General features: G+C 34.5%; 3 protein-coding genes across 3 annotated transcripts; all 3 read left to right on the top strand.

The window, feature by feature from the left end:
- Positions 1-7,676: 7,676 nt before the first annotated feature.
- LOC105220829 (cuticle protein 8) lies at positions 7,677-12,237 on the top strand. Its single transcript, XM_011197356.3, has 3 exons — positions 7,677-7,889; positions 9,981-10,106; positions 10,205-12,237. Exons 1-3 carry the CDS (start codon positions 7,884-7,886, stop codon positions 10,475-10,477), a joined length of 405 nt encoding a protein of 134 aa, XP_011195658.1. The 5' UTR covers positions 7,677-7,883; the 3' UTR covers positions 10,478-12,237.
- Positions 12,238-19,956: 7,719 nt separating this feature from the next.
- LOC105220830 (uncharacterized) lies at positions 19,957-24,135 on the top strand. The gene is made up of 3 exons (XM_011197357.2): positions 19,957-20,235; positions 22,824-22,965; positions 23,050-24,135. The coding sequence occupies exons 1-3, from the start codon at positions 20,176-20,178 to the stop codon at positions 23,973-23,975; spliced, it is 1,128 nt and encodes a 375-aa protein (XP_011195659.1). The 5' UTR covers positions 19,957-20,175; the 3' UTR covers positions 23,976-24,135.
- Positions 24,136-50,843: 26,708 nt separating this feature from the next.
- Positions 50,844-55,041, top strand: LOC105220831 (adult-specific cuticular protein ACP-20). Its single transcript, XM_011197358.2, has 4 exons — positions 50,844-51,057; positions 53,247-53,468; positions 53,551-53,647; positions 54,314-55,041. The coding sequence occupies exons 1-4, from the start codon at positions 51,046-51,048 to the stop codon at positions 54,448-54,450; spliced, it is 468 nt and encodes a 155-aa protein (XP_011195660.1). The 5' UTR covers positions 50,844-51,045; the 3' UTR covers positions 54,451-55,041.
- The last annotated feature ends 17,048 nt before the right edge of the window (positions 55,042-72,089 follow it).

Below are 72,089 nucleotides of genomic sequence, written 5' to 3'. Positions count from 1 at the left end.
CAGTTTGTTATTTTTTATCAAATCACTGAAATGCAATTCCTACCCTAAAAATGTTTTTTTTTTAACTATTTGAAGAATAATACTGAGTTTCTTTCTCAGTGATATTCCATTTATTTTTTTAAAGTATCTGTTCACTTTTCGACACATTTGACCTTTCAAATTGAAATATTTTGGAAAAGTGCTAACTTAAGAAAGGCCACAAATGTCGACCACGCACTGCATACGCCATATTTGGTGAAACATAAATCGTGTTGTGTCGAACGCACACTTCGAAAATCAATTTAATACTATGGAAATATATGCCATTTATATATATATATGCCAGTATATAATTGAATTTTCGTGAGCGTATTTAAATTTGTGTACAATAGTTCTTTCGTTCCAGCATGCGTAATAAGGAATATGTAAATGGTGGATAGCAGGAAATTTTTTAACGAAATTTATTGCACCATATGTAATCTTCGAAGCTGGAGTTCACTAACGCCGAAATTCGCGTTATTTTAAATTAAATTTTCCTTCGTTAAAGGCAAATCCGCTAAAGAAAAGTTCTGTGAAATTAATGGTGTTTTGGTGGATTGTACTCTATCACTTCGAACTGCGGAGGAATGGTTTCGACGATTCAGAGCGGGTGACACCATTGATAAGCCATCCGGCGGAAGACCTGTGACGACGAATAGCGATAAAATCATGGAAAACATCGAGTTAGACCGGCATGTGGCATATCGTAACATCGCCCACGAGATGGGAGTTAGTCACCAAATAATTTTAAACCATCTGCAGAAGGCTGGATACACAAAAAAGCTTTGCTGCATGATTTGAGGCAAAAAAACCTTCTGGACCGAATCAACGCCTGCGATATGCTGCTGAAACGGAACGAACTCGACCCATTTTTGAAGCGGATGGTGACTGGCGTCGAAAAATGTATCATATATGACAATATCAAGCGAAAACGGTCCTGGTCGAAGGCCGGTGAATCGTACCAAATAGTGGCCAAGCCTGGTTTGACGACCAGGAAGGTTTTACTATGTGTTTGGTGGGATTATAAGGTAATCATCTACTATTAGCTGCTCCCATATAGCCAGACGCTGAATCCTACCATCTACTGCGAACAACTGGACCGATTGAAGCAGGCGATTAACCAGAAGGGTCGAGACTTAGTCAACAGGAAGGGTGTAGACCACACACTTCGTTGATGACTCGTCAGATGATACGGGAGCTCGGATGGGACGTTTTATCGCATCTACCATATAGCCCAGACATAGAGCCAAGTGATTACCACCTGTTCCTGTCCATGGCGGACGCCCTTGGTGGTGTAAAGTTGAACACAAAGGAGGCTTGGGGAAAGTGGTTGTCCGAGTTCTTCGCAAATTATTATGAAGTTGCAGTCTAGATGAAAACAGATTATCAAACGAAACGGCTCATATTTGAACTAAATCCGATCACTGTAACACTTTTTATAAAACATTGAATAAAGAGCAAAAAAGCGGAAGGGAGATATTTGCCAATCTAATATTTTCACATTTAATAATTTTCGGTGCAAATAATTTAAAAAAAGATTTGTGAAAGATAAAGTTTTCCTACAGGGTTGTTTGCTATGCAGAAAAACCAAAATTGCCCAACAAAGCACAAATCTATATTTGTAACATATATAATCAGAAGTAGCGCAAGCATATCCCAACGCTTTATCAAATATGCCAAGCGAGAACACGAAAACTATAAAATACTCGTAAACCTTTAAGTGCAAAAGTGTAGAAGTCAATTCGCACAAAAAAAAAGAAAAATTATGCATACTTTGGAAAAATGAAGTGAAATCGGTAGGAATATAATACCTTAATATTCATCAAGCGATATCTAAGCTTTTGTTGTTGTTGTTATTTTTTTTTACTATTTTTGTGTCAGCTTTGTTGCTCCAAATAGGCGAGTGCGCTTAGCGCAGACCGATTATATTACACAAAAACAACAACAACAATAACAATACAACAGTGATTTCGTAGTGGAAGCAATTATTATTGCTGAAATCGCATACGCACAGTCTTACAACGCACGCACGTGGAATGTCGCGTTGATGTTGCAAAGCGACAAATCGCTGCTCAGCCCAACGAGGCGCTGATTACATACATACGCCTTTGTTGCAGCAATCTGACGCATTCGTTCATATCTGCCACATTGGAATGACTGATATTGCTGTCGCTTGGCTTCACCGCCGCAAATACTCCCATTGTAATTGTCGTTGTTGTCGTCTTTTTGCTGTTGTTGTTGTTGCCGATTTTGCCAAGTCAACAGGTCCACAAGGCGAGGTGGTAATTTAATGCCTACCTCTGTGATTTTTATTACTTCTCGATACAAAATGAATTTGATTGCCACACGCTGTTGCAACATAGGCGCAAGCGCGTTAATGCATGCAAAGGTACATGTGTACTGGAAACCCAGTAGTCAAGTTGTGAGGTAGCAATGTGTGCAAGTAGTTTTCTATGAAATTCATTCCCATTTTGAAGCCAATAAAGCATAGTATGGCCTTCTTTGACTTTCAATGACCTCCCCTTGATCTAACGTAACGTAACGAGCTCAAAATGTAGTCAAATTTGACTCCACGTAACCCCCACAAACATAAACAAACAAACTTCATGTGACCCCCCCCAAAGTACAATAAATTTGACCCCACTTCGACCAAAATGTAAACAAACCCTGGACAAAGGTCAATATCCCCGACCAAAACGTAAATAAACCCCGATCAAAGGTCTTTGACCTCGAGGAAAAAGTAAAAAAACTATGGTCATAGGTCATTGACCTCGCCAAAAGGTTTGTTTCTATTTTGAGGGTGACGTGTTGTGTGACATGTTAAGCTTTGAGAGCCAAATAAGGGCAAACTTTGTTTATATTTTTTGGGATGAAGTGAAGTCTATTGGTCCAGTCAGGGGAAGATAAGATTTTGGGGGATCGATCGATAAACAGAGTGATATACTAAATGTGATCGTTGTTCTTTCGGCTTGGGCTGAATATATCAGTAAATTTGTGAGAATTTTATCGAAAATTCTTGATAAACACTAGGGTTCCTAAGGATACTGTACCCGATTCGTTGAATATCTACACAGTTTGCCAGAAAGTTCAAGATCGCCTGTCTTTCTCAATAATTTCTTTAAATCTCCATCATAAATCATTTGGAATCTATCAGACGCTTAAATGCCTCAAATTTTCACTTGATGACTGAGTTTCATAGCCGAAAAGAGAGAGAAATTTCAAATAGTATATCAAAATTTCTTATCGTAAAAGAGTCTTATCAAGTAACTACTGGGTACACTGCAGTCATGTAAGTATCGCAGTAATGTGCATTGCACTTTGATTTGCATTTGGCATAGTGCTGTCATTATGTGACTTGTAGGCGCCAGCATTAGCGACAACTACGCTATTACTTAGACTATGTACTATTTAACTACCTTAGGAAGGCATCATAAAAATATTAACGGCGCGGCGACAAGAAAATTCATAATTGCGTACGTATATGTCATAGGAAAATTAAAGAAATATGCGGGCATTCCATTTTAGGCGTAAGAATGGCATGTTTCCATATATTAATATACATATCTAAATACAGAACTAAAGTTCAGCTAAGACCGAAGAGGTCGTGAAAATTTATGAGGCATAAGAACTACAGAGCCAAAACTGAGAAGAACTAAAAATACATAGCACGGTTCTGTCATTAATATTATGAATGTGCAAGACGCCTAAGCCAGGGCTACACCAAGGCATGCCAACTTCTCTTTACTTTGCCGTTCGTCATAGCTAATCAACAGGCCAAGCATGACAATAGTATTTTTCTTATTATTGATTTTTAAATGCAAACTATCATATTTGCAACTTAACATGCCACATTATTTTATTTTTACGCCTGAACTCCAACAGCACGAAGCCCACTCATATTCGTCTAAACTTCGTGCTGCACGTAGAATTTATTGTTCATCGTTCTGAGTGCCATGTGTGGCATACGGAAAATATATATCTATATAAAAATGCCTTTTTGCAATCAAATTATGGTGTTGCATATCTTATATCCGTAGTCCCTTGTAATGCTTCGTTAGGGTGGTACTAATTGCAGGTGAATTATTCTTTCCTTTTAGATCTGTTTCACGGAAATTACTGTGAAATATCTATAACAAATTGATTTTCGTTTGATTCAGAGTTTCCAAGTTTGTTTTAGTCCATGATGTATTAATTAGTCTTATGCCTTAGAACTTAGAGAGGCGTTTAATTAAGTCAGATTCACATTAATTTTATCGCTATTAAAATAATTTTAATGTCTGACAAAAACAATATTAGCATATTTATGATAGTTAGTCAATTTAAGCTTAAATTTTATCGCAATTTACCAAACTAACACGCAATTAACTAATTAACTCACAATTATTAATTATAAAAAAAAAAATTGTGTCATGATCTGGGGCTCTTACTATGTGTATGATATGTTGTTGGGGTCGCTGAATCGGAATCCGAGGTTTATTTAAGCTCATAAGGGTTTTGTGATAACCCCAGAAAACCAATATGGCGGACAGCGATTTTTAAAATTCATTGGATTCGCTTGAAACACGATATTCGGAGTCGCTGATTACAAATCCAGTGTCGGTTTTCAAAATTCAAAATGACGGATCCAATATGGCGGACGCTTTTTTGAAAAATTTATCGGAATCGCTACAAACTCGTTACTCGGAGGCTCTCGGGGTCGCTGATTAAAAATTTGACTTTACTTTATTAAAATTCAAAATGGCAAACCAATATATTTTAAAACTTCCCCGTATTGCATCAGCCATTTTGATTTTTGAAAAACTGACACCTTTTTCTGTAATGGTAACTTCCATTCATTTTAAATTTAGTCAGAAGTGAAATAAGTGTATAATTATCAGTAAATTTATAACATAATTAGCTAATTAGTCTGTTTGAACATAAAATAAGCTTAAGCTCGATTTAAATTTGATATACTGTAAAACTGTAATTTCAAAAGTAAAAGTTTAATAGTGTTTGCCTCTCGGTAGAGAATGACCAAACTGCTAGTGTATATCGGACTTTAGAAAGTTGCAAATAGTAATCTCTAAAGACTTCTAGTTAAATTCTTAGAGGTATGAGGTAGTATGAATTCTAAGTTAAATCTGAAGTGTTCTCCATTTCTTGAATAAACCGAAAAATGAGAGATACGCTCAATTAATTATACAAATTAATTACATGTACTATTTATACACATACATTCAAACCTTGTACTTATGAATGAATTCAACGATTTCGAATCACCTTTATATTACAAAGAATGCCGAATGACTCAGCGTCACTTACCCTTTTATTTATTTATGTTCTTCCGTGAATATATAGATACGAGTATGTGGCACGTAATATAAGAATAATATTATTTGTATGCAAGCGTTGGCGGAAATGGTGCTGTACGAGGTAATGTAATCAGCAAGTAGTTTTATTTGAAAAATAATATGCCTTTATAGATGTCTAAATAAACTAAAAGGGCGTTGCAGATTGCAAATATTAAATCAAATACCTTCAAGTTTTGGAGCTGAAGAACCAGACGAGATAGAGAAAATCTGAGTGCTATACAGCATTACTGAAATCGAATAATAATAAAAAATATGAATAAAACTCGGTTCTGGAGTTTAGAATTCCTTAAGACTAATTGCTTCTCTAGTGCAATTCAAGACTAGATTTTACTATACATATTATATTCATTTTCTTCTTTACACTAACACTACTTTTTCGAACATCGCGGGCGATAAGAGAAGATTTATTCTGGAAGGACTGCTCGTGTACATCGAAAATCTCACATAGAAGAGGAAGTGGTAGTACAGTCTGGAGTTATGTGTGACCAATCAAACTCAATTATTTTTAATATCCAAGCCCATCGAGGTCAATAAATACCGTCAATATATCTTGTATGTACATATGTGTGGTAGACATTGATTGTGATGTGAGATTATTTAATGAAATTGTTCATAATTTGAGGGATTTTTTAAACCATTATTGTAAAAAAATTTAGAGTATTTTCTTTTTAGTAAGTATAAATCAACTTGTTTTTAATAAACTCTAAAGCAAATAAAATTTTTTTAGTGATTTTGAAGAATATATATTACACAGATTATGTAATGTTATGGCCAAAAATTTCGATTTATTACAATGATAAAAGTTTGCCGTTATGTTTCAAAAATGATTTCAGGCAAGAGACCGATTTAAATTTAGATTGAATTCCATCCGAATAAACCCAATTTTCGAACTCTTTTTGCAACAATTGGTGCCGTATGTCAGTTCCGAGTGAGTCTGTTCATTAAGTAAAGTGGTAAACCAAATTGAGTGTAAATCAAGTCAATCAGCTGTCAAAAATACCAACTTCGAAACAAGTGTTGTCTCATTGAAAACCACACATACCTAAAACACCATCGAATATAAATTTATTTTTTGACACTTTGATCAATACTTATAACAAGTATCGATATAATTAGGTCAATCATTAGATTTAATTATATTTATTTTTATCAAATCTATGCATATAGGTAAGCTTCAGTCTTATAGACTATCACTGATTGAATAAACTATTGAATGAAGAACAAAAAAATATCACCTTGCCTTACAAAATCACTTTCAATTTTACGACTTGTCAATTGGACCAACAAAAACCTCTATTGTATAATCGAAAGTCACCGTTAAATAATAATAAAAACAACAACAACAGCACTAGTATGCATAAAAATCAAATTCAACACCAAAATGCGAGTGCACCAACGCCTACCAAAGTTCTTTGCCGTAAATTGCTCATATGTGAATATTATTATAAATATACACATACATACGAATCTACACATACACTAACGAAAATATTTGCACTACCTAACCGAAGAAAACGAATTTAAAAGCACATTTTTGCCGCTATTGTCAGTGGTTAACCCAATTCTCGCTGCATTTAGGCTCGCAAACACCTAATTCTGTGCGAACAAAAACAAAAAAAAACTCATAAACGCTATAAATAACAACAATAACAACAACTGTATGTATACATATGTCACTTGTATAAGTGAGTGCGAGTATGCATAACACAATTGCAAATGCTTTTAATAAAACTCATATGCAAACAACAACAACAACAGCATGAGAAACAAAACCAAAAATAACAACAACTAAACAACTTGCGCATAGTAAGCCTGCCACAAACGCCAACTAAGCCGGAGCCGGAGCCGGCTTGCTTGTCAATTGCCAGCCACCTGGGCGCACCTTTGCCGTTCGACGACAACGCGATTCATTACAACGCGAAACTGATCTGCTCAGTAACTTTGACGGCGAGTACTTACGTAGGTTTATTCAAAGGCGGCTTGCATGCTGCGGCTGCAACTCCTCAGTGTTGTTGCAATAACTGTGTTTGTTGTCAGCAACACTGCGGCGGTTATCGTCAGATCGCTCTCTGCTGCCGGCTTCTTCTACTTCTTCTTCTTCTTCGGCTGCAACTGCAGCACACATTTGCTTCTTTAACGCTTTTCTTCATTCATATGTTTTCAGTTGCGTACACTTTTGCTGTTGTTGCTGCTGTTGCCTTTGCTGTTAACCGACATCCACTGCTGCCGCTCAGCATCTGACGGCGTCGGCAACTGCATCTCTGCGTCTGTCGGTGGGCTTTTCGAGGCCTAGCAGCGTATATAAATGGTTTTGGTCATTGGAGGTAGACATCAGTTCAACGGTTTCTAGCAAACGATTCGAAACGTTTCCAGCAAATTATTGCAATTGGCGGTGTGAGCTCTTAAGAACGCGAAATATTATTCCGTGTGTGTGTTTAACTACGATTTAATTCGATTTAATCAGAACGTTCGTGCTCTTCTTTGTGAACGAAAAAGCATTTCTCTCAAGTGAAAATGAAGGTATAATGAGTTCTAATTCACTACCAATTGGAGTATGGTTTTAAGTGCTTTGATTTTACTTAAAAAATGAAAAAAAAACTCTTAAAAAAATACAGATACATTAAAATTAAGCTAAAGAAATTTTAAAAATGTTTGTGTATTTGAAAATTGTTCAAAAAGAAAGTCTGAAAATTCAATTCTTAGCTTTGTGCATAAATTGAGTGGTTTTTAGATTTTATGAACTTATGAAATGGTGTATTTTACTATGAGTGGTGTTTGAATATGGGTATATATGGAAATCCGTATTCATTGTAGAGTTTTAATTTTCGAATATAATTTTTTAAAGGCAGTAGTCTGCTTTAGAGGCCGAAAAAAAGCATTTTGTTTAGCAATTTTTTTTTTGAAAGGAAAGGAAATGATTGCGGTAAACGGAATTTTAAGACGATAGTGTACTATACTTAAGGCTTAAATAAAAAACAATATTTATTACTAAAAAATATTGAAATTTTTTCAAAATTGTAAGTATTTTGCTGGAGTGCCTATCTGCACTTGTAAATCGGTGCCGGTGATGGAGTTCGTGCGATGCATCTGAAACAGTCGAACCAATTTTTTTTTAATTTTTATAAGTTTCCTTTCTTTATGAACTAAAAAAATACCGAAGAAGTTATAAAATTCCAAATTTTTTCGATGTTTGTAAAAAAATTCACTTTTTAAGAAAAAAAAAATTGACTTTAAGTTGCAAAACAAGTAGTTTAAATAATACTTTTGTCCAACTTTTTTAGTTCAAATAGAAGATAATTTAATACTGAAGCTAGATCAGTTTGGCTTTTTTCGATCGGACATATATTCTTTTTGCTATCGCCGGCACCGTTTTCTAACACTTGTGAAAATGAAAACTCGAGAAAACGCGCTTTAAAGGTCTGCCTGAACATTCGCACCTGCTCGACGCTCGGCCACTAAAGATGCTCTAGCTTCAAAAATATGTCGAATTGGCCTCTGGAATTTTAAAGACATATTATTGGATAGTTTTGGAAGAGATTTAAAACAAAACAAAAAAATTAATTTTTTTGAAGCATGTAAAGCAGACTACTGCCTTAAACTGTTATTTCTTCAATAAAAAATAGTTTATTGTAATAGACCTCTGATTATCATGTTATATTTTTGAATAAAAAAAAGAATAGTATTAATCTAATAGAATGATCTAAAGCTCAGTTCAGTAAAAAAAATCGTTTTAAATTGGGAACATTGAATGGAAAATTTAAGTTTATTAGTGAATAAAAATTTTAAATTGTAAAAAAGAGCAAAAAAATCTATTTTTGTTTTTAATTTTGAATATTATAAAAAAATGTTAAATAATTTAGAGCACAAAAAATTATATTTTGTTCGAATTTTCTAAAATTCTGGAAGCAAATATTTTCCTGGCATGTTTTGCTCAAATTCAGGCACAATTTTATCCCGATTTCCAAATTTTTTGACTACAATAATTAGTATACTTTGTTTCTTCAGCTTTGAATAGATTTACTAATTCCTAAAACAAAAAAAAGATTCGAAATTTCTTCACCAATTTAAAATTGCGTTTATAATTCTGTTGTAAATTCTAACCAAACTAAGTTGTAAAAAGTTTTTGTATAGAAATTAATGTCTTAATTCATGGATTTGAGCCACCTATCCAATTATTAGTTCCACAAATTACAAAATGAGTACTCTTAGAATGAGTTGAATTACTTTCAAAGGGTCAAAAAACCATTTTTTTTACTAAGTTGCCAGTTCTTTCTACTCAGAGGATCAAATTAAAATCGTAACCAATCTAATTGCTCGCGACTATCTTCATCTGTAACTTATTTCTACTCCATCAGGACAAACCACTTTCCAATAGTCCTGAGAAATTCAAGATGCACACTACAAATGAGAAAAGTAATATATTTTTCATTTTAAATGAAAAAACCGAAATAAGGAGCAATTTAAGATGGTTTTGAATCATAATTGCATGTTTTGAGATTTATTTCCTACAGCTTTTACTCTGCGATAGAAAAAATATTTTCTCTCTAATAAAATCACTCTAAAACACGAAAATTATTCATTAAAAAAGAAATATAACACGATTCATTGCAGTACTTTATTGCTATTGCTCTCCTCATTGCTGCCGCCCAAGCAGTACCCGTGGAATATGGCCATTATCCCGCACCGATTTTAGCGCATGCTCCAGTATTGGCACATGCTGTGCATGCTGAACCTGTGGTATGTTGAAAATAAGATAATGAATATATATTATTTAATTATCTATATTTTTATATATACGATTATTTAATCTCTTTCTATTCACTCTCTCTTCACAGGCCTACCCCAAATACTCATTCAACTATGGCATTAAGGATCCACACACCGGTGATATCAAATCGCAAGCCGAAGAGCGTGATGGTGATGTTGTGAAGGGTCAATACTCGCTTGTGGAACCCGATGGTTCAGTGCGTACCGTTGACTACACTGCCGATGATCATAACGGTTTCAACGCTGTTGTGCATAAGACCGCACCGAAAGTGATTGCCCATGCACCAGTGTTGGCTCACGCACCCGTCTTGGCACATGGACCTCTCCTGAGTCATTATTAAATGAGCGGCTGATGAGGCTAGAGCGCGTTAGGGATTTGAAGTTGGTTGTGTGAAAAATGGGATCGTTTTATATTGAATGGAATTTGTAAAGATTATAAAGCTGGCCGTGACATAAATAATTTTGAAGACGATCTTTCAAGTGGAATGCCAACTTTTCATCACACGCTACTCAGCCTTGCAACACTCTTGCACATACACTTACCCACTCACATACTCATTGACTCACTCAAACTATATACTCGTTACAAGTTAGCGAGTATTTGCATTTAACGTATAAAATACTTGTATTTAGCGATTTTAGTACAACGAAACGATCGCCGAGCAATCAGCAAGAAAAGGATTCAAACAAAAGAGAAGAAAAGGAAAGTAACAAGGATTAAATGACGCAAAAACCAGGAGAATAGAACAAACAACAAACGAATGGAAAATACTTTGTCTCTCTCTCACTCTCTTACTCTCACTCACTCTTTGTAGCTTAACATACACGTTTAACGTATACAGTTATATTATATTTTTATTAAACAGTTAATGTTGTAGTAATAGAAGAAGTTGAAGAAGGAGTAGTTGTAGTAATAGTAGACGAAAATGGAGATCATCGTTCATATTATGTAATGTAGGATTGTACTTACTTACGCACAAAATATACACTCTCTCGCTCTCCTACATTATTTTCCAACTTTTTCTCTCTATTAATTTCTTTCTCATATTTTTTTTGTAATTCAAAGTGTGAAGTTTATAATTTAGCGCGAATTGCTCAATTTAACAAGAGTGCGAAGTAGCATTACGCTCAAGTCTCTGTAGTATGCTTAAAATGTTTAAAGCTCAAGCGATATTTCAGTTGAAACAACTTCACTGTCTCTCGATGTATGCCTAAATCGCTTTTAGTATCATTAACTATACTTTTGTAAAATATTTATGCACTCTCTTGCAACTATCTAGCGCTCTTTGCTTCAAAAAAGTGGTTGTTTCAAGCGGAAATGTTCAGCTAGTTAACTGCAATTCAGTTTAAAATATTACAGCACTTCTATAAAAGTTGCTCAATGCCATGCCACAATTGTTAATAAGGCTTTGTGTGAATTTATGAGTACACACATTATTGATGTGACTCAGAGAGCGCAAAGAAAAAGTGCCATCGTAAAGGCTTTTGAGTATATCGTCAAAAACACTCAAAATGTTTGAGTATATTCTTGGTTAAGCAACTGGCGTATGAGTAAACACTCAATCTCTCTCACGCTCTCTTGTAGATTTCTGCAAAAATCAGGCTTTAAGTTATAAACTTCACTTGAAAGCAAAGAAAAAAATGAAAAATCCTTTAAGTGCAATTCATTGCCAATATATGAAGCCGGTCATAGTGCATTAAAAATTTAAGTGTCTTCGACACACTCTATGCCTCTACTCTCTATCTCTCTCTTTCACTCTTTTTCATACTATCGTCTGCCATTAATCCAACACTTGTCCTCAATCTTGTCATTTGCATTTAATGATATCTTTTATATGAATTAATCAAGCGGTATCTTTAGCTTACTTAAACTTACTTACTTACATACTCTCATTACTGTTTACAGTTATGTTTTAAATCTAATATTCGCGAGTTCACCGCGTGTCGCCGTTTTCGTGACTTTTATGAATAGCCTGTTTTCACTCTCATGCACTCTCACAACGAACACCTACACTTACGATTACTCTCAACTTGTCGTCACTCTCACTTTTTGTGTCATTCATAAGCGCTCTTTTGTATTATATCAACATGTGTTTTTTTTTATAATATTTGTATTTTAATTGTGTTTTTTTAATCTTAAATTTAATTATAATCATTTATGAAGCAATGGAAACCAACACACATTTTACATATGTACACTGTGGTGAAGTTTGTATATGTTTGCATAAGAAAGTTTGTGAATGCTTTGATAGGCCATAGCCCATGGGTCTACAAGGTTCTCCAACTCCAACAAAATACATACATACCTACATTATTGTGCTGTACCTACGTTAGTTTTGTGTTTTTTTGTATAAAATGTCTGCAATGTAATTTAATGTAAAATATTTTCAAGTAACGGCAAAGAAAAAAAGAAACGAAAGAAGTGTTTATGTAAATAATGCATTTATATATAACAAAAATAAGAATATATACACAAATGGAATGTATAAGAAAAAAAACAAAATAAAAAACTTGTTTAAAACCGTAAATAATTTGTTTTGTTTCACACTGTGGCAAAAATATCTGTCTTTATTCCCTAGAAATCATGGTCACTTAAAAAATTTAAAAATACAATTTTTTTAGCTTAAAATTTCTAAAGAATATTTAAGAGATCAGAGTGTAAGTGTTAAGGATTCGAAACGTGTAAAAAAAGTCAAATTCATCTGAATACTAAGTGAAGAACAAAATAATAATACATTTCAATCAGTTTTAAAAATCTCTTCAAAGCTAAATTTCTAACATATTCAAAGATATTGTCAGATACACTTTAATATTAACAAAAAAAAGGAAATTTAATTGTTCTCTAAAGCATGAGATGTCTTGCAAATGTCTAGAAAGCTGAACCAAGTAACAGCCTCGGTTTGGCTAATATTGACAAACTTTTATCATTTTTATTTTCTTAAGTGAAACAAAAAAATTTTAAATTTTAATTTGTCATTATCAGCGACTATTAAACTAATAGTTTCTAGATTGTACTTTTCCCTCTCGTTCACTTTTATTAAAAAATACAATTATTGATAGCAATGAACCATAGGGCTCAGTAACTTAAAGCCGAGTAGAAAATGATGTATACAATTATAATAGAAATTACTATAATTACAAATAGGTTGGTATCAAGTTTGTATTAAGGGGTTATACCAGTGTAACCTATGGAAAATTAGCGATTTTCGTGAATTTTTTTTTTAAGAACTCGATCGATTGTTTCGAAGTTTTTCTTTTTGCACATAGTAAGGTATATTTTCATCTATATTTAAATTTTTTTTTTCAAAATTATTGAAAAATAACGGAGTTATATGCTATCTACGGAGGTGTCCGTAACTACTGACATGATTCCGTCAGAATGAGTTGCTGAAACAAAAAAGTTCAAAAAGTATATTAAAGTAAAATATATTTCCTATACAATGATCTACGATTTTTTAAAAAATACCAAAAATTTACAAAATGACGTAGTTCTGAAAAAAAAAATCGTTTTTTAGGTAAGAAAATGGTATTTTTTTAATGCCAAATTACCACTTTTCAACAAATCAAACAGATCGTGGGTCAATGTATAGTAAATATATTCAATAAGGCTCAGTTTCAATTTGAAGATGATCGGTCAATTTTTCGTTGAGTTATGATGTCAGCAATTTTGAGAAATGTCGTTTCGTGAAAAACGCATTTAAAGTTTCGACTATAGCTGCTTATACCAGCGAGCGGTTGCTCTTTAGAACGCTGTCATTCAACAAGTAAGGAAGGGCTAAGTTCGGGTGTAACCGAACATTTTATACTCTCGCAATTTATTTATTTAACTTCATTTATATTATATAATACACAATTTGACCCACATATTCGTCATATATATTGTATAAAGTCCATTGAAAGTTGGAAACCATAATATTAGGTTAGAAGCACCGAGGTCCTCGTGTTCGATATAAGTGGCCTTAAATATGGTCCGATTTCGGCGATTTTTAAAATGGGGCTGCCACACTATTAACATAGTATTTGTGCAAAGTTCTGCACCGATATCTTCACTAGTACTGACTTTATATATTGTAAAGTAAACGATTCAGATTGTCTTCAAAGTTCTGGTATATAGAAAGTAGGCGTGGTTGTGAAGCGATTTGGCCTATTTTCACAACATATCATTGGGATGTAAGTAAACTATTACAAACCAAGTTTCATTGGAATCGGTCGAGTAGTTCCTGAGGTATGGTTTTTGACCCATAAGTGGGCGACGCCACGCCCATTTTCCATTTTGTAACAAAATCTGAGTGCAGCTTTCATCTGCCATTTCTTATGTGAAATTTAGTGTTTCTGACGTTTTTCGTTAGTGAGTTAACACACTTTTAGTAACTTTCAACCTAACTTTTGTATGGGAGGTGGGCGTGATTATAATCCGATTTCTTTCATTTTTGGACTAGGAAGTGGCTAAAAAAAACGACTGCAGAAAGTTTGGTTTATATAGCTCTATTGGTTTGAGAGATATATGCAAAAAACTTAGTAGGGGGCGGGGCCATGCCCACTTCCCCAAAAAACTTACATCCAAATATGCCCCTTCATAGTGCGATCCTTCCTACCAAATTTTATTTCCATAGCTTTATTTATGGCTTAGTGATGGCACTTTATGTGTTTTCGGTTTTCGCCATTTTGTGGGCGTGGCAGTGGTCCGATTTTGCTCATTCTCGAAAGCAACCTTCCTATGGTGCCAAGAAATAAGTGTGCCAAGTTTCATCAAGATATCTTAATTTTTACTCAAGTTATAGCTTGCACAGACGGACGGATGGACGGACGGACGGACGGACGGACAGACAGACATACTGATTTGAACTCCACTCTCATCATTTGGTATATATAACCCTATATCTAACTCGTTTAGTTTTGGGTGTTACAAACAACCGTTATGTGAACAAAACTATAATACTCTCTTTAGCAACATTTGTTGCGAGAATATAAAAACTATTTAAGATACGACCTTACCGATTTCAAAGGATATTTTTGTAAGTATAAACTATCGAATAAGCAAAAAATAAAAACATCGATTTTTTGAAAATATCATACTGGTATAGCCCCTTAAATGCATACAGATTAGTTAAGAATGTTTATTATTGCATATAAATATATATTTATCACTTACCAGCAACAATTATTGTACACAATCTCTGATTCGAAGAGCATCAACAGCAATTTTCCGTATATTTAATGTACTGCGCTGAAAAAGTCAAAATAATAATTTAGCGATATGTTGTTTTATTTGAATACTATGAACTTGATCATAAAATTAGTATATTTTCTTTCTTAATTATTTATTTATTTTTTTTTTCAACCCTTTGTCTATATTTTCCTAGTACTTTTTAAAATATTAATTTGGTTTGAATTAAAAACATTCTCTTCTTATACATATAATCGCCTTCAGTACCGCCCACTGTCGACTAAGAAGTACAACTCTTATGCGAGTACGCATCACTTTTAATTAACTGTTAATTAACATTTATGTAAACTCTTATTTATTAATTGAATTTTATAATGTTATTAACTCACAGATATAAACAGCAACACACATAACAGTGTACTGTTAAGTTACGTCTTCGCATTTCCGACTGCAGCGCTTAATGGTTGTACAAGATCTAAAACTGTTTGATATCTTAATTTCCACTGGCACTTAAACTGTCAAATCTCTCACTCACGGCAACACTACTCTTATATTTTACAAGCGTTTCCGTTTCTCTTCTTTGAAATACGCTCTTAAATTCTTTGCTTGTATATGAGAACACAGATACTCTCAATGTGACTGGACATTTCTTAAAGAGTAAATAACGGGAGAGTATATAGAACTTTAAAGCGAATTTTGCATGAAGAAATGCAAATTGGAAGGATCAGATTGGAATGGAATAATTAAATTTGGAAATGGATATATGTATGTACATACTCGTGTGTACTATACATATGTAAATATCTATGTACTATGTCGCTTTGGAAGCTCTTTGCCTTAAGCTTTTTAAATATTCATAAAAAAATTAATATATGTTTTCACTTTCACTTAATTTTTGCTAAGCTTCCAATACACTGGAATGTATTTCCAAATTTTTTTGGCTGCAAAACCAAATGAAAGCGGATGAATATATGTATATGTATGTATAAGTGTGCAACGCATCATTCCTTTGAAAGCTACTCTTTAATTAAATTATTTGTTCAAAATTCACCACCTTTTTTTAGTTTTGTACATATTATGTTGAACGGCACTGTAGTTTATACTAAAGTCTCACTAATTTTATACACTTTCAACGCTTTTAATGTAATTTTGTCCGACAAAAATTTGCAGATTCGAAATCACAACCGCACTGTTCCGCAGCAAACGGGAACTAACTGTAGTAGGTCAAAATTGAGTGATTTCACTATTTCCAGTGGTTTTCAAACAATGCTTATCTACTCGCTCTCTCTGCTTCCCGTCAATTGTTTAGCTAATTTCCGTTTCCTTACTTACTCTATTTCCCCTTAACGTTAACGCTATTTCCCCATCTCTCTTGTTGTCCGGTAGTTTCGTAATTTTCAGAGGCTTTTAAACTTACATTATAATAGATAATACTCTCTCGTGCTCTCTTCCCTTGGTCTATGAGTTGTTAGTAACCGTTTCCAAATAGCTCTTCCTCCGCTTAACGCTTTTAATATTTTTTAGTTTGTGCTTTAAAGCTCTCGTCGTTGATGAGCTAACTTTTTACTAGTGATATTTAATAGACACGCAATTGGTAAAGCTTCGTTAAGCTCTTATATATAGCATATGAATAAAATTGTGAATCATTTAGCATCCAATTTACATTTATGTGATATGAATTACAGAGACAGCCAAACTGTTAACTCCACAGCTATTGCAACTTAATGCATTCCGTTTCCTCATAGCTTTTCCACTCACTGCTCTTAGTAATCTTTCCTTATGAAGAGCATGTAAGATATGTATGTGGTATTACCAGAGAACACATAACAGAATAAGTTCTCTGACTTGAGGACGCAATAAATTGGATATAAGTGACAGGAGAAAGAGAAATTGTTAGTCGTTTTGAAAGCGAGAGAGTGTTTGTTATGAACTGGTATTAAATGATTTTTAAACATTAATTTATTTGAATTTATGGTATTATCGATGAGATCAGGACTTATTTTAAGGGGACCCCCCATTCTGGATTTCTATTTTTTTTTAATTCCAAGAATGCTCCTTTAAAATTTCAAATGAAAATTTCAAAAACTCTTGAATATATAGACGATTTATAGTGAAAGCGGCAGGCGACGGCGAGAGCGCGCACGCATGGGCCTCCTCGCAGGCAGAGAGCTAGGTTCTCATTACGAAGAGGACCTCACTGAGGCTTCCAGAGAGGCCAAAATTACTCGTAGAGACCAACGAGCCGAAGAAAATCAAGCCTATGAAGAAACGGATGGAATTTTATATGGATATGGCATGGCTGATTGAACGTAGGTAGGTTTTATACCCAAGAATTTGCTACTCAAAACTTTAAACGCGTTTTTCTCGAAACAGTGGTTTTACGACTGGCACATGAGGTTACTCATAACCTATTAATCCAATCGGTTCCAAATTTTAATACGTTATTTTATACATATATAGCTATGGTATCGGTGAAGATCTTCTTTACCTTTCAACTTGATTTGTGCCTGAAACAAAGGCGATTCAAAAAAAAAATTCAAAGGTTCGCCATTTTGTTAATTTTTGTGCGAAATTAATAATCCTCGTTCAGTTCATTAACACCGATAATAATGTCAGCTTTGAAATCCAACGCAGAATCACTCTTGCCAGCAGGTCTGAGTAGGCAATTGAAAAGTAATGTCCTTTCTCGACGAACAAAAACTAAACTCTACAAGTCCCTCATCATTCCCGTCCTACTTTATGATGCAGAAGCGTGGACGGTGTCAACATCCGTTGAGACGGCAGTAGGAGTTTTCGAGAGAAAGGCTTTGCGCAAGATTTATGGTCCTTTAAACATTGGTAACGGTGAATACTGCAGAAGATGAAATGATGAGCTGTATGTGTTGTTCGACGACATAGACATAGTCCAGCGAATAAAAAGACAGCGGCTACGCTGGCTGGGACATGTTGTTCGAATGGACGAAAGTGCCACAGCTCTGAAAGTTTTTGATGCAGTACCCGCTGGTGGAAGCCGAGGAAGAGGGAGACCTCCACTCCGATGGAAGGACCAGGTGGAGAAGGACCTGTCTTCACTTGGTATTACCAATTGGCGCCAAACTGCCAAAAGGAGAGATGCGTGGCGCGCTGTTGTGGACTCGGCTATAACCTATATACCACGCCAGTCAAGAAGAAGAAGAAAGTTCATACCAGAGCCAAACATGTACTTTTTCTAATCTCGTTGGAATTTTTGGTTTCAAATGTTCCAATGAGCGGAAATCACATGTGCCGCCGAAAAGATAGGCTTGTTTGATCACAAAAAAAAAAAACAACAAAAAAATTATGAAAATTTTTTCTCTTCTTTTTTAAGTTCGCTCCTTAAAATTAATATATTCTCATGGGATTCAAAATGGCGTAAGCCTATTTTAAAAATATGCTTGGACAAAGCCTCAGCTACATTTGAGTTAAGCCCATAAATTTAAAACACACAAGTTCAATGTTTTCAAGGAGGATTATAGGGCGGAAAACTGCTTTGAAGAGTATTTTAAGCTTTTGAGGAGTGTGTGAGATTAGGAAAAGTATATTTTCCGATGTTAGTCTGCACTCAGATCGAAGTGGTTGGAAGTGAAGTGTTAGTCAAGGGAGAAGAGAAGATAGAGAAAAGGATGGACTAACCGAAACGAACGGTTCCAATAACAGCAACAAACCTCATGCATGAATTTATTATCTTAAACACGAGAATTGATATAGAAATCGGCTATACCGAAGCTAATATAACCTTCACAGGGGCATTTCTTTTAGTAACTATGTGTTTAAGCAAATCTAAAGACGTAAGAAAAAGTAAGTAAAAAAATGAAAATATTTTACTAATTCTAATGGCGGCTATATGCTATAGTGAACCGATCTGAACAATTTTTTCGGAGATTAAATTATTTCTATGAGCAGTAACTCACACCAAATTTCGTGAAGATATGTAGTAAAATGCGGAAGTTTTCCATACAAGCCCTTGATTCCGATCGTTCAGTTTGTATGGCAGCTATATGATATAGTGGTCCCATATCGGCAGTTCCGACAAATGAGCAGCTTCATGAAGAGAAAATAACATCTGCAAAATTTCAAAACGATATCTTAAAAACTGAAGGACTAGTTCGTATATATACAGACAGACAGGCAGACGGACATGGCTACATCGACTGAGTTCAACATACTGATCATTCATATATATACTTTATAGGGCCTCCGACGCTTCCTTCTGGGTGTTACAAACTTCGTGACAAACTTAATATACCCTGTTCAGGGTATAAAAAAAAAACAGATTATCCCTTCATGTTGAGGTTATGCAAATTATCTCTAATTTGTTACAAATTGAGTTTATTAGAATTTGTAAAGTGATACGCTATCTAAATTAAGTAATGACATTTATTTTTAACCGTTAATTAGCAAATAAATGCGAAAAGAAGTTGTAAGAATACATATGTAAACTGTTGCAACATTAGAGTCAATTTATTTCAATGAACAAATTAATTTGAGCTTCACACCTAATTGCCTGCCAATATGCACACGCACACACACACACACCCTCAACGCGGTTATGCAAATGAAGAAAGCAAAGAAGAGGCAAAAACAAAATCAAACACGCTAACTTCCAATATTCTATTGCCTTTACGTCGATTGAGCGCTTCTTCAGCACTTGGCATTAGAACATTGGCCACCGGCAGTTCAGCGTTCAGTACAAGTTGTCGCATCGTCGAGTTCGAAAGTGGTTTTTGCGTGGCTTAGACTGGCTAGTTTGGCTAAATAGAATTTCTTCGATTCTTCAACCAAATGCTTGTGGGCGCGTAATATTTCCGAGTTGAAATTGCTGTTGTTGCTGTGAAGTCAATTAATATTCGCACAATGTACGCCTGCGGACTAAGCAAGTGTGTACAAATCCGCTTTGCTGTTGTTGCAGTTGTTGTAAGTGTTTAGAAAATGAAAACAATACTCGTACACTCGTGTAGATGAGTGTCTGTGCGCATGTGCAAATGTTGAAATGTTCAATTACTAATAAATTATGTGAAAGTCAATGACCAAAGCGAAAGAAATGTGCTTTTTGTGCTTCGCGTTGAACTGTGTGCGAACGCTTGAGTACTTATATAAGTAGTGGAAGTGCGCTTATTTGCTGCGACAAATTTAAGTAAACGGAAATACAAATAACTGGGTTTTTGTGCCTGCAACTGATAACGTGGAAATGTTATATAAAAATTGACATAATTTTGAGCGGAAATTTAGAATATGAAACACGTGTGGCTATTAGATTTAGATCTGTTGGATCTATATCTGTTACTTAAATTAATATTTTTTAACAACCTACTGAACGGTTCTTTCTAATATCCTCTTCAGTTTATATAAAATATTCTAAGAAGAATCGAATTTTGTTAATTTTTTAGTGCTAATATAATTATTTATGGTTTGTTAAAAGCATTTAAAATCGCATATTTTTTTGAACAATTTATTATTTATTTCCAACGCCGGTAGATCATCTTCAAATTCGAAAAAAGAAAGCACATATTTAACGAGGTTTTCTACTAAAGTATTTCTTAAGATTGATCTGTTTTGTGGATCGGCGAATGTCCTTATGCAGAAACTATGTTACTATAAAGGCAATTATTATAAAGGGTGTTTTTGTGGGCTTTTGGTTTTTAAGAAGAAATAAAACCCAGATAATTTTTTGTTATGGACAAGAATTTTGCTTAAATATAAAGATTCTGGATTGCCATTATGTTTTAAAAATGATTTCGAGAAAGCTTTCATATATACCTCAGTTTTTAAGACAAATATCATGAAAATCAATAACAATATTATAACTGGTCTATGGACCCTGTTAGACAAATAGACAAAAATTTGATATCTCACAATCTATTTGAATGAGACCTCTACCTTCATAATTTAGTTTCAAAATCGGGCTTCGGTCATAACTTTTTCTTTCCAATCATCTTAAACGTACATAATATAAGGTGACAACGTTAATGTGGACGAATGAATATTTTTTTTTTCCAAAAACGAAAATTCCCGTTATTTTTTGAACACACCTTGCATTCTTTCATTATATAGATATATCGGTCAGTGTATAATACAATTCATGCAAATTAATGGATAAATTTAGATTTGAACCATTTGGAACCAATAATTGATCAAAGCCATTTTAAGGGGACCCCCACCCATTGTCGATTTCAAATTCAATTCAATGGGCTGGTAAATGTACATAAATTATTTTTTTGGGTTGTAACTTTGAATACATCTATTTGAAGACTTAAAAAAGAATAAAACAATTTTACATAGTTTTTTGTTGTTGTTTTTTGTGATCCAGCAAAAGCCCTTCTTTTCGGCGTCGCATGTGATTTCCGCTCACTGGAACATCTGAAACCAAAAATTGCAACGGGATTAGAGAGAGTACATGTTTAACTGAACTAGAATTATTAATTTCGCACAAAAATTAACAAAATGTCGGACCTTTGAATTTTTTTTTAAATCGCCCTTTTTCAACCACAAATCAAGTTGAAAAGTAAAGAAGATCTTCATCGATTTCATTTATCCTAGTTCATAAAATAGCTATATAAGTATAAAATAACGTATTAAAATTTGGAAATGATTGAATTAATAGGTTTTGAGTAAAACGCGTTTAAAGTTTTGAGAAGCAAATTCTTGGGTGGGCTATATCTTCAAGAGTTTTGGAAATTTTCATTTGAAATTTTAAAGGAACATTCTTGAATAGTTATAGGTTCGAATTAAATAAAAAAACGATTTTTTGAACCGGGGTCCCTTAAGTCTGCCCATACCCCCTACTGACCAACACACTGCAGTATTTCAAACTGTTCAAATTATTCTAATAAAAGTTATAGGGTTTATTAAAATAACTAACTAAGGGAGTGTGTTCAGACACATAGATTTTTTTTAGTTCACATACTTGGATTACATAATAATTACATAAGATAATATAAGCCTGAGGAAGTAAATATAATATTCGGACCTTAAATATAATTAATCCAATGGATAGCACTGCAAACGAAATATCTCGCAAAATCTATTGAACATATTTTCTCATACGTTTAACGAATATTTATTATAAGAGGAGCTGGATTTATAAATGATTCCACATTAATGTACGGACTTCAATGACACTAAGTTCACACGAGTATATTTTCGATGATATCTGTTTCTACTAATTGGTTTGATTAATTTCACTAGAGTAGCATTATTGAAAAGTGTTTTCATAAACTGCTATCCAATTGCATTTACGATCATTTTGATAATTTAGCGACGGTTGTCTTTAAATTTGACGTAATGAGAACCACGTATAGTAAATAATCAATAGACAAAAATCTATATAAAGCATTTATTTGTATTGAAGGTGATCTCATTTGAACTTACAATATTTTAAAACAGGGAATTTTGGCTGAAATTTTTGGTGATGGCACTTTGGTACACATAATTTTTGTATTATCTATTTAAAAATATAAATTAATTAATAAACAATTTTTCACACCATTTTACTTTTTCTGCAGCTTTTTCTGCTCTGCCTAAAAGCACACCACAACAATGCGGCGCCAACAACCGATCGCAGCTTTGTATACGCCAAGACACAGGCTATAAAGAAGTCTGGTGGCAATCCGGATACAAGCTCTTATTTTCGACGCGATCCATATGGTACGTAGCATTTACAATAACGAAAAGCTCTGCTGCACAACAGTGTTGCCTAACTTTATAAATTTCCACCATTTTTCCTTTAAGGCGCCAACACATATGCATTCGGTTTTGAGATTAACGACAATCGCACCGGCAACATACAGTTCCGCGATGAGCGACGCTATGTGAACGGCAGCGTAGAGGGTTCATATGGTCACGTGCGTCCCGATGGGCGTGTCATTGTCACACACTTTCTCTCGGACAATGAACGCGGCTTTTTGCATGAGACACGCACCTTTGAGTCAGGTGACAACCAGCAATGGCAAGCGCATTGGCCCACTAAACGACCGAGTATACTGATGCAACGACCACCGGATATGCCCACCGGTGCTGTGGTGTACGATAAGGATCTGCATTTGAATGTGACTAACAGCAAAGTGCCAGAGCAGTTGGCGAGCGCGCTCAATGAGCAGCATGCCATCGTTGTGAATCCAGCTGCGCATGCAGAGTATCCAATGGGAGATTTGTCAATACAGGATATTATCGACGGCAAGGTGCCGCTAGAGACGAAGCCGGGTAAAGACGTGACGAGCATCGGCTTTGAGACGGTGCATAACCGATTGCCATCCGATTTTTCAATTATACCCTTTATATTGCCACCAATGTTGGGTAATCTCAGCGAAGAACAAACGGATCAAAAGAATTCAAAGGATACAAAGTTGGCAGAAACGAAGAGGCAACAGAATCAGAATAAATATAATGAAGCGAAAGTGAATAATTCAGAGAAATCCGTAAATGTGCAAGTGCTTGAAAAGAGTGCTGGAAATAACACGAAGATTGCCGAGTCAACTAAAGCGGTTGTAATGACTACTAAAGCCAGCAATAACAACAGCGAACAAATGGTCACCGAGCAGCCAACAGCTTTGACCGAAGATTTGCCGAATTTGGTGGGAGTTAATGGCACTTGGTATCAGCAACTAATCGATCAGTCCAGAAATGAGTTTCTCAGCAATTTACCGAATAAAAAGTAAAGTGGAGAATATGAATGGAATATAGATATGTATGAGGTTTTATATACTTTCAGTCACATATATTATATGTAGGTATATATTAAGTTAATAAATATGTAAAGCTGAAATCATTAATAATAACGTCTGCCAAAGTTTATAGGCGACTAATTTCATTTTATAATTCATTCACATAATCAATCGGGTACTCAATTAGTTCTTAGTGTTTTAAAAATGATCTCGGGAAAGCGACCGACGCAAATGGGTCAAATAAATTCCAGACGAGAGACAAAATTTTCGACCATTTTTTGCAGCATTGAATATAAATCAAGTAGCAGCAATCAAAAAGACCAATTCCGGAGAAAGTATTGCCTCAATGAACACCAAACGTCTACAAAACCGGCGTTACTAGCCTTTTCTTTCCATTAGTAAAAAATGTTGAACTTTCAAAATTATTTCCGACACACAACTGATCTCAGCATAGGACTCCACAATAGCCGCTAGGTGTCGCTTCTTGAATACCGTCCTAGGGCTCACGGTGATAAGAACTACTCAAAATATATAAATTTCGCCAAATGGTATACCAAATCAGACGATAGAATCCGACGTATCAGACGTATTAGCATATATCATTTAAAAAACCCGTGAACTAATCTTAAGGACATTACACTCTCAATTCCCTAGGAGCTGAGACTTCATTTCAGTTTAATTAGAACTTTCAGTTGCCAAGATAAATGCTTTTGATCTAACCTCTGCCTTAATAACTGCGAGGAGTCTGTGGGTGGGTGGGAGCAGCTGTAGAAAAAGGGTAAATACTTTTGAGGAAATAAATATTTACAGGAGAGCGAAATAGAACATCATTGAATGTGTGCTCAAAATCAATTAAGTCTCAATATATTGCCTGATAAGGCTAATATGGATATCTGGAATCTTAAGGAACTGAAATATTTATTGATTAGATTACTGGAAAGAACACCCCGGTCTTATTATTACTGGACTGGAAGTGGGAGAATTGTGAATACTTGTGCAGTATGGTGGTCCTTATAATTATAAGAAGAAAATTCTGGCTCCTTTCAAGTGGTACCTACTATCTACGGAAGTCTTGCAAGCTCGACCCTTGTATCGGCCAACATCCATCATGCTCTAATTTTTGCTAATAATGCTCGCCTTCCGTCAAGAAACGGATAATCTTCGCTGGGTGTTTCCTATGCGACGAGCATCAGTGGTGTAATCGCACCCTCCGAGGATCTAACCTTTAACCGAAATTATTATGCCGGCTTCTCACACATCAGGTTAGAAACAAGGTGTAGGCTTAAGTGAACGTGCAACTTTTGGACTTACTTTTTATCTATATTTATACCGAAGTATACACTTAATATGATAAACCAACTAAATAATTACTCCATTAAACACATAATAATCGAAATAATTACCAAATTAACTGTGCAACAAATTTACCTTTGTATTTGTAATTGTTGAGGAATGAGTGAATATTGAATAAATAAGCAATTAAAAAGTGTTAAAGTATGAAAGCAATGTATGACTTGAGTGATTGTGTGAAAAAAAAAATAGAGAAATAGGTAATATTACCAATGCTCGCGGCTTTGCACGATTTATTTCCTTCCGCCAAATGGAAATGGACGTGCGAAGATGGGGAATGAATTGTATTAAAGAAAAGAAAGGCAATAGACCGATTAAGAGAAATTAGTGTGTGTTTGATTTCCCTGTCTACATATATTAAGTATTGCACACAGGAAAAGAAAAAGAAATACGCAAGTGGGATGAAAAATAATAGGAAAATCAACAAATAGTATAGAAAACTAATTTGCATTGAATTATTAATTCACGCAGCCATAACATTTGTACATATGTGGATAAACACAGATTAATGCTTCCGAATCATATTGTTGCCTCATTTTGTATTGATATCCGTTGAAAGCTTTGTTAGCGCTTTGAACAATAAGAATTACAGGGTCATTATGATGCACATGCAATTTCATTATATTTCAAAGTCACTTGAAAAATCAGTAAAAATGGACAAATTTTGTGAAGATTTAGTTCCGTTCAATTTAGATGTAATATGCGTTTATTCGTCTTCTTCGTTGCGAGTTTAAAACAAAGAGTTTAACATTTTTTAGTTTTCAAAAGTAGCTTATACGTGGGATGTATTATACATATGTTATAAGATGTGCTTTCTATGTCACTCTCTCTCAATTATTTAAATTAATAGGCCACATGTCCACTACATTTGATTGAAATCTATAAATCTAGAACCTTACTGTGTCAGGATGTTTTCCATAGTTGCTTCATTCTCACTTTCTTTATTCATGATTTGTTCTGAACAAAGTCTTAGTATAACTATGACCATTTCCGGCACCATTTTAGAAATCATCTATTTACCCTCTAAACTCTTTAATTTTTTTTTAAACGAAGAAATTGTATAGAGAAATTCTTTCTCTTCTAGGTTAACTTCACTATATACACATATGTATATTGTCCATCTCAATTTTGTCACTGTTGTCTCGAGATATTTACTATCGTGAAGAACGTACTCTAAAAAGGCCATTGTCAAAAATTTTGAAAAATTCCATTTTTTAATACGTTTAAAGTCAAGAGATATCATGCATTTTGGTGTATTTTATTTGTATAAGTTTCTGGGTATAGTTTGAAAATGAGAAGAGTCGGATCACAATAATAGCTATTGCAAAATTCTCTCGCAATTTATTTATTTAATTTTATTAATATAATGCACAATTTGACCCACATATTCGGCATATATATGGTATAAAGTCCATTGAAAGTTGGAAACCCTAATATTAGATATATGGGAGATAGATGAAGTTATGACCCCATTTCACCCATATTAGGCACGGAGACATATTATTCGAGGAAAATATTTCCTATAAATTTCTTCGAAATAGCTGAGAGTCTTACATATATTTTCCGTACAAAAATGATTAGAAGCACTGAGATCCTCTTGTTCGATATATGAGGCCTTGAAAACCTATAGTCCGATTTCGTCGATTTTTGGAAGGATGATGCCACACTATAAGTGCAGCATAAATGAAAAATTGTGTTCCGATATTTTCACTAGTGCTTACTTTATATATTGTAAAGTAAACGATTCAGATCTTCTTCAAAGTTCTGGTATATAGGAAGTAGACGTGGTTGTGAACCGATTTGATTTATTTTCACAGCATATCATTGGAATGCCGGGAAAATGTTATAAACCTCATTTCATTAAAATTGGTCAAATAGTTTCGGAGATATGGTTTTTGACCTATAAGTGGGCGGAACGATGCCCATTTAAAATTTTGTATACCATTTACCTTCTTTGTAATGAAATTTAAGGTTTATGGTGTGTTTTCTTACTGAATTAAAGCATTTTTAGTAGTTTTCAACATAACCATTGTATGGGAGGTGGGCGTGGTTATAATCCGATTTCCTTCATTTTTGGACTGCTTAACGTAGTACCTAAAAGAAACGACTCGAGAAAGTTTCCTTGATATAACTTTAGTAGTTTAAGAGACATGTATATGCAGTGGTCCGATTTTGCCCTTCTTCGAAAGCAACCTTCCTATGGTGCCAAGAAACAAGTGTACAAAGTCTCATCAAAATATCTCAATTTTTACTCAAGTTACAGCATGCACGGATGGACAGACAGACATCCGGATTTGAAAGTTACTCTTCACACTGATCATTTTGATATATATAACCCTATATCTAACGCGTTTAGTTTTAGGACTTACAAACAACCGTTATATGAAAAAAACTATAACACTCTCTTTAACAACTCTGTTGCGAGAGCATAAACATTATTTTCGACTTATAAATACTTTTTAGCAGCCAAGCAGGTGATATTATACCGAATCCGATACCCTCGTATTCCGATATTTACTCCACAAATACACCTGTTTATAAAACTGTTGAAGAAGAAAGTAAAATGAACAACCAAACAATTTGAGTAACTCTTTCCATGAGTTTCAATCTTTTCCTACCAAAAAATTTACATTTACGTAAATGGCGAAAACCACAGCAAAGTTGCTGTTAAATGAGAAATGTGTGCAAATGTGTCACCACCCACCGCCAAAAAAAAAGCCAACGCAAATAATATAGGCTGCCATAATGGGTCATGAGGGGCCTGTCGTTTTATTAAAGACGGCAAGAAATATGGAGCAACTCAAACTTTAATAGCCGCACATATACTCTAAATGGTATCTGCGGAAAGCAATCAAAGCTGCTTATGTGTGTGTATGTGTGTTTGAAGATATAAGTGGCGCAAAAACTATTAGAAGCTCAGTCGTGTGCGCCAACTAATGGTGGACTATTAAACGCTATTAGTGTTCACCACACGCTGGCAGCACAAATACATGCAAGAAATTGCCATTGGTGGTGTCTGTGTTGGTTTTGCTGCCGCCGCATAAGTTGGTTGCGCGCATGCGCGGCATGCCACCGTGCAATCACCCGGAAGATATTCCAAATATTTCACCTGCTTCACACAATTGTTGCGCGCTGCTGTTGTTGTTGTTGTGGTTTGTTTGCTGTTATTGTTGTTATTGTTGCCACAACTGTAGGTGCAGCGTTGCAGCTGCACTGGTGGCCAAACAATCGCTCTTGTTATGGTTTCTTTTACCCCATATAATAATTTCTAGCGCTCTTCTTGACTTTTATTTATATTAATTTGCAATTTTTCGCTATTGTTTAATGTTTGTTTGCTTGTCGCGCCGGCTTCAGCGTTGGTGGCGCGCTTTTGTTTGAATGCTTTTCTTTTGTAATTGTATGCACATGTTTTCTTCACTTTTGATTTTTGATTTTTCTTCTGTTTTGCAATTGCTTATCGCGTGCAAATAAAATAAAAGTGAAAAATAACGCAATAAATCAGATTAACAAAGTAAACATTTTAACAACCAAAATACCAACCAAAATACACTCACACATTTTTGGAATTATTTATTGAGTTTCGACGAAATTAAATTAAATTAATTTATTTAGCACCTCATTTCGGTTTCTTAACGAAATAGTGCTATAACGTATTCCAATTTATGTTGCATGCCACATGAATGCATTTTTATATTGGTATACAACTTTGCTTCCGCCGTTTGTCAATAGATGTCTCTAGGGTCAAGCACTGGTCGATTAAATCGATTAAATCGTTTTATATCGGTCTTGGACATTTGTGTCAACATTAACCCAACAAAATATTTGTAGAGATCTTCTTGCATCCCAAATTTATTCTCAAAACTGAAAATGTCACTTTTTGAGCCGAATTCTCGACATTTGCACGGAATACGCATGCTGCCAGAAAGAATGATCAAAAGTAGTAGCTATTTTTGTAATCGTTTTTACACAAAAAATTTACAAAAAAAAACGGAGAAAGCAAAGTTGTAGACCTAATAATTCGTGAAGAAAATGCACTTTGAATTCTGCGAGTTTGGCATTATTTTAAAGCAATGTGGTTTCGAAAACGTTTTTATAACGTTTTTATAAACCCTTTATATGTAGTCTTTCTTTCTTTTTCCATAAGTTTTGGTTTGAAATGTAGCATACAAAATTTCTGCTTTTTGCATAAACTCTCATGAATACCTATAATTTTTGTTACTCACTTACACAATCATTGAGAGAATAACAACTCACTCAAAAAAGTCTCAAAATTAATATTACAAGATGTTACCGGCAATATACCATATCAATATATTGTACTATATGGACTAAAAATCATTTGGCCTAATCAAGATATCAAAATAAATAACAAACAAAAAGTCATATCATTAACATGAAGGCGATCCAAATAGAGGTACTTTTTATACTCTCGCAACAAAGCTGCTAGAGAGTATTATAGTTTTGTTCACATAACGGTTGTTTGTAACACCCAAAACTAAACGAGTTAGATATAGGGTTATATATACCAAAGTGATCAGGGTGAAGAGTGGAGTTCAAATCCGAATGTCTGTCTGTCCGTCCGTTCGTCTGTGCAAGCTGATATCTTGAAGAAACTTGGCACACTTATTTCTTGACACCATAGGAAGGTTGCTTTCGAAAATGAACAAAATCGGACCACTGCCATGCCCACAAAATGGCGAAAACCGGAAACAAAAAATAAAGTGCCATAACTAAGCCATAAATATAGCTATGGAAATAAAATTTGGTATGAAGGATCACACTATGAAGGGGCATATTTGGATGTAATGTTTTTGGGGAGGTGGGCGTGGCCCCAAATAGGTTTTTTGTACATATCTCGGAAACCAATAGAGCTATATAACCCAAACTTTCTGCAGTCGTTTTTTAAGCCACTTCTTAATACAGTCCAATGAAAGAAATCGGATAATAACCACGCCCACCTCCCATACAAAGGTTACGTTGAAAATTACTAAAAGTGGGTTAACTCACTAACGAAAAACGTCAGAAACACTAAATTTCACATAAGAAATGGCAGTGCAGCTTCCACTCAGATTTTTTTACAAAATGGAAAATGGGCGTGGTGTCGCCCACTTATGGGTCAAAAATGATATCTCATGAACTACTCGACCGATTTCAATGAAACTTGGTTTGTAATAGTTTCCTTACATCCCAATGATATGTTGTGAAAATAGGCCACATCGCTTTACAACCACGCCTACTTCCTATATATCAGAACTTTGAAGACGATCTGAATCGTTTACTTTACAATATATAAAGTAAGCACTAGTGAAGATATTGGTGCAGAACTTTGCACAAATACTATGTTAATAGTGTGGAAGCCCCATTCAAAAAATCGCCGAATTCGGACCATAGGTTTTTAAGGCCCCATATATCGAACACGAGGACCTCGGTGCTTCTAACCTAATATTATGGTTTCCAACTTTCAATGGACTTTATACAATATATATGACGAATATGTGGGTCAAATTGTGTATTATATAACATAAATAAAGTTAAATAAATAAATTGCGAGAGTATAAAATGTTCGGTTACACCCGAATTTAGCCCTTCCTTACTTGTTTCAATAGGCTTTTTTTGACAGATCTCGTGTGAGTTGTCATGGAAAAACTTAAGCATGAACAACGTTTACAGATTGTCCAACGTTCTGAAAATAATGTGTTTCACGCCTACTGAGTGCACTATTCGCTACACCATTATCCATCTTGAGAACCAGCATTTATTACTCGACCCAATAGATCACATGCAGCACGCAGTGTAGAAAATATTGCAGCTGTTGCTGAGAATGTATACAAAGACCGTGGAGAGACCGATGAGAACGTAATCGTCATTGGCGACCGTTATCGGGCCATGATAACCGACTATTTGATGCCTGAAATTGAAGCTCGCGATCTCGATGACATTTGTTTTCAAAGAGACAGCGCCACTTCTCACATATCGCATCAATCAATAGTTTTATTGAGAGAATGCTTCAGTGAACAGATAATTTCACGTGCTGGTTTTGAACTATAACTTTTCAAGGCCCCCGATATCGAAAATAAGGACCTCGAAGTTTCATAATATTTTTTTTTCTAAAAGCATCAGTAAATCTCTCAGATATTCTAAAAAAATCAAAGGAGATGTGTTTCTGCGAACGGTGTACGTCTGTGCCAAAAATGGGCAAAATCAGGTTAATATTTTCGCTAGCCCCCATATACCTCATATTCGGATTTTCAAACTTCCGGTGGACTTACATAGTAGTATATTGATTAGTATGTTAGATATCTTAGCAAAATTAAATGAGCATATAGTCTTGGATATAATATAACTTGGTGGCAAATATAGTTGAAATTGGTCCAGGAATTATCCCAGCTTCCATACACTATAAATAATGATTTTCGCTATTATAGAGGATTTTATGCCGAATATGTGCCTCGAATTGTGGGTTATCTTAAAATAATAAACTAATGAAATTGCGAGAGTATAAAATGTTCTGTTGCACATGAACTTAGCTCTTCCTTGTTTGTTTTCTTTTCACCTTTTCTTTTTTTTTCATTTCAATCATTTAAAATCCAACCAAAGACAGTTTGGGCGTTTCCCACTATCAAATAAATGTCTAATTACTTGCTATTTTTACGCCATTTGGCCTACTACCAAACGCAGGGAAATATAATTGATGTGTTTCAGCTGCCAAATATTTAATTTATGCGTGAAAGTAAATTAGTCGAATTCATTTTGTTTTATAGTTTTGGCGAGGTAATAATGTGTAATTTATTCAATAAGTTTTGGCAGTGCCACAACTTGGCATTATACCTATAACGGAACTAACAACTTAATTAGACACGTCTTGACAAAGCTGGAGATATTTACGACAACAACGTTACGCCCTTGTCATGTTTGTGATGTCTGAATTAATGCGAAAAATGAATTAATATTTTTTAAATGTAGTAAAGGTAATAAAAGTGCTGACTTACTAGCAATAATGTTTTCAACAGCCACAGTTTCGGCATAAATGTTTTAAATTGAGAAGTCCAATCTTTATATTAACTCGGAGCTCACATGACTCCTCAAAATATAAATCTTGACATATACTCATAAAATGTAGAATAACATACCCTTCAAAATATAAACAACGGAAAACCAAAAACGAAAACATAAATCGGACTTCACGTGTCACCCCAATATATAACAAATACTGGCATCACGTGAGTCCACAAAATTGAAGCAATCCTGACCTGTCGTAACCTCTTAATATGTGAAACGACTAGTACATATAACCGTCCCAAATTTCAACAATTTGAAATGATCTCAAATAACCCCTCAACAAAATTGGACAAAAGTCATTGACCTCCCCCAAAATGTAAACAAATCCCAGTCAAAGGTCATTGACCTCAAACCATAGTGTAAACAAACCTTTGATCGTTTACAGGAGTTTGTTTACATTTTGAACCTAGGTCAATGACCTTTGACAGGGATTTATTTACATTTTGGTCGAGGTCAATGACCTTAGGCAGGGCTTTGTCTACGTTTTAGCTAGTGTTTACATTTTGGTCTATATCAAGTTTGTTATTACGTGAGATATCTTAATACAATTTAGGGAGAATTTTTTACCATGCTTATAGCTAAATCGTGGCCCTGAGCTCCTTGCAGGAGTAACAGGAACTATATATATATATATATATATAGCTAATATAAGGAACATTATAGTAATAGTCAATTATCCAGTAGGTGAAAATCTTACTTTCATTTAGGGAACCTCTGGTGTGAGATTTAAAGTGTTTAAAAACGAGTTGTGACGTATTTACTATAGCATTAACCACTTTCAAACACACCCTAATAGTAAACCATTTCAATTTTATTTATTGAAAAATACTTGTACAAGCATTTATTTGGGTACTTCAAGCGCAAAAGTGCAAAATAACAACACTCCACCTATTGTCCTTCACATTGACCTACTGGGCGTAAGGCGGCGCCCATGTCTTTTTGTACCCTTTTTCACATTTTTGTCCACCCAACCAGTCAAGTAGCCATGGAAGGCGCATTTTTCAGATGCGAGTATTTTTGGTATTTCACATTTTTGGCCTAACTGCCTCACCAGCAACCTCTTGCCACCAAGCTGTTGCACATCTAAACAAAAAGTGCGTATTTGCCACACCAAAGTGATTGAAAATGAAATTTATTACGCACTTCGGAGACTTTTTTCTAACGAAAACTCGTTGGTGACAGTAAATAAGACGCCAATCAGCACACCAACAAATACATATACAACAACATGGCTTTGTGGCAAGCAACAAGGCAGGCAGTGTTGCTGCGGCCGCACAATGAAATGGAAAAGTGGTAAAAGCCGTTTTGGTCGCAGTCGCAATGCTTCTTGTTTGCTGGAAAAGTGGGAAATTTCATAACGTCCGGTTGGCTTGGCTTGACTTGGCTCAACTTGGTTGGGGTGAATTGTCTGGTTTTGCGTTGTTGCGCGCCGAAGCGGTTTCCATATTTTATTAATTTTCTTTTTATGTCGCAGCCAATCCATAAATAAAACTACAGCGCTGGATATCGGGAATGGGAACTTGTTTTATGTTACAGTTTTCCCGAGAGCAAGTCCATATATACTAAGCAAGTGCAAATAAATATTATTCAAGCCGCATTTCGACGTTGATATACATATATATATATATAAAGTATATGTGAGTTGGTGTTTGTGTATTTCAAGTAAAAATACTGTGCCACTTAAACTATATATTTACAAAGTCTTTTTGTATTTTGTACTTAGTCAGGAAGTAGTCAGCGTATGACAGTTGGAGGTGGTGCAAATAGATTTATTCGCGATAGGTAAATCCTTTGATACATGCATTCGTAAGTTTAATATATTTGTTGCAATAGCCGTCAAACTCGAACTACTACCACTATTGTGGTTATATATAACAGTTTTGACATTAATCAAAAAAATGTTTGAGAATTTTGTTTACTAAATTTTATTATGATACCTCCAGCATTGATCAATATATTAAGTTCCGTTTTTTTGCTCTGGTCGATCGTATGCTTCAAGCGGTCCAGTTGTTCGCAGTAGATGGTAGAATTAAGCGTCTGGCAATATGGGAGCAGCTCATAGTGGATGATTCCCTTCCAATCCCACCAAACACACAGCAAAACCTTCCTGGCCGTCAATCCCGGCTTGGCCACTGTTTGGGACGATTCACCGGCCTTCAACCACGACCGTTTTCGCTTGATATTGTCATATGTGATCCATTTTTCGTCGCCAGTCACCATCCGCTTCAAAAATGGGTCGAGTTCGTTCCGTTTCAGCAGCATATCGAAGACTTTGATTCGGTCCACAAGGTTTTTTGTGCCAAATCATGCGGCACCCAATCATCAAGCTTTTTTGTGTATCCAGCCTTCTGCAGATGGTTTAAAATGATTTGGTGACTAACTCCCATCTCCTGGGCGATGTCACGAGATGCCACATGCCGTTCTAACTCGATGTTTTCCATGATTTGATCGGTATTCGTCGCCACAGGTCTTCTGCTTATCCATGGTGTCGTTTTCACCCGCTCTGAATCGTCGAAACAATTCCTCCGTAGTTCGAAGTGATACGAGTGCCATCCCCTAAAACACCATTAATCTCACCGAACGTTTCTCTAGCGGATTTGTCTTTAACGAAGGAAAACTTTAAAATAGCGCGAATTTCGGCGTTAGTGGACTCCATGTTTACAAGTCTATAACTGTTGAACACAATATCCAAACTAATCATGCATAGCGTCGTTTTGTAGGTTATGTCAAGACCTTTCAAAGATGTATAATATTGTCAGATACGAGCTCAAAAAGGCGGAACATATTTGCCAACCCAATATTAGATCAACCAAAAAAGCAACATTTTTTTTATTATTTATATGAGGACAAGGGAGCGTCATCCAATTAGAGGTACTTTTGTCAAGATGTCGTGTTATTTTTGTTCAGTATTGTTTGACATTTCATCATTGGAAAGACACCTGAACAATGTTGACAAATTGTTCAACCTTATTATGGTCAACATAATCGGCATACATGGATGGATGGACCATCTGAGACGTAGGGCGGCCAACATTTGAAAGAGTTAAGCCTTAAAAATTGTTAGCTAAGAATAGTAATAAACATGCCTCATTAAATTTGAATTTTGAGTGTTTTTTTTTTCTTTAAAGAAGTAGAGAACTTTGAAATGGATCATAGTTCTGCCAACAGACCATATTATTCTCAAGAAAGAACTTAGTTTATTTAAAACATATTTTTATTGACATGAACTGATATTTTCGGTATAATGTCAGACAGTATTAGAAGGAACTGTGGTCTTTACATTCGGTCATCCTATTCGATATCTAGGTTTTGACAAGATTACGACCAATTTAGTAGTGTAGCCCGAGAAGAAGAGTATAATTTCTATGATTGTGGTGGCCTAAATTTCTACACTATCTTTCAAGATATAAAGTTCGTCTCCTTATCAAATTTGCTTCAATAAATAAAGACCTTTAACTTCATCGTCGGTGCTTTCCAATTCAGCTACATTGTCTTCAAAACACTTTTTCAGCTGAACAAAGACCATCACTTCATTCAAGTGGACAAATATATCATTAGATGACGTCATTCAAACAAACCTCCTTTGATGTAGTCGGGACTGAAGGTAAAGCTCGTCTGTTTTGATTCGGCATTGCAATCAATAACAAATCTTTGGTCTGTGTAGACTTCTTCCAGAAGGCTTATGAAGAACTCCGGCTGGTGTAACGAGAGAGATGATAGAAATATGCCGTTACTAGAAAACATTTTATGAAGTAACATAAGCAATCTGCGAGAATAGGAAATTTTTTTCAGAAAACAGGATTTGAGTAATGAAGACCAAAGCGAATGTGTTGAATGAAAATTTTGTATCACAATTTTTAAAAGTCCAATAAGAAGTGTGTGTATAAATGTTTCAACTGGTCCATTCACCAGGAATTATAAATCACTTTTTAAAAAGATAAGGCTTGTTAGTAAAATCATATTTGAGCACATTTACATGTGTGTTTATGTGTGAGTGCGTGTGTGATAATCATTGTAGTGTGATCTATAATTATAAATTGTGTATAGGCAAACCATTAGGCTGACAGTTTTTTCTCCACAGGAGAGCTTTGAATTGCAATTTAAATGACGATAACAGCTTGTGTTGTTGCTATTATTGTTGTATTTTTTTTTTCAAATATGGTCATTGAACACATGGGAATCAGTAGTCAAAATGTTGCCAAACAATGCTGATCTCTGGGAAAACTTGACATGTCTACACGCTACTGTGTCGCTGTCTGCTCAGCTATTGACCATCTGTTGGTGGAACGTGCAACAATGTTGCAAATACATGATGGCAAACATGTTCACATGTATGTGCGTCTGTGTTCACTGGTAAGCTGATAGCTTAAGCGTCTCAGCTCAGTGTAGCTCAGTTTCAACAACCTAACAGCTCAGACAGCAAGGAAGTTTGCCAGCCATTGAACAATTGAAATGCAAAATTAGTTGCCGTTAGCGAGTTGTAGCGACGCATTAGAGCACTAACACCTGCAAACAAAGACATTAATGGCGAAAAAAGCGAAAGCAGTTAATGGTAAGACATTGTTTGTGGAAATGGATTGCGTATGAGTAAAAATACAATTATACTTAGTAATTGATTTATAGCTGTTGTTGGCCTATTTAAAGGTTGTGTTAGTATTGATTTTTTTGCACTGCGGTTTTAAATAGATTTATATTCGCCCTTAGCAGTGTTACAAGAGAAGTTACATCACTAATTACCATTTTTGAAAAAAAAATTGTATGGACGCTATACGTTAAAGTTGTCCGATCACTGTAATTTTCTCTGTGCACTATTTTTATGTTATAAGTAAGAGCTTGGTAAAATTATAATCTCCTAGCTGTTTAACTAGAAGAATTATTTCCAAAAAACTGATTTTTGAACAAAAATTCGTATGAGGGCTATGAGTAGTAGTTACCCGATCTTTATGATTTTCACTAACCATGCTTCTATTATGATGTAATAATACGTCACTAAATTTCATATCTGTAGCTACTCAACTAGCGGAGTTATAGCACTAAAATTCGTTTTTGAACAATAGTTTGTATGAGAGCTATCTGTTATATTCATGAAATCATTATAATTTTTGCTGTCCATGCTTTGTAAACAAAAAGTTTATTATATGCAAAATTGTAGATTCCTAGCTACTTAAGTGGAAGATTTATAGTATAAAATCTCATTTTTGAATGAATTCTTTTAAGATAAACTGTAAATAAATACACATTCCTGCAAAAGTACATATAATTCCAGTGTTATTTTCATACACGCATTAGTCACACGCAATTTTCACATGGTTTATCAACACACTTGCCACAGCTGTGTGGCAGCAAAGCTACTACTCGTACCACATGCGTATACGCAACATACTTGCTGTCACTGTCAATGCAAATTGCGTGAAATTAAAAAAGATAAACGATTTCTGACCGTCTGACAGCAGCAAGTGTGGAAAGTAGAAATACGATGCAAAAGCGAATTAAAGCGCGAGATTCGCATATTTCCATGTACTCCTTTACACACTTGAAAAGCGAATGCGGAATCTTGGCTTTTTAAACGAGAACAATGAACTTAAGTCCGCAAAGTGCGTACGGAAAACCCGTAACACTGCCACCAATACACCGCCTGGCACGTGCACATACATACAACTATGCCACCAACTGTTGCATTTCGCATAACGCATTCGTTAAATGCAAATTGCATGCAAACGTAAAATATATTTCCACTTTCGTTTTCGTTTTCTTGATTTCTTTGTTTCATTGTTTGTTTTGTTTTGTTTTGTCTATATGCGTTGCATGCGAATTCACAGCTAACTGAGCTGCCACATTAACACCGTTAGTTAGTTACGCGCCACATGCAATTTCGCTAATCACTTTGCAATTTTAATTAATCACATTACACAAAACGACATTACATAAGTATCACTTTCATTCCGTTGGCGGGCATTGGATACATTCCGAAAAATGGCGTAAGTGGAAATTGTATAGAAGAGCTTAACTTGATTTTTAATAAATTCCAGCCAAGAGGCCCAAGTTTCGACGTCTTTGTGTAGCAACTGGGGCCGTGATGTCAGCAATGAACGTTGTTCCGAAGTGTGTCTGTTCATTATGAAATGATAAACCCAACTGAGTGACAGCCGTCAAAAAGACCAACTCCGAATAAGTTCTCATTATGAAGTTCTCTTTAGTCCGTACTTTCAATAGAAGCAGAAAAGTAATTTAACCTACAAAATGACTATTCGAAGAACTGAAATCCCAGTTAAATCTTGTTATCCACTCTATACCAGAATTTACGAATCAGAGGGCTGTATTCTTGCACCCAAACATACTAAAAGGAAAATGGAATTTTATTAAATAGTCTGCTTTACAGGCTTCAAAAAATCGATTATTTTGTTTTGTTTTAAATCTCTTCCAAAACTATCCAAGAATATATCTTTAAAATTCCAGAGGCCAATTCGACATATTTTCGAAGCTAGAGCAGCTTTAGTGGCCGAGCGTCGAGCAGGTGCGAATGCTCAGGCAGACCTCTAAAGCGCGTTTTCTCGAGTTTTCATTTTCACAAGTGTTGGAAAACGGTGTCGGCGATAGCAAAAATAATATATGTCCGATCGAAAAAAACCAAAGTGATCTAGCTTCAGTATTAAATTATCTTCTATTTGAACTAAAAAAGTTGGACAAAAGTATTATTTAAACTAATTGTTTTGCAACTTAAAATCAATTCTTTATTTCTTAAAAAAGTGATTTTTTTAAATGAAAAAATTTGGAATTTTCTTCGGTATTTTTTTAGTTCATAAAGAAAAGAAACTTATACAAAATAAAAAAAAATTTGGTTCGACTGTTTCAGATGCATCGCAGACTCCAAGCACTCCAGAAAAATACTTACAACTTTGAAAAAATTACAATATTTTTTAATAATAAATATTGTTTTTTAAGCCTTAAATATAGTACACTATCGTCTTAAAATTCCGTTTACCGCAATCATTTCCTTCCCTTTCAAAAAAATTGCTAAAAAACGCCTTTTTTCGGCTTCTAAAGCAGACTACTGCCTTAACTTATAAAAGTCTTAAATTTAAATAATATTTTATACTCCTTTATCCCACTCTTCTGTTGACAAGTTTACATAAGTTACAAAATTTGAATAATGTTCTAATCGTTCAAGGACACGGCAAATAGATTACGATCAATTAAAAAAAAAACAACTTGAAATCGATTGAAAACTCTTTCGGCAATCCAAGTCACCGCAACGACGTTTTTGGAAAAACACGATTTCGAGATAATCCCATTTAAAGTTTCAAGTATATTTTTGTCTTGTGTAGTGGAGCAAGATTCCAAACGCTATAACTTCGCTTCTACTGCTTAAATCTCTATAAAAGTTTGAGATAACATTCTTAAGAACGTATACTTTAAGGTAACACAATAAAAACATTATAAAAAGAACCTACGTCATACATATCATCTACACTATTTGTCTATCATAAACTCGGTTACGTCATATCCTTTAAGGGGCACACCTAGTGTGAAATTTAAAAAAAAAAATCAATTTTGTTTGTTCATTTTTCGGTAGATTACACCTTTAAAAATAACATATTAAAATTTCAAATCGATATCTCAAATAGTTTTTGAGTTATGGCAATTTAAAAAGCAGCCGCTCGGTAACAGTGCAAACGATCATTTTATCTTTAAACGCGTTTTTCTCGAAACATCATTTTCCGAATTTGCTGCAGTGATTACTCAAAAACAAATGATCCGATCACTATCGAGTTTTTTTCACATGTTCTTTATATAGCTCTCCGTACAATGACCTATCGATTTTTGATCTGATCAAAAAATCGAATTTTGGCAGGCCGAAAACGACCAAAACTTTGGGTTAAATTCGACTATTTTTTAAAAAGCCGCCATATTGTCCATTTTTGATTTTTTTTTTGTCGTACGTCATTGTACAGACACTTAAACTAGATAATTAAGGAAATTTTTTTTTTTTTAGATTTCGTCCACCTTTTTTTCGCGCAGTTCGAGATCGACTATAACTTAAAAAAATATTTAATTTTTTTTTTCAAAAATTTCACTGTATATTCTTGAAACATGTATAAATATATTCTTAAAATTTTGTAATAATTGATAAAGTAGTTTTTTTAATAAAAATTCCCAAAAATCACCTTTTTTTAGGCCATTACACTAGGTGTGCCCCTTGAACATTTAATCGCCTCAGTTAAATCAATTAAAATGAATTTCAAAATTTTAAAATATACTTGAATATGCCAATAAGAATACGTCCTAAAATTCATATCAGCCCTGAAAATCTTTATATTTATATTAACTTATTGTTAGTGCTTACCATTACCTCAAAGAAATTCCATATTTTTAAGAAGTGGGTGTCTCAATTCAACTATATTAGTAATAGCAAGTATCGATCTGTACCAAGAAATCAATAGATGATGACGTCACTTTAGCTAACAAAACTTAAAAGTAGCTAAATCCAAATAACCAATAAAATATCTAGATAATCTTTGCTAAGCTGTCTCGTCGCCTATTTATTCAAACGAATTACAATAAGAAATTCATTACAAAGATAGATATGACAGTGTCTGGTATAGCAAAGAAGATATGAAAAAAGCTATATCATGGATCGGAAATACTACTGATATTCCTCTTCCTATGTTTATTTTTTCTATTCCAAGCCGAAATAATGGCTCAGTGGTAGGTACGATAAGTGGTTGTCAAACGACACACCTAGGCCTTTGGGAGGGCAAAGTGGTAAGAGAGGTCAAATGTTTGTTAACTATGAAGACCTTAAACTTGTGCTTAATGGCTACCCATGCTCTTGAATAAAAATTAAATTTTGTAAAATGTTTTTTAATATAAATTATTTCGACTGTAACACCCTATATATGCATATAATAAACTCACCTCACAGTAACTGTAGCTTGCCGGAACCCTTTATTTGTGGGAATCCGCATCGTCAGTCATACTTAGGAGAGACCACATATGCTTGTTTATTTATTTGCTGTTGTCACTGCAGCGACTAGTGTTGTTGTGATTATACACTTGCTTTGAATATTTTCTATTTCTATTTTGATTTTTTTTGTAACAATTCACAGCTGATTTTAACTCGTAACATGACAGCGTTTACTTGTCAGCTGTCAGCGATAGTTTCTGCATATACGCTACAAAACCACAGAAACACTAAAATACGAAAAAAAAATTGAAAACCAAACAACCGAGGAACCGACCAATCAACCAACAACAATGCAACAAACAACTAACTACCGCTGCAACAACAACAACGACAAGGTATAATAGTAATTGTTTTACGTATATATAAGCTAGTATGTATGAGTGTGTGTTGTCACCGTTTACAAATCTATTGACTCTGCTCGTTGCATGTGAATTGCCAGCAATTTGAAAAGGATACAGCCGCTTGTTGCAGGAAAAAATCGTTTCTCAAAATTTACGCTGAAATTAGGTTACCGGGTAATGGAGAGCCACGAGCGTTTAAGCAATCAGCTGAGTTGAACAATTTCAAATGTTTTTCGTTGTTATTGTGCTCTCTTAGTTTTATTTTGCAATAATTATACCGCATCGAGTTCACACACACATACATATATGCATAGCCCACATCTGCAACAAGTGCCACTTATGTAACTTTGGACAAACATATCGGTGCTGCCACTTTGGGTGATTAATGTTTGCGTGAGCGCCTTTTTAACTACGTGCAAACTTAATTAAACGTAACGCTATTCTAATTAAAATCAATGGAGGAACATGTTTAAGGTGTAAGAAGCAGGTGGCAAGGGATCTGATATAAGGATACCGCAAATATCGGTTATAATATGGGATAATGTAAATCGATCCATGAACCCTCCCAGCTATATACAATTTATAATTATTTTTGTTATTCTAGTGGACTGCGGAATGTATCGTTCAATATGATTAGGTTGAAACATCTTCTCAAGCTGATTTGAGTTCAACTACAAAGATAAAAGCAATGAGTCCAATATTTCCCTTAAATTCAGTGAAATATATTTATATACATTGCAGATTCCATATCATGCCCTCAACTCAAAAATAAAATCGAAAACTCTCGACGTAAACGAATTGCAAAATTATGTTCAAACCTCGCCCCACGTGGACTCTAAATGAAATAAACTTGACCTCATAAGGATTTTCAAAAATTAAAAAAAATTCGACGGCATGTGGCCACCTCGAAATATTAAAAAAATTTACACGACGTCGCCAATATATAATCAAACCTTACCTTGCGTGATACTCAACTTGTAACCAAAACCTCGGCTCCTATTACCATCCAAAATACAAACAAATCTAAGCTCATTCGAATGCCCAAAAAGCAAATAAACTTAACCTGTTGTGATACCTTCAAATACCACATGTCTTTTTATACGTATCTCTCAGGAGCCCTCAAAATGTAAACAAACCTGACTTCATGTGATCCAAACGTAAATAAACCTGTCATCACGAAACGACCGAAAATGTAAACCAACATGCTAAAGGACATTTACACCGATAAAGGGTATTTCAACAATACAAAAGTGAACAAACCCCCAAGCCAAAATGTAAACAAACCTCTGTCGAAGGTCATTGACTCAAAACCAAAATGTAAAGAAACCCCGACAAAAGGTCATTGACCCCAAACCAAAATGTAAACAAACCTCTGTTTGACCCAAAACCAAAATGTAAACAAACCCTTGTCAAAGGTCATTGACCTCGGCCAAAATGTAAACAAACCCTTGTCAAAGGTCATTGACCCAAAACCAAAATGTAAACAAACCCCTATCAAAGGTCAATGACCTCGGCCAAACAAACTTTTGGTCGGGTCACGTGATGGAAGGTATGCTTACATTTTTTGGGTCACGTGAAATCGAGATTTTTTTTGTATTTTATGAAATCGAGCTGGGAGCATGCGAGGTCAAAGGAATTCAAAACCGAAATCAAGTTAGGGTCACGTCAAACGAAGATAGTGATTTTGGGGCATCGGTTAAGGAATTCTTCTATATTGATAAAAGATAAAAGATTTAGTAATAATGGTGATTTTCTTTGTTAGATGTTTTTTGACGAATATATCGTTAAACGAGTAACATATCTCAATAAAATTTGATAGAAATATATTCGCCACCAATATGTAATCTTTAATTGATATAAATGACACCTGTCAGAATGCTGTCAGATGATTACAGTCACTACAAAATAAAATTGTCAGTAATGTGAACAAGGTTACCTCAATAATATATCTCAATTCCTCATGAATTATCCGAGTGTAATTGAGTCACAAATTCGTGCAGCTCAAAGCATTAAAATGAAATAAAAGAAGTTAATTTAAGATTTTTTTAATCAATGCTCGAGGCAGTGCCACAACAACAAAGAAATGGTTTGGCAGTTATTTGCAATTTTTCGATTAAGACAATTTATTTAATGACCAATGAGTCATACACCACAACTGAGTAAACCAAATTTACTTATTTACGATTTTTCGGACTGCAAATCTAATTCAAAGTTAAGTGCAGTAATGACACGAAAATGGCTGCAGCCAAATGAAGCAATCGAAAATTGTAAATTACGAATAAGAGCAGTAATTATTTGAAGCAATTGTAGATATTCGGTAAAATATTTTGGTTCATACATATATATACATTTTTGTATTAGTTATAAAAAAAAAAACTTTTTTAAACAAAAATGTCTGCTAATGGAATTGTATAATGGATTTTCATTATAAATTTTTAACAAAAACTGTCAAAGCACAATTTGTTGCACCCGGTGTTGCAAGCAAATGAAATGTTGCAGATGCATTTTGAGTGGTCAGCTGCTAACTGTAAACTCAATATTTAAAACAAAGTTATGTCGTCTGTCTGCTGACACAAAATTCCGAACTGATTGTGTTGGTCACTTCATGTGCTAATTAATCATAAATAAATTAGAAAGTTAGTTTTGAAATTTAAATTTCATAGCTAATAATTTTTGAAAGTATAAAATATATTTATCGTATTATATATCTATATATATGTACATAGCTCCTTACCATAACCACAGTCTAAATACCAAAATTTTCCAAGCGAATTCTCTTCGTTCAATTCACTCTTGCATAAGTGTGGCGAGCCACTGAGGTTAACTTGTCTCAATTTGTTTTCAAACCAATTAACTTAAAATATTTTTGGTAATTAAAAATATTGAAATGAACAATAGAGTGTTAATAAGTAGAAGGAAGAATTAGAAAGTATTTGCAAATATATTAATTATTTAAAAATAAATATTTTAGCATTCATTTTCATTAATAAAAAAATAAGTAAGCAGTTTATACAGATAAGTTTGGGTATGAATGCCCCGAATATAATGGGTCTACAAAGTATAACACAATTTCATAAATTCTCGGTAACAATTAGTGTACAGTTGAAGAAAAAATATAATTCATTTTTTAAAAATAACTCACATATTTTGTAATATCCCATTAATTAGCAGAGAGGTAAAAATCTTCACATTCAGTATATTGTATCTACTGGAGAGTATGGACCGATTACGCCTATTATTTTCTTACATACATTATCTTGAGATGTGAATGGACGTTCAATCCGGAAGAAATCAATCAGACAGCAAGGATTTAGTATAATGGCTTTTCGTTCTAGCTGCAGTTGGTTATAAGTATAAGTGAGTGTGATTTTGGGTCCTGCAAATCTATGAAGACTTGTAAACACTAAGCAAAAAACGTGTACGTGACCTCGCTCGAAGAAATATAGAAAGATACACCGTCAATTTTTTTTGTCACAATGGGCCTCCCAAAGCGTCGACTGACAACAACTTAACCTAGACCGTCAACTGAAAAAATCTATCCTACATCTTCCTTCAGAAATTAAGGGGTTAGGTGGATTTCAAATTTTCAAAATTTTTTTGTTATTTTTATTAGTGCAATATGTGTAAAATATTATCCAAAAATATCAATTCAATCCGAGTAATATTCAAATCCGAATGTCTGTCTGTCCGTCCGTTCGTCCGTCCGTCTGTCTGTGCAAGCTGTAACTTGAGTAAAAATTGTACCTTGAGTAAAACTTGGCACACTTATTTCTTGGCACCATAGGAAGGTTGCTTTCGAAAATGAGCAAAATCGGACCACTGCCACGCCCACAAAATGGCGAAAACCGAAAACCCATAAAGTGCCATAACTAAGCCATAAATAAAGCTATGGAAATAAAATTTGGTATGAAGGATCGCACTATGAAGGGGCATATTTGGATGTAATTTTTTTGGGGAAGTGGGCGTGGCCCCGCCCCCTACTAAGTTTTTTGTACATATCTCGCAAACCAATAGAGCTATATAAACCAAACTTTCTGCAGTCGTTTTTTTAGCCATTTCCTTATATAGTCCAAAAATGAAAGAAATCGGACAATAACTACGCCCACCTCCCAAACAAAGGTTATGTTGAAAACTACTAAAAATGGGTTAACTCACTAACGAAAAACGTCAGAAACACTAAATTTCACATAAGAAATGGCAGATGAAAACTGCACTGAGGGTTTTTCACAAAATGGGAAATGGGTGTGGCATCGCCCATTTTTGGGTCAAAAACCATATCTCAGGAACTACTCGACCGATTTCAATGAAACTTGGTTTGTAATAGTTTCCTTACATCCCAATGATATGTTGTGAAAATAGACCAAATCGCTTCACAACCACGCCTACTTCCTATATACTAGAACTTTGAAGACGATCTGAATCGTTTACTTTGCAATATATAAAGTAAGCACTAGTGAAGATATCGGTGCAGAACTTTGCACAAATACTATGTTAATAGTGTGGCAGCCCCATTCTAAAAATCGCCGAAATCTGGGTTTAAGGCCTCATATATCGAACACGAGGACCTCGGTGCTTCTAACCTAATATTATGGTTTCCAACTTTCATTGGACTTTATACAATATATATGACGAATATGTGGGTCAAATTGTGTATTATATAATATAAATAAAGTTAAATAAATAAATTGCGATAGTATAAAATGTTCGGTTACACCCGAACTTAGCCCTTCCTTCCTTGTTGGTTTATTGATTTGGGATGATATTAAAAAATGAAAAAAAAGGGTCATGGTAGATGAAGTGCCAAAGTCTGAGTTTTCAGATTTTTAAATAAAAATTTCACAAAATACTGTTTAAACATGTATCTTTGATATGCTTAATTGCTTAAAAGAAATTTAAAAATACCCTTGTTTTTAGCCTCTGAAACCCACCTAACCCTTGCTCACTTGCTTTATTAATCATTTCAGAAAAACTGGTTTTACTGGATATTATTGAGAAGCGTATGAAAACATGTTATATATTGATCTCAAAATTCCAAGAAATACTAAATAATATAAATTCTGGAACCCCACGACTAGGGTTACCTCCTTGATATATATAAACATTACTAGTTAATGGTACCTTCAATTATGACAATAGAAATATGTCTAGCCAGACGTTGCTACGTCAATGCAGTCAGGCACGCGTCACAAATGGGGCGCAAAGCACTCATGTGGCACGTTTGTTTATTTGTTAGTTTTTGTTCGGTGCTGTTACCGTGTGAATTTCGCAAGCTCATTTTACTGTCTAACCAACTAGAAAGACCAACCGACGAAAAACCACAAAATCAACACAACACCTAAATGCCTTCGTTGTCTACCCCATTGTTTGTTGTTGGCGCTGTTGAGGCGCTATTAAAAAGTAAGTACCGCGACGCGTAAATGTGGCAATAATGGCAAAAAAGTGGCGTCAAGTGGCTAGCAACGACAGAACCGCGAACAACAGGTGAACTACTTTAAAATTATGAATGAAAGAAAAGCAAAAGTAAATTCCAAAAGCGCATAGTCATTGTTGTTATCTGTTCGAATATATGTACATATTTTATATATATGTATATAGTATGTATGGTATATATGAATGTGTAGGTGCATGCACTTGTGCCTTTGTGTGGGTGCTTGTTCGGTAATGCTCATATGTAAATGCTGGTGAATGACATTTAGTGGTGTAGCAATACTCTCCTTTGTCTTTAAGGTTTTTGTTATTTGTTAAAAAATCTTTTTTTTTTTGAAATATTGATTGATTTACAGTTTCTGATTTTCTTTAGAAACATTGTGAGCTTATAGCTTAGTATATGTAGATAAAGTGATTGATTGCTTAAAATATACGCCTGTTTTTTTAGGATTACATAAGATTTTATATAATTATATATCTTTATATGTGTATATGTATATACAGATTGTTTCCCTTATGAAATAGTATCACTTGAGAGAATAACTGCTAGAGAGCTAACGGTATTCAATAAAGTTTTATATGTAAAATGAGGATCTTATTGTTGATACTATATTATCTTCCAGGCTTCTGAATGAGATGAAAACTCCTGTCGGTTCAGGGATCAAGATTAGAAAAAATGTATTAATAGAAATGGGTGGGTTTCTTGCCAATTCAAACTAAATTTGTTCATATATGTAATGACCAAGATTTCCAATTTTTTCTACGGCCGCTTAACCCAAAGTCTTTCTCAGAAAATAATGGGATATATGTATGTAGCGGATATAAATGGAAGCATTAGCTTTTAATAGCTGAAGCTTTATAAGATTGAAATGACCACAAAGTCCGGTATTCTTACGAATGCACAGATTATGAGCTCGGTATAAAACTACAAAATCAGAAAAAAAGGCAGACTGTCACAAATTTTTAAAAATAGTAACATTTTTGCGACTTGGTAACCTCAATTCGTTCTCTGATACTACTAGTTTTGGTCAAATTTTGCCAATTTTTGATATATCAGTATGATTAGAGAATAGTTGCTTCCAAATCGGCAAAATGAAACTGGAAAACAGGCGTGACGTCGTCTACTTTTGTGTCAAGAACTACTCTACTATTTACTATCAAATTCGGTATATAATGTCACCCTGATGTTACCCGTATAAAATGGACGAAAGCGATTAAGAACCACTCCTACATCTCATATAACACAATTATGAATTCCTTCAGATTCGTTCACTTTGCAATATATACATTGAGAACCAATGAGGATATCGGAATACAACTTTACACAAATACTCCCTACGGGATGTGGAATCACTCATTTAAAAATTATCGAAATCGGACTATAAATTCTCAAGGCACCAGATATCGGACATGAAGACTTCAGTGCCAATGAATACTTTTTCTCTAAATAATCGGTAAATTCTACAGATATTAAAAAAATTCAGAAGGATATGAAGGAATCTGTTTCTTCTAACAATGTGTCTCTGTACCAACAATCGGGTGAAATCGGGCCATAAATTCCCCTAGCCCTCATATATCTAATTATTATTATATTCCGGTGGGATTTATACCATATACATACGAGGGCTGCTATATATATTTCTGGCCTAGGCAACACTAAGTGTTGCCAGGTGCAATCTGACATTTCCATTGGAAATTTTGACATTTTTTAGCATAACATCACTCAGAACGTTTTGTCATTTAATCGTGAATTGTTTTATTTACAGGGAATTAAAAAAATCATGTCGGCCAAAAAATGGTGCCAGAAAACATCGATGCCGTACGTGAACTGATAATGCAAGACCGTCATGTAACATACCTTCAGATAGAGGCATGCCTATGCATTTCTCCCACCAGCATACATTCGATATTGCATGAACACCTGGCCGTAAAAAAGGTTTGTTCTCGTTGGATCCCGCACAATTTGACAATCGCTTAAAAAAAGGCTCGTGTGGATTGGTGTAAAGAAATGCTGAAAAAATACGATCGCGGTGCTTCAAAAGACGTTTATAAGATCGTAACAGGTGACGAATCATTGATCTATGCGTATGAGCCCGAAACAAAACAGCAATCGACCGCGTGGGTCTTCCAAGACGAGCCAAATCCAACGAAAGTTGCTCGTGGAAGAAGCACTGCGAAGCAAATGGTCGCCTGTTTCTTCGGCAAAACTGGTCATGTGGCGAATGTTCCGCTTGAGCAACGTAGGACGGTCAATTCTGAGTGGTACACCACCATTTGTTTGCCTGAAGTCTTCGGAAAAATTCGAAAAACGAACAAGAGAAGACGAATCATTGTGCACCATGACAATACGAGCTCTCACACATCGGCTCAAACCAGCGCCTTTTTGACCGGCCAAAACGTCGAATTGATGGGTCATCCGCCGTACAGCCCTGACTTGGCACCCAATGACTTCTTTTTATTCCCACACATCAAGAAAATAATGCGTGGTCAACGATTTTCGTCGCCAGAAGCTGCTGTTGAAGCATTCAAAAACCATGTTTTGGAGGTGTCTCAATCGGAGTGGAAAAAGTGCTTCGAAAATTGGTTTGAGCCCATGCAAAAGTGTATAAATCTTGATGGAGAATATTTTGAAAAACAATAAAACCATTTTCGTTGATAAATATTCCTATTTCCATTATTAGGCCAGAAATATATATAGCAGCCCTCGCATATCGGCTTATATGTGAGATATCTTTGAAAATTGAAGTGAGCGAACAATCTTGAATATAATGTAGCTTGGTGGCGAAAATTTTTGAAAACGATCCAGGAATAGCCCCCAAAATTATATATATTCACCTGAGGTCTGTTATACTATCAAGAAGCAGCTAATGCAACTCCAAGACCTTAAGCGGATCTCTGAAGAAACGTCACTTATGAATGTTGCAAACCACTTAAACTATAAAATTCAACTATAATGCAATTGTAGCGATATGAGACGAGTAATATAAATGTCTTAAGCAAAAATTTGTTTTATGAGCACTTAAACACACCGACAACTGGTGGATTGTAAAATGGTTTGCACATTGACACACATAAATTAGATGTCAACAACGGTACATATGTATGTAATGGAGTGGTAAAAAGTGAATTTTGAAAATATTTAAAATTTGTTTAATTACCACGTGACACACAGAGCTACATACCTATATGTAGTATGTAACATAACTCAGTGCAACTGTAAACCTAAACACTAATTAAATTTTCAACAATTTTTTGGCATAATTTCGTTTTTACGATCCGGTGTGTTTGTTTTTATTATTGCCACTGCAAGGCAATAATTTCCAGCTGATATACTTTTGTGACGCTCGTATTGTTAATTTGGTTTACTGTTGTTTTATTTTGCAGACAACCACAAACACACACATATACTTTTATGCAAGCCTGCCACTTGAACGAGCTTAGAGTCCTCTCTGTGTCCCGTATTGTCTAGCAGCGGCCTTTCCAATTGTTTCTTTCAACCACACTGCATTGCATTTTGTCTCGTTTTCTCTCCCTCTCACTCGTTTGTGCTCTTCGCCGCTCTTGTATGCATTTTTCGACTTTTTGTTGTATATATACTACTGTTGTTGTTGTTATCTATTGCTGTAGGCTGTAAAATTGTCGTTGTTTATTGTTGTTGTTGCGTGGTTTAGCGATTGCATGCCGTACTTTCTTCCTAAGTATATAAAAGCACCATGCAAGCGGAGCTTTGGTATTATTCAGTGGTGAAAAGTGGCAACGTTCAGTTCGATCAGCACAAAGTAGTGATCTCGTTTCTTGCAATAAACATACAAAAAAATTGTTTGAAATAAACAAATAAAAATACCGTTTTGGTATTGAAATAATACATAATCTAATATATAACTAAGCGTTTAATAAGTAATTAAAAAGACTTTTTCTCGAAATGGCACTGAAGGTGAGCAATATGAAGGATATGCTACAAAGGATTTTTTGACATAAAAAACTAAGTGTTTGAGTGTTGTTGGTGTAAAATGTTAATCCGACAGTTTGCTGTACAATATATTCGAAATATGTATAAAAACAAAATGTGTATTTATATGGAATTGTCATTTAGGCGGTGGAAAATGTGCAACCTCTGTTGATCTATAGATGATTCATATATATAGAAATATAAGAAATGATCTTGTGAAAATTTCGAAACTTCACAAACATGATTAGGTTACCTGAGTTGGAAGTAAATGTATAAAATTAAATGTTTGATATGTTCAATCATGAGTATTTAATAGAAAAATGGAGGTTTTAAGCAAGATCTTGACACATTTTATGTCTAAATATTTCTAGATATTTTTACATTTGAAAATTTGCATTATTTAATTTTAAAATGGGCGCAAGGATGAAATTCTCTTTGTAAACTGTCCAAAGAAAAAGCAAACACAATTAAGGAAGGGCTAAGTTCGAGTAGAACCGAACAGTTTATGTTCTTGCAATTAATTTATTTAATTTTATTTGGCTAAAAGGCAATGTGACCCACTAGAATAAAAAAATCAATAAGTATAGTATATGCGGGCTGGAACAATTTCTGAAACGATTTTACGTATTCTCGCCACCAAGCTACGTTATATCAAAGACAATACGCTCACTTAATTATGATCTAAGATATCTCACATATTAACCGAAATATACGGTATAAAACTCAACGTATGTTTGAAAAACTTAATATCATAAATATAGGAGGGGGTGTTACAATTCGATTTCAACCATGTTTGTCACAGAGGCACATTATTAAGAGAACAGATTTCCTTTGAATTTCTATAATATAACTGAGAGATTTCCGGAAATTTTCGTTAAAAAAATTACCCTTAAGCACTGAAGTCTTCATGCGCTATAAATTGAGTTATATAGGATCTAGGCGTCATTGTAAACCGATTTCTCCCATTTTCAGTCCCTAACATCATGTTGTCATGAAAATTTTATCATGTTTATATATCTTTTTGAAAGATTCAGTAGACAGTAATAGCTTTCCATGGCCAAGTACCAGGCAAACTGAAATGACATTTTTTCAAAAAACCCTACAATTCGTCATTGTTGTCATTGTGGGCGAAACATAGATGATTGCAATTTTTGTAGCAACATTACAATTTTTCTTCATATAAGTTCTCTGCCTTGACAATTACCTTCCAAATATCATTCCATTTAGGTTTCAGTACAGGACATAATCGATAGCTCGAACTTGTCCAACTAGTTCTTTTGATATCTGCAGAGTATCAACTTCGATATCCTTCGTTTTAGGGTAACTAAACGATAAAATCAATAATGAATCAGAAATTAACGATACTGAGATTACGAAATTAATCATAATCAATCCGGACACTTATACTTCTTTATGTTTATGAACTCGCAATTTCTATTATGAAAGAGAAAAAAATACTATTTTCGAGAGAATATCAGAAAAGTAGTATTAAAATATATTTTCGTAAAGTAATCCGCCGAGGAAAACGATGCTAGAATTAGTCGGAAAGGTTGAGATAATTTTTTTCAGGTGGTTATTGAGTCACTTAGAGTCACTTGACAATGTAAAGCTAGCTAAATGTGCCGAGCGCTCTTAAAATATTTATTTTATAATATAATTATATTTATAAAAACAGTAAAATATTATATCAAAATAGGAGGAAGTTAAATTTTTAATCCAAATTTTGAGATTTTATTCGTCTAAGTACTTAGATTTTTTCACGCCATTATTTTCTTGGTCGAAATTGTCTGTTTAATGGACTTTACACTTTTTCTCGAGGGATAAAGAGTTTTCATTGCCATTTTACTTTGAAGTCAAGTTAGGGCAGTCAAAATGTAAATGCTCAGGTTCCTAAGCAGATCCTCAGTTTGTGATGATGAAACGTTAATCTGCGCCGTAATTTGTCTTAGTTTTTTTCTTGGGAGCGTGATGATTTTCTTAAATCTTTTCTAGTTGTAACCCCCAAAAAATAATTTGGCGTGGCGAAGTTCGCGCATTTGAAGCCTGTAGTGATTTCTACTCGATCCTCATATAGAAATTGATTAAAAACCTTCCGAATACATACGATTTTATAAACATCATACATAATAAATTTACCGTTTGAAATCACTTATTTTTAACATTTACACTTCTAGTACTTGATTTTCGCCTCTGCACTTTGCCTTGCCATGGCTTCGCCACTAGGCCATTACTATGAGGAGCAACATGGTGGTTATGAAGAACAACATGGTGGCTACGAGGAAGCTGGTGGTCACGAGCTTGGTGGACATGAGCTTAGTGGACATCAAATCGAACGCGTCTCCTTGGGCGAAGAACATCACGGTTATGAGCACGAGGAAGAGCATGTGGATTATTATGTAAGTGCATGTCTAGAACTATGAAGCATACTTTGGAATGTGCTGTGCTGAGGTCTCAAAATTAATATATTTATTTTTATAGGCTCCTCCTAAATACGCCTTCAAATATGGCGTGAATGACTTCCACACCGGAGATGTGAAATCGCAACATGAATCGCGCGATGGTGATTCCGTTAAAGGTTAGTAGATATACTCAGTAAAAGTAGTTTAAGAAATGTATATAGAAGGAACTGTGGGCAGAATCGGTCAAGAAAGATAACGGATTTGTGTAATAATTGGAAATTGGACCGGAGTCTATAAATATTAAAACTCGAAATTTTCTTGCATAATTACTCAAAGTGAACGCGAATTAAAAAAAAAAATTAAAAGAAGTGTAAAAAACTTGAAATATAGATATTTTATACGAATGTGTTGCCACCTATTCAAAAAATATTTTAATTATTTATATGTAGATAATTAATTAAATATTTAAAGAACTATATTAAACAATATATATTAATTATATATTATTTTAGAAATATTTTCGAAAGGTGTTGCCACCTATTTAGAAATAAAAAATACCAAAATTCAAATATTGATATCAAACTAAGCCTAACCGATTATTAAGTTTGTTAAAACTGAAGGTTAGTAATTTATAACCAAAGTTAAAATGGGGTTGCCACCTGTGTAAAAAAATCGACAAAATAAAAAGAGTTGCCAATTTTCACAAAATTCTACAACTTATTTTATTACTAAGAATAAAGAACAGTTACTTTATTTTTGTGGTTTAGTGTTGCCACCTATATAAAAATTTGAAAATTCAAAAATTGTATTTTTTATTATAATTTTTATTCCTATCTTTCTAGGACAATACTCCTTGGTCGAACCTGATGGCTCCATTCGCACCGTGGACTACACAGCGGACAAACACAATGGCTTTAATGCTGTCGTGCACAAAACCTCCCCCGTACACCACGAGGAACACCATGAAGGACATTATTAAGCGAATTTAAAGGCGATAAACGATATAAATATATAATTGAAGCCAAGCGTAGCGGCAGCAGCAGAATTATAGTACTTAGTTATAAATTCAAATCGAATTAGCTAAATTATAAAAAAGAAGCGGAAGTTGAAAGGGAAACACACAGCAAACAAAATGAGATTATTTCATATACTAAACTAGATTTTCATTCATCACCATCTCACATATTCACTTCAACTGCCATCTTAGAAATGCAAATGATATGACTTCTTACATTATTGACTGTCTAACGTAGAATCTTAGATTTTTTTTCGCTCATATGGATTTTAGTGTGTATGTCTTTACTTTATATGTATATGTATATATGTTTTCTATTTTTTATATTACTGAGTTGGAGACACTGTGATAGCGTTAATATTCTAACTCATACGACTGTTCATTAACTCTTAACCATTTTGCCATTCGCCATTAGCACTATTGCCAACAACAACCACTATTATCACCTCTCTTTACTTGTGTATGTATAAATGTTTGTATGTAATTGTAAATTTACTTTATTTTCAAACTGTAATTAGTCACTATCTTTTATTAAACGGTACTTTTAACTATAAACCGAATTTACACTTTATTAACACCGAAAAAATGTTGTGACGTCATTTTAGCTGATTAAAAGTTGATTGATATGTGGTATTATTAAAAAAAATGTTTTTGATTTTTATTTTGGTAATTTCTAGCCTGATTTTCAATAGATTTACCGTTATTCGTATATTCGAAAATTTTCGAAAATGTTAAATTTTTTACTATTATTCATTTTTTTTAAGTTAAATTTCATTATTAAATAATATTTTATGAAAAAAAAAACAATTCTGTGAAAAATATTAATCTTAAGTTCCCAACTGCTCACAAATACAATTTTTATACCGATATAAAGACTTAAGCAACGAACTTGAGCTGGTAGCAGGAGTTTGCGAATAATAAAAGACTTAAGCAACGAACTTCACTATGAACAGCTAAATCCTGGTATCAAAGACTTAAGTTACGAACTCTCTTGGGCTTATAAGGAAGACTTAAGCAACGAACTTCACAGTGAACAGCTAAATCCTGTTATAAAAGACTTAAGTTACGAACTCTCATAAAAGACTTAAGAAACGAACTCTATTGGAGTTTATATGGAAGACTCAAGCAACGAACTCTCAATATGGCAGCTGTTTTCTAAAAATAAAAGACTAAAGCAACGAACTTGCAGCAGGACCATTAGTGGTCACAGTCAGTTTACTAGCAGGATTCCAAAAGGAAAAAACTATAAATTAAAAAAAAGCAAATTAAAAAAAATTGTACAACAAAGGCAAAAAATCAAAATAATTTCATGCCACTAAATATTTATAACCCGCCACGCAACATGTCACTGTCTCTCGTAATTATGAAATAACACACACCAACGCCTGTGTCTGGTTTTTGATATCATTGAACCTGCACTTCAGCCGGCTGCGCAGACAAGTTGGCGAACAAGGAAAAGCGAATGACCATAACGGGAAATAAATATCAAACAAAAAAAATCACATGAAAAATTGAAAATACGCACATAAAACAACAATAACATCTAAAGACACCTAAGGCGCGTACGTGCGTGGTGTGCGAATTGACGGCGATTTGCCATTTTGTTGGCAACAAAAATTTATTTATTTTTGCAAAAATTTGACCATTTAGTGAAACTTAATATATTTTATGGCGCTCATATGACCGCTGGTATTTTTGGTGCGTATGATTGTTTTCGGAGTCAACCAGGCGTAGACTCGACCGGTCTATGCAATGGCTTTCAAGCCAAACTAGGAAATATTTGCTGATTTAATATTTGCCGGCAGCCAATTGGACGCTGGTATGTTGGGATAGCCCCAAAACCGGTCGGATAAAAAGAGATATAGTTAACTATATAAATATTTTTTTTTTTTAATCCTTCTCCTAACAAGCATCATAAGCGTACATTTTGTCAAATTATATCCCCACAATTGTCAGTCAAATGAGTTTAAGTAAAAAAAAAAGTTGAACATTGTCATTTTCTGCTATTTTTGCGCTGGTTTTCATTTACCGCTATGGTTGCATAATCAAATTACTTTCATAATATTTATTTTTACTCGCTTTTATTTTTAATTTTTTATTATTTTATTTACACTGTTTAATCAGCCAGCTGGCGGCATTTAATTGCCTCTATTTCTGTGCTGTCTTCTGTGGTCTTTTGTGCAGCTATTTAATGAGCTGTGAATTTGTTTGTTAACCACAGCAACCATAGCGAATTTAATCACTTTATTTGCTTTTTAACTAGCGCTATTAAAATTGTTTATATGCTTGTGTTGCATTGTAATAAAATTATCTGCAAATATTTTTACTCTTTTCTCTTATCGTTTTGTAATTAGTTGTTATGAGGTTTGGTAATATAATCATTGCTTATTGAGCCTCTTTATAGAAGTTTGGAAATATTTTTTTTTAATAGAAGAAAGTGAAAGCATATTATTATTTACTCCGAATTTAAAATAAAATTAAAATTTATGAAAAAATGTTGAACTAAAATTAATTTGGAATGAAGATTTCCTTAATTGGTTAATTTGTTAGATTTTTTTTCTACGGCCAGTAAATAGCTAGATCTTTAAGTTTATTATCATACAGTATAAATATAAATTTTAAGCTAAAAAACATTGTGTAGAGCATGAGTTACAGGGTTCTGAACACCCCCGCCTCGGAAAAATGGGCTCGCACTTCCTCCACGCTTCCGGCTGATTGGCTTATCGGAAACGAAAAAAGTTTTTTTTTTTTATTAATCTGTAAGCTGAAATGCATGGAACGCACTACGATCAATGGAATATATCAAAAATTGGACTTTTTGGTAAACATTTGAAAAAAAAATTGCGAATTTTGCGTTGTTTTTTAGTATTTTCCTATAAAAAAATTGAAAATCGCTCCGGATAGCACCTTCTTCTAACTATTGTCTCTTTAAAAGCACTTCGCATTTCTAAAAATCACTTTAATACCGTATTCTAGATATATTAAGAAAGCAATTTTGAATTGAAAAAAATGATTTTTTTTGAGCCCATCACTTGGTATGACCGCCTGTGGGATACAGTTATAGGATGACAGTTATGGAATGATGATGAGAAGGTCCTCATGATTGGTATATGGGAATGTGAATGTGAGTATTTTTAAATCCAAGATCCCATTAGATTTATTTCTATTAAGTTTTATATATTTTAGTGATATTTCAGGCCACACAATAACACTTCGAAAGCTTAACTTATGGCCTGAAAAATAAGTGGAGGGTATAAAAAATATAAATCATAAATATATCATGCAAACTAGAGCTGATAGAGATAAACTGATTACAGAATTGAATTCAGCGCGCCCAAATTAACTAGAATCAGTTGATAAATTCAAAGAAGCAAATTTTTTTTTTAATTTTGTCGGGCTGTCTTATCAATAGCATATCCATCTATAAACACCATAGTGTGCGAAGCTACCAAGTTTCATGAAGATATTTCGATTTTTCTTTTATGATCACTTGAATGATTAAATTGAAACACAGAGTAGATGCGCATTATACTCAATGTTAGCCAAATTACACACTATTGAATGCATTCTGCTTTGATAGTCATTGATTTGTTATACTTTTAAATCCTATATGGTAGAGCATTTCATTTTTGCCGCCAGTGTATACGTTTTCAATTAATTAATAGCTCGTTAGCTTCACAAACGCTTATTGCACGCTTTTAATACTATTGTTAACAAAAATAGGCAGCGAAAATGTATGTTTACGCCGCCTAAGAATATGCTTTTAATTTTAATAATGGTGGCCAACGACTGTGGTGGATTATAATCCAGTGAGCTTTAAACTGCTTAAACTAGATTTGAAATTAATAAGTTAACATATACATATCATCATAAAATACATTTTATTGAATCGAATGACAACTTTGTAGAGAAAAATCTTCATTAGGACATTTAAAATAGGTTAATTTTAGGACGACACAAAAACGTCATTTACTAGTGAGATTTATAATGCACTTAGTATTAACATTGTTTGGAGTGGACTTTAGTATTTTTGATAAAATTGTTTCATTGCTTACAACGACACATAGCTCATTCATTGGAAGGGAGATTTTTGTTTAACGAACAGGAGAATGTTTCTGAAAGCCTACTTGTATTATATTTGTGGCAAATTTGTCCCAAGATGCTTCTGACTTGAGGTAAGTCGCAACATATTTCATGATCCGCTCACAGCACGGTTCTTCTTTTCTTACTTGTGCCCATGCGGTCAACTTAAATATCTTACAGAATGTCAGTTGTCGAAGCTGCTTGGAAGAAGACGAGGTAGACACATTCTGCAATCGCTTGTAAACTGTCAGATTTTTGTAAGATCAAGAACACCTAAAACACCTTGGTTCTCATACCATCAATCATCGATGTGAATCAGTGGAATTACAAAGAAACGCATGAGCTGAAACTAAAGCAGCTTAACAACGGAAACCCTTTAGCAATATAGTTGAGATACCCATCTTGGAGATGGAGCCTAAACATCAATAATGTTTGATAACTCCCTCTACCAGACACTAAAATATGTTAGATTACGTTCCAAAAATGTAGGCTTTTTGAAAAAATATCGATACATCGATATTATTTTTGTATCGATATATCAAAATTTTAAATATCGATATACGATATTTATTTATAAATTTGGAAAAAAAATCATAAACAAGAATACATTTTTATCCTGCCTTAGGCTTGTTGAAAAAATATCGATACATCGATATATCGATATTATTTTTTCAATGCAACGATATTTAAAATTTTGATATATCGATACAATATAAAATTTTGATATATCGATACAAAATTTTAAATATCGATATACGATATTTATTTATAAATTTGGAAAAAAATCATAAAAAAGAATACCTTTTTTATCCTGCCTTAGGCTTGTTGAAAAAATACCGATACATCGATATATCGATATTATTTTTTCAATGCAACGATATTTAAAATTTTGATATATCGATACAATATAAAATTTTGATATATCGATACAAAATTTTAAATATCGATATACGATATTTATTTATAAATTTGGAAAAAAATCATAAAAAAGAATACCTTTTTTATCCTGCCTTAGGCTTGTTGAAAAAATACCGATACATCGATATATCGATTTTTTTTTATAAAAATATTAATGGCGATATTAATATTTTCACAAAAAATGCGATATGATATATATCGATACTTTTTTGCACTTCTGACATCCCTATAAAAAGGTATCAAAATATTTGATTCTTGTTATTAATTTGGTTTGATTTAATTATTCCAGGGCGGTGAGGACTTAAAATCGCTTCTAATAACTAGGACAAATCAATTGCATGCTTGCCTTTTTTCATTTTCAATATCCGGTACGGTCCAGTTTAACTCTTATATCGATTACCTGTAGAGGAACGAACACAGTTTACATCAAACTTGACTATTGCTTAAAACCATAATATTTTTTCATTGCATAAGTTGTGAGAAAGTCAAAAATAATAAATTTAGCTTTCCGTTTACATAATTTATAGTTTTATGCTCCCAATTATGCACTTATAAAGTCAATGGGCTAATTGAACACAAAAATGTCACCAAATTATGAACTTTATGGCATTCTTAACGAAAACCAATTAAAATGTTAACAATAAAAGCAACAACTAATTAAAATTTTAATAACAAAACCATTTTGCACTTTCATTTAATTTATTCAAAGCAACACTGATTTGAACAAATTGCAAAAATAAGAAATATTTCAGCTGAAATTAAAATTGAAATTAACTCAAAACGAACGAAAAGGGTCAAAAGAAAAGCGCCAAACTGCAAAGAAAATCAATTTAAATGACAAAAAACAAAAATAAAATTTAAGCAACATTAGAAACGGTCAATAAATAACGGTAAATAATGTGACACAATAAACAGTTATGTAAAGTAATTTTACAGTTAACCTTGAAGTTTTTGGAAAAGAAGTGGAAAGCGATGGAAATATTAATTAGAGTGCAGTGAAGCGAAAATCGGTCCAAAAACTAGTAGACAACTCTATGCGGCCCAGTAGAGCTGCACTGATTGCGTGGCTGAGGGAAAATCTAACGTCGAACTAAAGCAAATATATATGCAATTGTATATATGCATGTATGTAACTGTATATTTGTATGTTTGTTAGCATATCGCTTGAATGCCAAAATCACTGTGGGCTGTCGCAACTTGCCACCAATCGCGAAATCGGCGGCCAGCGGTTGTTGCGCCCCAATTGCTTGCAACTATTTTGTTGTTGTTGTTTTTTTTTGTTGGCGGTTTAGGCGTCGTAACGGTTTGTTAGAATTCACCTCCACAAGAGTTCAGGGATGCCACACGAATTGGGCAGTTTTATGTTGTACAAACATGCGGACTTGAAAGAAAATGTAAATGTTTGTCTATTTGAGGTTAGGTTATGTTGGAAAATTTATTTGTGTTTTTTAATAAAAACTATGCTTAATTTTCAATGCTATTGGGTGTTGCTACGGATTTTATTTTATATTTTTGATTTCATTGGCATTTGATCGAGCTAAAATATTTTAAGTGGGTCAGACAAAACAAGCAAGCTATTCTTATCCAATAGAATGTAGCCCCACATATAAAGGGTTCTTCAATGAGAGCCTTACGAAAGTTAGCCAGTCGCTGAACCCAATTTCGAAAGTTTTCCGATACTGTAGCAATTTCACGTTCGATATTCGTACGAAGTTCATCAATCGACGCTGGCTTATTGGCACAGACCATAGACTTGACTGTGGTGCTACCCACAGGAAATAGCTTAACGACCTAAAATCGCACGACCGATGCGGCCAATTGGCTGGGCCATTTCGTGAGATATCACGTTCACCAAACTAGGTTTTCAATAAATCGATTGTGACATACGCGGTATGACTTGTGGCGGCATCCTGTTGGAACCACATTGTGCCCAAGTCCATATCATCCAATTTGGGCCAAAAATATTCGGTTATCATTGAGCGGTACCAAATCCCATTCACAGTATTGTGCTAGTTTTGATCATCACGGAAGAAGTACGCGCCAATGAATGACACAGCCGGACCATAAACCGCACCAAACCGTAATTTTGTAATGGTTAGTCATGGAGTACGTGTAGATTGCTGTCTGACCAATAACACATATTTTGTTTATTGCTTATTGACTTCGTCATTCAGCGAGAAATGAGCCTCATCGCTGACGGTGATTTTTCGATGAAAATCCGGATCATTTCCAAGTTGTTACTCAGCCCAATTCACGAACATAAGACATTTCTTGTGGTCAGGCGGCTTCAGATCTTGCGTTAATTTGATCTTGTAACGATGTAGGCCGAGATCTTTTCGCAAACTTGGCCACAACGACGTCACAAAGATGCCTAACGCTTGAGAACGACGTGTGAGAGACTGATTTGGGTCTTCCTCAATTGATGTGCCAGCGGCAGCAATACTCTTGATACTACAGGCACTTATTTGTCTCACGGGAACATTTTGTACTGTGGATTAAAATTTGACGATGGAACGATGAGCTGTACGATTTATACGACGACATTAACATAGTTCAGCGAATAAAAAGACAGCGGCTACGCTGGCTAGGTCATGTTGTACGGATGGAAGAAAACACTCCAGCTCTGAAAGTATTCGATGCAGTACCCGCTGGAGGAAGCCGCGGAAGAGGACGACCTCCACTCCGGTGGAAAGACCAAGTGCAAAGTGACCTGGCTTCACTTGGTGTTTCCAGTTGGCGCCAAAAAGCAAAAAGGAGGAATGAGTGGCGCGCTCTGGTGGATTCGGCTATAATCGCTTAAAGCGGTTTCTACGCCAAATATATATATATATATATATATTAAAATTTTTCCACTAGATCTAGATGATCTGATAGCACTATTGTGACGACCATAAAACTACAAACGTTGTTCCCGAGTAAGTCTGTTTATTATAAAATGGCAAACCAAACTGAATATAAATCATCACAGTCAAAAAGACCAACTTCGAAAAAATATAACCTCGTTGGGGACCACTTATTTAAAAATAAACACTCGTTATAATCAAAAGAGATCGAAAATTAATAGTTTAACCGATCCTTACTGAAAGATCGGTCCATATTAATGCATCTGAATATGACTAAAATACCTCCTGAATTCCAGGGTAAATATACTTTATTGTCAAGAGAATTACTTCTGTTAAGCTTTTGTTTGCTTGAAAGTGAAATTTGATTAGACGTGTAGTTTATAGGATCATGTACACCCAATAGTTACTTGTTAGATTGTATTATATTCAACTGTCTTTAATGTGCCCTGGGAACGATATTAAGCAACTTGAAATAAATGTTAAATTTATGAATTCTAATATAAACTTGATACGTTGAGGGAAGCCCAACGAGTATCAATTGCTCTTTCCGAAACCTTAATTGTCTGAAGCTGAAATGCTGAACAATATGAGAGATTAAGACACAGAAATGGTAACAAAATCTATGGTTAATCTCAAAGTGTTTGAAGTGTCGCACAATTTCCTGAAAGAACGCCATAGTTGATTGGGTACTTTCAAATATAGGATACCCAATTTTTGAGATCTGCAGCATGACAAAAAAAAATAAAATAAATATATCTGGAAGGGGCAACCTATCATGCAACTATGAGAATGAATCAAAAAAGTAGTTCATCTAAAGGACATCAAGATCCAGGATATTTGAATAGAAAGCACTTTTGACTGCCTCTGACTCTTCGCTATCTCCTTTCAAATTGACGAAATAGCAGTTCTAGAAACTTCAATAATTAATTTCGGGTGTTATTATATTGTAGCGTTTTTAGACAGGAGCTAATTGATCAATTAACAGGGCTCTGCTCGATTAAAACGCTTTTTAAGATTGATTTACCATACAAAATAAAAATCTACATAAATTTTTAATTGAATTTTAATCGACTTGAAAATCAAATGCAACTCTGCGACAAAGATGTACGATATACGTTCTTTGTCTGCGATTGGCTGAAATTTTTGATAAAATAAAGCTACGGTAGATGTCGCTGCTAAAAATATTAATCAGCTGATGAACCAACTTTTTTTGAAGAGAAAAACAAAACAGTATAACAGCTGATCAGTTATCGAGTAGCCAGCAGTATAAAAGACAAAAAAGGGGTTCTCAATAAAAATTTTAGTTGATCAATTAATTTGGCTCTCTAAAAACGCTATCAAACAGATTAATATGTGAAATCAGACATACACCATTTCCCAAACTATAAGATCCTAAAAATTCGAAAAAAAATTCTTATACTCCATATATTAACGCCAAACACTAAATCACGAACACTTCTCATAGTATAAAGGCTTAAGAAGTCAGCAAAAAGTTTGCGAATTTAATTCGTGTTATTATTGAACGTGAACTTTAATTTGTATTTGCGGCAATTGTTAGCTTTTTGCAACGAACCTCAAAACCCCATTTCCATATTTAAATTGCACAATCCACATTCGTACGAATAAAAATTTATATACGACCACCATAAAAGACAACAACAATAAGTGAACTGCCTTGAGACGCATAAACCACCGGTCTTTATTTATTTACGCGCACACATTTACAATTGTAGCTGTTGTTGTGCGCTAGCGGATTTCCCAGCCAATTGCAATTAGTTCTAGGCGAAATTAACATAAAAGCGTGCATTAAAGTCAATCGCATGAATCACAACTTAATTCTGCACTGACTTTTGTAGAATTTGCATTTTAACTACACAGGCAATGTGTTCTACGCGTTGAATTGAGTGTAAAAACTCTTTGTATTTGATGTAGACACGCTCGTTAAGTGCGCTCGATATGGAATTGTCTCAGTTCGTAAAGACAGTGTTGTACAATGACTGCCGGAGTGTGGAGCTCCTAATTGCATGTTGTCTGCCGGTAGTTCGGGGGCAATAAAAAAGCCACATGAAAATGGCATTTGGGAATTTATTTAGACAAAACCACTAAAATTAGTGACAACCACAAAGGTGGGAGTGACAAATTATGCTGCAGTTTATAGTCTCGGGCGTCAACTTTTAGTGGAGTGTGTAACATTAAAAAGCTGTATTATTTCCTGTGCGATAGAAGTCACTAAAAGTATATGGGAAATGAAAATGTTAAGAATATTGGAATAAGCATTTGTTATATTAAAATTACTGAAAATAGTAAAATATTGATTTTTGGGATTAAAATTATTTTTCGCGGGCAGAAGGAAGATGTTCCACCTAATTCGAGATATCTACTTTAAATAAATAGATACATTCTGAATATAGAATAAGAAGAAGAGCGATTCACCATTTCTATTCAAAATCTGTTCTTTTGTCAAAAAACTTACATGTAAAGGCAATAATTTGATAATGAACATGATATACGGCAACCTCATTAAAATGACAATTTATTTTTTAGAATTAGAATAAAAAGTTTTTTTCTGAGTCTAAAACCAGTATTGCAAATTATGTTCGATTCGCTACTTGTATATCAGCATATTGACGTCTATATAAAATAGAATAGAATAGACATCCCAAGCACAGACAGTTCCATATGTACTTAAGGGAGTGGTCTGGGTTTTCGCTTTCGAAAAATCGATTTTTTTTTTGTTTTATCTTATTGTTTAACATTTCAAGAATATGTTCTCAAAATTTTAATCCGATCTAAGCAATATTCATGAAGTTATGTTTAATTAGTCTCGGGGCCTTTAATGCTCTAACTCTAACAGCTACGGCTTTAAACGCGTTTTTCTCAAAACTACTTTTTTGAAGTTCGTGTTCACTGCCATTTGAAAGCTACTCGACCGATTCAATTCAAACTTGGTACACATTTTCTTCACATAAAATACCTCCCCTCTACGTTTAGTAAATTTTTTTTTTTTTTAACATTAAGGGTGTTTCCCACCCTGAAAATGGCGGAAATTTTAGTCGAAAATGGCCGACAAAAACTTTTAAATAAAAAAATAATAATCAGAGAACGTTGGGGGAAAGATTTGTTTAAAATTGAGATAAATTTTTATGGTTTTTCATTTTCGAATAATTTTCGGCCGAGTTACAGTGAACACTGCAAATTGTTTTTTTTTTTCATGACGTCCTAGGGGAAGCTCTGTGAGGGGCTAATGGTTTAATATTTTTGCATGAAAAATTTACAGAACATAGTCAAAACCATGCTCAATAATGTATAGAAGGTTTGAAAAAAATTGCTTAATCGATATTTGAGATAAAAAATCATAGAAAAGTGTTTTTTTTTTGCGCTGAAACCCAGACCCCTCCCTTAATCCTTCCTTTGTATGCGTAGTCACCCTTTCGTCCATTGTCCACCTATGGGTATCGAATCGAAAGCACTTTTCGTCTTTCATTCATACGATATGGCCTAACATCCGTTGGACTATATCCATGTCGCCGTAGAGCTCATACAGTTCTTAGTTCCATCTTGCTCCTCGATCACTCAAATGGCTACGGAAAAATTCTCTCGAATGCTATGCTATGCTAGAAGAAGTTAAAGCTTAATTTTATTGAGCTTTTGCACTGTCTCTGTAGATTAAGATCTCATTTTTGATTTTAGAATTATGAAATTTTTATGCATTTTAATAACAGTGGCGTATGTGACAATATTCCACTCAAATCTGCGACATCGTCAAGTTTGAGTTTCATCATGAGTTATCACTTAGACGGACGAGAGGAAAAGCTGACATCAGGACATCAATTTATTCATCTCTGTGTAACATTATTAGCTATTTCTATTACATTTTAATGTAATATATAATTACTTGTTTCCAAATCTAATAAACGATTTGTAGAAAAATTTTGTTCGAGTAATTAACACAATTGTAATTTGAAAAAAAAAACGAAATTTTTAAAGAAATGCTTATTAAGTCTAGTCTTAATCTTAGCTCTACGAGGTGTGTAAAAAAAAAACGAATTTTTTTGTTTTTTTTTTTGGAAAAAATATTTATTCATTCGTCTAAGACAATGATGTCGCCTTTGTCCCCATTCGATATTATGCCCTTACGCCAGCCCGTAAAGTTTTAAATTTTACAATTTACAAAATAAGTTAACAAGAGCTCTACAAAGTAGTCCAGTATTCGCGTTTTTCGGAGCAGGTTCGCTGATTAATCTCTACTATTTCGATTGAACCTGAGTTTGTAGTGTGAAGCAGTGGATCGCACCAATAGCTTTCACAAGCCTTCGTCGTGAGTTCGTGAACTTTTATCACATTATCCTCTCAAGTAGCAGTTTTCCAGTTGCTTCCACACGAGATCGAAACAAAAGCAAGAGTTCGATTCCCAGATTCGGATGTTCTGAAATTGCCCTCAAAGCATTTTTTTTCTTGGTTTATTGCCATTTTTTAGAAAGAACTAATAGTTTCAGCTTATATTATGGAAATGAGTGCATAAATATTTCAAAATAAACATCTCTTAAACTAACATTATCCACAAAATACCAACTCTGATTAATTTCGTGCCACCTCTTTGTTTTATTGGCGACAGTAAATCCACCCTAAACTGACCAAGGTCGTTTAACCTCCAAGCAAAAGTTAAGTCTGCGAAAAAAGTAAATTAAATATGAATCGAATGGGGCGTAGTAGTGCATTGTTATTATGGCTTTTTGCCAATTTACACGGAACTGTCATTAAGTAATTTCAGCATTTGCTTAAGGATATTTGCATGCACAAAATGCAGCGATCACGATTGCCAGCGAACACAACACAACAAAAGTCGGGGCGTAAAGAACAAACTCGCGGCCGCAGCGTGCTGCTGTGAGAAACGAAGCGCAACAACAAAATCGCAAAGCTATAAAAACAAAAGCCAGCTAATCACTGTATCGCCATCAAATCTCGCAGTCCGCATGCAACCCGCACTCACAGTCAAAGTGCTAAACATAAAATTAGAACAGTCTGTGGTACGTGCAACGGCAGTTAGTTGGACACCGTTGCCGATTAGTCATAAAAATTGTGCAGAAATTGGTCACACGTCAGCAAGGAAATATGTGGCATAAGCATGCTTTTGTTTACGGGCATGTACTACTCGTGTTATATAAGCACGCTCGTAAATTTCAGTATTGCCATAAATGTTGGGCAATTTTCATACATACATATATTCCGATGTAGTTAATTTTGTTAGGTTGGCTTAAATATGAGACATTTATGAGCCTGTTGCGCCAAAGCATTGATACAATATGTGTTAAGCTTAGAGCTCTAAATTTCATATTTGAAAATATTAGAGTTTATCTAAAGTTCTATTAAGTGGCCATTAAGTATATATGTACTATAAACTCGATTATGTCTTATAATTATTTTACCAAGCTAGGTCGGGAGTCGTAATGGTTGAGCCCATTAGTTGAGAGAGTCATACCATATATCAGTTCGAGAAAGTGTAAGCGTTAAAACCAAAAGGAACCTTAGTATCTGCCTTATGTGGTACACTCCTAAATGTAGGCAATAATTTTGTATGTTTGTACTCAGTATCAATTTGAAGCGATATATAGTAAATTGTTTCTAGTAATATATATACGTCAGCGAGTTCCGCAAATTTATCACATATTAAAGGATTATAAGGCTAGTAATACTCTTGAGAAACAAAAGCACGTCTATTGAAAATAATCCTAAATTTAGGCAACGTATTTTTAGATATAAGTGAAGTGGAAAAAATAATTTTTAACTTGGACATACTTTTCGACTTAACGGAATTCAACACTTCGAAGTCGTAAATAATTTTGTATACCCGACGATGAAACGATGATCTGTACAAGTCATACGACGAAATTGACATAGTACAGCGAGTAAAAAGCCAGCGGCTACGCTGGCTAGGACGTGTTATCCGAATGGGCGAAAACACTCCGGCTTTGAAAGTGTTCGATGCTTGCCGGAGAAAGAAGAAGGACCAAGTGGAGAGCGACCTGGTTATACTTGAGATCTCCAACTGGCGCCGAACTGGGAAGGAAGGAGAGGAGTGGCGCGCTATCCTGCTATAACCGGCCAAGCGGTTTATACGCCAATCTCATACATATTGTATATGAGTAGTGGGATAACTCCTGGACCGATTTTACTAAATTCCACCAACAAGCTACTCACTTAGTTTTGGTTAGATAACTCATATACTATTGTAATAAACGGTAAAAGTCTGAAGTTTGAAAATCGTATAATAGATATATGGTTACTAGGGGAAGTAATTACCAAATTGTACACATTTCCGGCACAGAGACACAATATTAAAAGGAAACAATTCTCTCTGACTTTCCATGGCATAGATGATAGATTTACAAATATTTACTCTAGATAATAAGCTACAGTGACTTAGATGTCCAAATTCGATATCTAGGGTCTTGAAAAGTTATAGTCCGATTTCGGCAAATTTCAAATGAGCGATGCCACACCTTTAATGCTCTAGTTGTACAAGGTTTTGTTCTGATATCAGCATCAGTTGAAATTCAAAATTGTGTTATATGGGAGGTATACGTAGTTGTCAACCGATTTTCGCCCAAGTTGTCAAGTAAATGACTGTAGCAAATCTGCTTGAAAACGGTGGAAATGATTTTTTACGTAGAAGTTGACGATGATTCAAAAGGAGATGTTTTCCATATTTGCAGTACAGATGATTATGATAAAGCTCACTTAGACTTATTAGCATTTTGTTTTACTTATTACTACATTCGATCTCTATAAAATCATTGCACAGTTCTCAAACACAATCAAACTTTCGAACATTACATGGCAAACAATTATGAATTACACACTTGCTTCATACCGCACCTTAATATTCTGTTCCCATAGCGAATAGAAGCAACTTATCAACCGATGAAAAAAACATAATTAAGAAACACTCGAACAACTTATGTCCAGCACACAGAGATATTATATTTTTTGTTTACGACAATTAGCGTAATTATTTATCGATATGACGCTGCTGGCGTAACAAACCGATTACATAGATATATCTACAGTATATAGATATAGTACAGGCAAGGTGTTTTCCCACGCTTCGCCATTTGCATGCGCAGTGTTTAAAACTCGTGGCGAAGTGATAAATTAAACAAATAATTATTTTGTATTAAAAAATGGACAATATGACGATCAGAGTATTCTTGCTTAGAAATGAGTACTTAAATGTTGCCAGTTATAGGGGGAAAGGTCGCAATGTAAATTGATTCTCATGATAAAAAGTATAAATAACTGGTTTTATTCATAAATATGGATATGGAAAGTGTTATTAAAAGCGTATTTTACATAAGTGCTGTACTCTTTGTGTGAATGAATGATATATTCTAATGCAATTAGTAAGAACCAGTTTTTACATAGTGTTAGAATGACGTATGTAAAATGATTTAGGTTGACAGTTGTTTAGTGTTTTATATTATTTTAATAAATTAGTACATTTGTCTAGACGTTTTTTATTAAAAAAATTTTTAAAGCGTATACTGAAGACTTATACTTAATATTAATATTATTTCTTATAATAGTTTAAAAAAAATTCTCATCAAATCATATATATTTCAAAAATATTCAAATTTATTGCAATATTGACTCAAAATATAATATTAAAACTCAATATAATTAACCTTTAGCCAATAACATCCAATTGTCTCATAATGCAACAAAAGACTTAAGCAACGAACTTGTTTGCTTTCAGCCACTGGCATTTCTTTGCGTGTCGCATTCACTTAGCGTAAGACCTTATCGAGTCATTTTCGTCAATAATTTTATTCCAAAGCGCTTCCGCGTTAACTAATTATCGATGCTTTAATATGTGGCGAGCGTTTTTTTTACTGCTGGTGGCAAGTCTAAAGCTAAAAGTATATTACATTTGTAGCATTATTGAGTGTATTAATAGCTCGTAAAGTTCAATTTGTATAAAAAATAGTAAGCTTGGTGCTAAATACAAATGAATTGCGTGCGTTGCCTGCAGCTGTTCACCGCCAACTTGCGGCAATTCGGAATACGGAAATTGTTTAAAATATATTTAGCCACCCAAAATGCGTGTTAATTTCAATATTAATCGATATTATTTGTTACTAATAATTACTGGTTGTTTTTGAACAACAAGAATGCAACGACGTAATTTAAATCAATAAATATACTTTAAACCAGCTAATGGTGTACGAAAATTAATTATTTTTCGTGCAGAATGTAATTAGTTGACTTCTATGTGATTTTGTAAACACAAATTGTATATGTCAGATACATATAAACATATATAGATATATATAATGTTTTCGTTCAATTCGTATTGAATAAACAGTTTAGTCTCGAAATTTATTTTAGAAAAGGTTACAATTTTGTGATGTGCATTTTGAGTAACGCGAAATGACCGTCGGCCTTCATGGCAACGAGTAGGGATAACTGGTTTAGATTTTTGGTTGAACACTGGGCTGGTGGTTCTGTAACCTCAGTATGATGGGGTGACACTCATCAGAAATGGCTGGCGGGTTAATGTCTCAACTGCCTCCGTCCCGTTAAAACAATGACAGGCCTCCGCGCAGTAGGTTTTGGCTGAGAAGACTCCCTTTTTACGTTGGCTCTAGCTCTGAACGTATAGCGCCATAATGGCATATGTCAAATCATCGCCTTACGAGATAACTTTGAGACCATTAAAGGCGACTACCTTGCGGGGGAGAATAGCGCCTCCCATGTAAAATGAACAACAGCAAAAACACCAAGATTTACATACAACACGACAACAACTTTGAGGACTCAGAGGAAGGTGATGGAGGGTCGGAACCAACATTTATCTATCTATCTCCGTTCCGTAACCTTCCAAGGGCGCTGAAAAGGCCAGGGAGGTCACTGTCTCGGGAGTATCTACGGACAGATGGACGGGGGGAGCTGGCAAAAACCTACCGGCTAATGACCAGAATAAGATGTTATACGCGGCGGAATTGTCAGTACTAGTAGGGGAATACTGCTAGAGATACGAGAGCCACCATAGTCACTATAGGTCCCAACCAAAACCGGAACAACGCGGCTAGAAAACTGAAGTCGGACCAGTATTTGGTTACCAAAATTTTGGAGCACTGCGGCGACAAGCAAGATGGGCAGGTACCTGAGCAGCACGCTCAAGTGAGCCGAAAAGATGCTGAACGAGAGAGTAGACCCAGTATCGACAGGGTAAGGTACAACCGCACTCCCCCCGTCATCATTATGTTGCGTGGTAGGTTTTGGTTGAAAAGAATCCCTCTTTATGTTGGCTCTGGCTCTGGCTGAACGTAAGCCCGATAATGACATATGTCAACCCTCGCCATCGCAACCTTGGGACCATTAAAGGCGGAGGATAGCGTCTCCGATTTGTTAATTTTTATACACAACACAACAACAACTCTGAAGTGTCTGAACCGGATGGGAGAGTAGCACCCAGGCGACGAAATCGTCACCTTCCAAGAGCGCTAAAAAGGCCGACGAGGCCTCCATCTCGGGAGTATCTACGGACAGATGGACGGGAGGACCTGGCGAAAACCTACCGGCTAACGACCACAACAAGGTGGTTATACGCGGCGAATCGCAAGGGTGGAGACGGCCATTTCTGCCATATTTTTACATGTGGTCAAGGGAAATCCTGCGGCACTTCCGAATGATGAAAGTGCTGGCTGGCACCACGGGCTTCATAAGCTAATCAGGTGTACCGCAATATTTTGACAATTG

This window comes from Zeugodacus cucurbitae, chromosome 4 (assembly GCF_028554725.1).
Source record: "Zeugodacus cucurbitae isolate PBARC_wt_2022May chromosome 4, idZeuCucr1.2, whole genome shotgun sequence".
Taxonomy (NCBI): domain Eukaryota; kingdom Metazoa; phylum Arthropoda; class Insecta; order Diptera; family Tephritidae; genus Zeugodacus; species Zeugodacus cucurbitae.
Note: the sequence above shows the minus strand (reverse complement) of the source record. Positions and strands in the feature narration are given on the sequence as shown.

Coding starts and splice junctions, on each gene's coding strand:
- LOC105220829 (XM_011197356.3), top strand. Junction 10,107..10,204: donor CTGTGCATGCTGAACCTGTG/GTATGTTGAAAA, acceptor CTCTCTTCACAG/GCCTACCCCAAATACTCATT.
- LOC105220830 (XM_011197357.2), top strand. CDS start 20,176: ATGTACGCCTGCGGACTAAGCAAGTGTGTACAAATCCGCTTTGCTGTT. Junction 20,236..22,823: donor TTGCTGTTGTTGCAGTTGTT/GTAAGTGTTTAG, acceptor CTTTTTCTGCAG/CTTTTTCTGCTCTGCCTAAA. Junction 22,966..23,049: donor TTTTCGACGCGATCCATATG/GTACGTAGCATT, acceptor TTTTCCTTTAAG/GCGCCAACACATATGCATTC.
- LOC105220831 (XM_011197358.2), top strand. Junction 53,469..53,550: donor AAGAGCATGTGGATTATTAT/GTAAGTGCATGT, acceptor TTATTTTTATAG/GCTCCTCCTAAATACGCCTT. Junction 53,648..54,313: donor CGATGGTGATTCCGTTAAAG/GTTAGTAGATAT, acceptor CTATCTTTCTAG/GACAATACTCCTTGGTCGAA.